Source organism: Podarcis bocagei (genome assembly GCF_964188305.1).
Source record: "Podarcis bocagei genome assembly, chromosome: Z".
NCBI lineage: Eukaryota > Metazoa > Chordata > Lepidosauria > Squamata > Lacertidae > Podarcis > Podarcis bocagei.
In genome coordinates this window covers 41252215-41313162 of record NC_138140.1, presented here as the reverse complement: position 1 = coordinate 41313162, position 60948 = coordinate 41252215, and the positions used below count along the sequence as shown (strand labels likewise).

The 60948-nt window shown below is 44.9% G+C and overlaps 1 protein-coding gene across 4 annotated transcripts; it reads left to right on the top strand.

Moving 5' to 3' along the window:
- Positions 1–7775: 7775 nt before the first annotated feature.
- On the top strand, positions 7776–53164 carry KLHL4 (kelch like family member 4). 4 transcript variants are annotated; one of them, XR_014004367.1, is made up of 12 exons: positions 7836–8954; positions 30716–30892; positions 31924–32060; positions 32305–32501; positions 37281–37493; positions 39106–39292; positions 42367–42591; positions 43220–43382; positions 44012–44224; positions 47457–47628; positions 48761–49425; positions 49505–53164. XR_014004367.1 is itself a non-coding variant. In XM_081180015.1 (11 exons), the coding sequence occupies exons 1-11, from the start codon at positions 8530–8532 to the stop codon at positions 48818–48820; spliced, it is 2169 nt and encodes a 722-aa protein (XP_081036141.1). In that variant the 5' UTR covers positions 7836–8529; the 3' UTR covers positions 48821–53164. The 4 variants fall into 4 exon arrangements, 2 of the variants coding, with proteins under 2 accessions (XP_081036142.1, XP_081036141.1); XR_014004368.1 differs by having other exon boundaries at positions 48761–51437; positions 51470–53164; XM_081180015.1 differs by having other exon boundaries at positions 48761–53164.
- Positions 53165–60948: the final 7784 nt, after the last annotated feature.

Sequence of the window (60948 nt, the reverse complement as noted above, 5' to 3'; positions counted from 1 at the left end):
AACCAAAACAGTGTATAATTTGAGGAGAATGGAACAGAGAGGTATTGGCTTTCTTAGTTCAGACCTAGCACATAGTAGGGAGACATTTAACCAAATATACAGAAGAAAACTCCCTCAGACCTATACAGCCAATCAGAGCAGTGAAAACCATGCCACTCTGCCTGGTTGCTAAGTAACATCTGCACTCATCCTCCTCTTGGCTAGTTGACTTACTGATAGCCAAGGCTGGCCCAAGATATTTTGGCGAACCACAAAATGGTGCCCCACTCCTCACAAGGGAAGAAGGAGTGAGTGAGCAGCTACATCAGGAACAAGGCTGGAATAAAGATCTACATTGGGATCTGGTGCCCCTGTGAATTCTGCCACCTGAGGCGGTTACCTCAACTTGTCCCATGGTTCGGCCAGCCCTGCTGATAGCAGAATTAACTCTTAAGACTGAATGATCCTGCTGTTGCATTCCTAATACAGTTGTACCTCGGAAGTCAAACAGAATTCGTTCCAGAAGTCCATTCGACTTCTGAAATGTTTGACTTCCAAAGCATGGCTTCTGTTTGGCTGCAGGAAGCTCCTGCAGCCAATCAGAAGCCGCAGAAGCCTCATCAGACGTTCGGCTTCCAAAAGAATGTTCGAAAACTGGAAGACTCACTTCTGGTTTTCAATCATTTGGGAGCCAAAATGTTCGACTCCCAAGGTGTTTGGGAGCCGGGTACGACTGTACTCTTTTTCAATAGCTGGATGTCAACCAGGCCCACCACATCGGTCCACCTCGGAACGAAAAACTATGTTGAACATTTCAGGCTTTCAACAACTATAACTTATTGTGAGAGAGGGGAGGGAGGGGAAAAAACCAAACTAGAGCTGACAACCTGCTTATGAGGCTCTTTCCCCCCTCTGGTTCTTCCTTAACAAGCGAGTTAAGTGGCAAGTCTGCAAAAAGAAATGTGACATTTGCTCCAGCTGCAATATGATACAAGTGTCTAAATTGAATGTTCTCTTTTTCTGCCTCTCTCTCTTTTATAAAAGTCTCCAGGCTATGTATATTTATATATTCTTTCCCATTAGAAAGTACTGGAACTTCTCAATCCCTCCTAACAAAAGGCCCCTTTCTCTGCTTTTTCTCTGAAGTATTGAAATATTGTAGGCATAATGCTTAATAGTGGGAAAGCAAATGTGTGCTTCATGCTATGGGCCACCTTGCTGAGGCAGCAGTTTGCAAGATATAGGACTGAACGATACACTTTGCTGCAGACCAAGGTCTGTGAATCCTGATTGCTGCTGGAGGTGGGGAAGGAATTCAACCAAGTTTGCATTTAAAGGCGAATCTGAAATTCACACACTTCAAAACAATATGAAAACTGAAACAAAACCTTCCTTCAAAAAACCACACTGGTCCAGATTCTACGATGCAGCTCTCCAACAAAATAATGTTTGCAAAACTGCTTATATTATGTAACAGTGTGCAGGCCATGGTGCTGTATGGATGTACAAGGGGGTGCCAATTTTGGGAACAGTGGAGGCACAGCCCTCCCCAATAAGAATGTAAAGCAAATTTTAACCCCCTCACCTGCCAACCCCCCCTCCACAAACAAATAAACAAACTTCAAAGCCACACACACCTTCCTTTCTTACATACATTTTATATTTGCTTTTCAGCTCAGAGAAGTTCTTCAGACATTTCTGCTAATCTGTTTTCTGGACAGTCAGCTCTCTGTACCACTAAACCAAAAGTATAGCTATGTCAAAGGAGGCCCTCCCTTGTGCCTCTAAGCAAAACCACCAGTGATAGGATTGTCTACTCTCCATCTGCTCTAATGAGGCCAATCTAGCACAGACAGGGTTTCCCAAACTCGGGTCTCCAGCTGTTTTTGGACTACAACTCCTATCATCCCTAGCTTGCAGGACCAGTAGTCAGGGATGATGGGACTTGTAGTCCAAAAGCATCTGGAGACCCAAGTTTGGGAAACCCTGCTGTAGGAGATTAGGGAAGGGCGAGGAGGACACTGATCCAAGAACAGCCTTATGGGGTAGCCTTAGCCTATGTCAGAATCAAATAATGGTTCTGAGCATGCTCAGAGCTGAAGCCCACACCAACACAGCTGAGCTTTAGGAGTGTGCTTGTTCCCTGAGCAGACCTGCTGCTTCCTCCTTTATCTTTGCTGCCTCTTTATGAGAGCGAGAACTACTGGCACATGGCAAGTCTCTCGTTTGCAAAATAAATGTTTTTGGTTATTACTGTTTTTATTTAGTGAATGGGAATATTGGGAGGACTTAAGTTATTATTCTTGTTTGTCAATCCTGCAGAAGTTAAGCTTCATTTGAAGCTGCTGGGATGAAAATTCATTATGCTGATACTGAGATAAGGGGAGAGTTTTGGCCTGTCCCATCTTGAAAGCTTGGACTGTTGTCCAAACCTTCGCTGTCTTCACTCACTGTGCCTTAACACACAGGTTTTACAAAGTGCTTAGGCTTGGACTTAGGAGAGAGTCTGTAGCAGGAGGGAGTACCATAGGCACAACCACTAATGCCTTTCATCTAATTTCTTTCTGAATATAAAAACATAAGAAGAGCCCTGCTGGATCTGAAAAATGCCAATCTAGTCCTTCATTCTCTTCTCATAGTGGCCAATCAGATGCCTATAGGAAGCCTACTTAAGAATATAAGAGGAGCCTGCTGGATAACCATCTAGTCCAAGATCCTGTTCTCTCCAAGATCCTTCTCTCCCAGAAGCTCTCCCAGAAGCCCAAGGGAGATTCACAAGCACGATCAAAGCATGAGATCACTCTCCCCTCCTGCAGTTTCCAGCAAATGGTTTTCTGAAGCATTTCTGCCTCCAACTGTGGAAGCAGAACATAGCCATCATGACTAGTAGCCATTGATAGTGTTATCCTCCATGAATATGTCTCTTGGGGGTGTCAATGCTGCAAACCCCTCCATTGTAGACTCAGGCTATATATATGTGTGTAAATAAACCATATATCCTAAAGACACCACAGCCTCTTCTGTTTCTCATTCTGAGGAAACCGAACCCTGGGTAAGCTCCTGGAACTCCTGGGTGGGCTGTTCAGTGTGGTACTCCAGGACTCTCTGTCTGGCCGTCAAGGACTTCTCCATTACTGGCTCTGCTTCACACCCGCCTTGAGTGTTTTTTTCCTGGCTGGAATACGGCCTAGAACTCTGATCATACCTCTTGCTTCCCTGGATAGAACATGAGGCGGAGCCTATGAGTGTGTGCAAACTAGCATACTGTACAAAGATGATATTTACATCAATTGCTCCACCCACTTTTGCCTCTAGCCCCACCCACTCTTTGCACATGGGCCCAAGAAAAATGCAGAGCAGGGAATGCTGCCCTCAAAGTTCCTTGAGCTTGCCGTAAGGTGTTGTTTAGGCCAGTGTTTCCCAACCTTTTTTGGGCAAAGGCACACTTGTTTGATGAAAAAAATCTCGAGGCACACCACCATTACAGCCCCGTGACGTCAGCGCGCAGCGTCACGCCGGGAGGGACGCACGAAAGTGTAAGTTTCAATTTTTTCCCCTCCCTCTTGCCGGGGAACCTCCAAGCTTTGGGGGTGGGGGGGGAGGAGGCAGCAAAGCGAGGCAGGAAGGAGAGCGCGGCTTGGCTGGGTGAGCTTTGGCAGGGAATGAGAGCCGCGAGGCGGGCGCTGCGGACGGAGGCGCTGCCCGCCGAGCTCGCAGGCAGCCAGGCAGGCAGACGGCGAGAGCCCCGCGCTGGGCGGCCTCTCCTCGCCGCCGCCGCCCCGCCTCTCGCCGCCCGACTCGCCCGCCTCCCTCCAGGCAACATCTCGCGGCACACCAGGCAACATCTCGCGGCACACTAGTGTGCCGCGGAACAGTGGTTGGGAAACACTGGTTTAGGCTAACCAAACTCTACTGCACACTCCTTGGTTTTGATGATATCTGTGGTGTATCCTTTGTGGGAAGATCATTGGTGCTGACCTTTAAAGCTCTAAACGGCCTCGGTCCAGTATACCTGAAGGGGCATCTCTCCCCCCCCCCCCAATCGCTCTGTCCGGACACTGAGGTTCAGCACCGAGGGCCTTCTGGCGGTTCCCTCACTGTGAGAAGCCAAGTTACAGGGAACCAGGCAGAGGGCCTTCTCGGTAGTGGCACCCTCCCTGTGGAACGCCCTCCCACCAGATGTCAAAGAAAACAACAACTACCAGACTTTTAGAAGACATCTGAAGGCAGCCCTGTTTAGGGAAGCTTTTAATGTTTGATGTATTACAGTATTTTAATATTTTTTTGGAAGCCGCCCAGAGTGGCTGGGGAAGCCCAGCCAGATGGGCGGGGTATAAATAATAAATTATTATTATTATTTATTACATGATCTTCCCACAAAGAGGGTTGCCAGTATCTTAACTGCTCCTGTGCAGCAGAACATTTCTCATCAGCTGTTTCAATGCCAGAAATAAAGCCATCAGCCTGTCTGCTTGAATTCTATGTGTCAGGCTGGTGTCAGAAACATGGGAGTTTGGGGCTGTCGTTTTTTCTTAAAGTGGAAATTCCACAGACTGATCTGAGCAGCTCATAGGACTGAGTGAACTGACTTCACCAGGAGTGCCCTGCAAACTTCAGGAGCAAACGTTCAAACAGGCAAGCACCTTTAGGTCGTGTTCATTTTTAAAGCTTTGTTAATACCCAGATGGCACACTTTTCATCACTGTAAAACGGTGCTGAGTTGACAGAAAGCATGCTGAGCACTCCACAAAAACAGGAACACCTCCACGCAACCTCATACTTAAGCCAGATTCAGGTAATATGCTGTTAGTGTCCCGCCAGGATCAATTTAAGTCTGCTAAGCTGCGGATTCTCTGGTTCACTGTTGTTGTTGCTTTTGGTTTTTTTAAAAAATCCTGCTGAGCAAGTGCTTGAACAAGCACACACTCAGATGCACAGCAGTAAGAAAATGAAATGAAAAGCATTGTAGATATCATAGCAACTAGGCCCCAATGCATTAAACAGTCTTAGGAGTTTTTATATTCTTTCCCTGATTTTCAGTTTTATTTTGCATAAAATGTAAATGCTGGAGATTAGAAATGGGCAAATATGTCAGTTTTTGGTTTCTCTGTTTTCTCATTGTCACAATCTTAAGTTCACATTTTGACATCACTTTGCTTTAAGTGCACAAGAAAAATTATCAGCAGTTTAGTGAGAATTTCTTCTAATAGGTATCATTTTTGCAAAGCAATTTTCCCCAGTATAATGTGTTTTGGATGCTATTGTACTAATGCATTTCCATGCACACTTTAACCTAATGCAGGTGTGGGGAATCTATCATGGTCCTCCAAATGTTGGTGAACTACAACTCTCACAATCCCTGGCCATTGTCCATGCTTGCTGGGCCTGATGGGAAGAACTGCATTGCAAATTTGGAGAAATGCAAATTTTAAGGGGTTGCTGTGTTTCCGTTCTTGTATTGTTTCAGAAAGGACACATTCAGTAAATTTGCCTTGAAATGAAAACTGGATCCAATTTTCTTTCCCCTGCTGAAGATGGAGGGGAAATAAATACATAATGGCAAAAAGCCAAAGCTACATGGGAGGACCTCTGTGGAGCTCTGAAATAGAAAGGGAAAATTGGGAACCTAAGAAGATTGAGAAAGCACAGTCCAGCCAATTAAGCCCTTAGCAGTCCTCCTTATGTTGATTGAAGGCTAAACTAAAGCTTAGCTCCACCTGGACCAGGAACGTAAGGAAATGCCCTCTACCAAGTCAAACCATTGGCCCATCTAGTTTAGCATTGTCCACAGAAACTGGTAGCAGCTCTTCCGGATTTTAGATCAAGGTTTCTCCCAGCCTTAGCTGGAGATTCCAGGGATTGATTCAGGGACTTCTGCATACAAAGTAGAGGCTCTCTCACAGACTCATAGTGTTTTCTTAAGGTAGGAACAGTCCTAGATTCCTGGGAGGGAACCCCAGGTTCGATAGGGTATACAGTGGTACCTCGGGTTACATACGCTTCAGGTTACATACGCTTCAGGTTACAGATTCTGCTAACCCAGAAATAGTTCCTCGGGTTAAGAACATTGCTTCAGGATGAGAACAGAAATCGCGCTCTGGCGGCGTGGCAGCAGCAGGAGGCCCCATTAGCTAAAGTGGTGCTTCAGGTTAAGAATAGTTTCAGGCTAAGAACGGACCTCCAGAATGAATTAAGTTCTTAACCCGAGGTACCACTGTATAGCCTTCTGATACCAACCACCTATGCAAGTTTAGTGTTATTTCAGCTACATAAGATTGACACTCAGAAGATTGAGCTTGCAGTTATTATGCAGAGCAGGGGCCACTAACCCCTTTGGGCCAGTGGGCACACTGGGAATTTTGAGAAAGTGTTATAGCTGCCTGTCACCAAATTGCTACTGTGAGGGAATGGCGTGGCACAAAATGGCTGCTATGAAATTGTGGCATGGATGCAAAGTGCGTGCCATATCTAAAAGAGCGCCAGAAGAGAGAGGACCACCAGGTGCTGCAGACACCACCTCCCATCAGCACCCATCAATGAAGAAATAAAAGGCAGCTATTTGATTACAGAGAGAAGTTCTTTGCACCTCTGTTCAGAATGCAAAGGAGTGTGGATGTCCAGTCCTGGCATTCAGTGAAGTAGGAGCATGCTTAAGGGGGCATGTTGAATTGGGGAGGGAGGCTGAGCTATTGCAAACAGCAACTGAGCTGGCAGAACAAACAGTCTGTTCTGCATTGTGGATTTTGCAGGTAATATGGGCGGGCAGACTGGTGCCCATGGGACCATGGTGGCAGCTCCTAATATAGAGATTCCTCATTGATGCTAATGAGGAAAAGCAATGGCACTTCTGGTCATTGTTTCAACAAGGCTGACATCCTTGACCCCAGGTGCTCCAGAAATGCAGTGTGTCAGGTGTCTGTCTGTGTGCACATACTGCACTCCTCCAAATACCCCACAATAGGTAGCTTCTTCTTCCAAACACCCCACCATCATAAATGGGAGGCATGTGGATCTTTAATAAAACGACAGAGGAACTTTAAATCCATGTGCTGGTTCTCTAGCACATGGGTAGGCAAACTAAGGCCCGTGGGCTGGATTCGGCCCAATTGCCTTCTCAATCCGGCCCGCAGACAGTCTGGGAATCAGCATGTTTTTACATGAGAAGAATGTGTCCTTTTATTTAAAAATGAATCTCTGGGTTATTTGTGGGGCATAGGAATTCGTTCATTTATTCATTTTTTCAAAATATAGTCCGGCCCCCCACAAGGTCTGAGGTACAGTGGACTGGCTCTCTGCTGTAAAAGTTTGCTGACCCCTGTTCTAGCATACCCCAGCTGGTTACAGACAACATAATTGCACTGATTCTTTATGCAGTGTGCATGTGTGTGTGTGAGAGAGAGAGAAAAAATAGATGAGCCGGATGGCGTGAGGATATTTACATGGGCACTTAGCCAGGAAACAGTGTTGTGTTTTCCATAGATATGCTTCTTTAGGGAGGGTATCTCATCTGAATGTTTCAAGTTTCCTCTGCAGTCCTTCCTATAGGGAAGGTAAATTCCACAGAATTCTATGCCTACAAACTGGGGGACCCTGGGGGAGAGAAAGAAAGCGCATTTATGCCGGACTATGCCATTGAATTTAAAATTAAATGCTGTTCATTTCGTTTACAGTAATATTGTACAATACTTGAGGGCTACCTGCCTCAAGCTATTTCACTTTTAAAAAACAAAACAAAAACAAATAACGAAAACAAGGAATATATGAAAGATATTCTTAAGAATAAACTGAACTGCTGGAGAATCACGGCATTGAAAAACTGAGCATTAAAAACCTACTTAGAAACATCCTCCCATTAATACCCCTTATAAAATCTTGTATCACATCCCTAAACCTCCTCAACTGACTTGGAAATGAACCAGATTTGATTTCACTGAGTGGCGTTTGCTTACACGTAAGAAGGCTTAAAGTTGTGCAACAAGGCATCCTGACCCTATGTGTGGGGCTTAACTTCCAGGGAAGCGTATATAGGATTGCAGCCCTGGTGTGAGGGAGAGGCATTTTGGCTTGCCTTGGGGTGTGTGTGTGTGTGGAATAAAGTATGAACTGCTTTCTTTTTTACATGCAGCTGAGGTTGCAGGCTAAGATCCCTTAGGATGATAGTGTAGCTCTACAGTGCTGCTTCCTTGAGTGTGTGTGAGCTGAGCCACCGGGTAGTGTAATAGCAGATGCTTGCCTGCGCTAAGCTGATTTACTTGTTTAAGATCTGACCTCATCATTCTGTCAGGATGGATTCCCACCTATACAGTTAGGAAGATCTTAGCAGAACTGTCCGCGACATACAGAGGAAGCCTCAGTGAGAGAAAGGGAAGGACAAGTATTAGGAACACGAGCATTTCTTCCTTTCGTTCCTTATTTTGGAGAGGATGAAGCAGAGGCATTGAAAAACACAGGAGACGAACACAGGGTCTGTTTCCTTTCTGGAACAACAGGATTTTTTTGTAGCAGTGTTTTCCTTCTCTCTTTCTCTTTCCCCTTCCACAACTTGTGAAGATGTCAGTCTCGGGGAAGAAGGAATTTGACGTGAAGCAGATCTTGAGGCTCCGCTGGAGATGGTTCAGCCACCCCTCTCAGAGTTCCACAGGCACCGGAGGTTGCCTGCAGCAGGAAGGATATGAGCATAGAGGGACACCAGTTCAGAACAGGCTGAAGAGCCACTCGCGGGACAGAAATGGGCTGAAGAAAAACAACAGCCCAATACGACACAACATCTTGGCGCCAGTGCCTGGACCGACCCCAGTGCCCCACCGGCCGATCCAGACTTGGCCTGAGCAGCAGAACTTCATCGAACACCTGCAAGCCACAGAGCAGGTGCCGAAAGCTGTCAGAGAGGAGGAAGGGGACAAAGAAGAGCTGGACAGAAAGGCGCAGGAGCTGCAGATGATCACAGAGGAGAGCAAGGATGAGTCCGTCGAGAGGTGGGTGATTTAGAGGGCAGCGCTGAGGAAAACCAGCTGCATGTTATTGCTGTTATTAATGGTCATTGTTTGTAGTTATTGCTAACGTTGTTGTTGTTGTCATATATAAAAAGCGCCATCAATGTGCACAGCACATTGCAATGCACAAGAGAACAAGTCCCTGCCTGGAGGAACTTACAGTCTAAAATATGACATGGCGGGGGGTGAGAGAGGAATGGCAGAAATCGAAGCAGACAGGGTATCCATGTGCATTTATTTTGGTTGCATGTTCTTATACTTGGTTAGAGCAGGGTATGGAAAGGGCCTTAACTCAGTGGTAAGGCATCCACACTTTATATGCAGAAGGTCCCAGGTTCCGTTCCCAGCATCTCCAGGCAGGGCTGGGAATACCCCCTGCCTAAAATTTTGGAAAACTGCTGCTAGCCAGTGTAGACAATACAGTGGTACCTCGGGTTTGTTCCGGAGGTCCGTTCTTAACCTGAAACTGTTCTTAACCTGAAGCACCACTTTAGCTAATGGGGCCTCCTGCTGCTGCCGCACCACCGGAGCACAATTTCTGTTCTCATCCTGAAGCAAAGTTCTTAACCTGAATCACTATTTCTGGGTTAGCGGAGTCTGTAACCTGAAGCGCCTGTAACCTGAGGTACCACTGTACTGAGCCATATGGGCCAGTGATCTGACCTGGCATATAACAGCTTCCCTTTCCCCCAGTTAAGGGTTTGTGAGGCTAAAGTTTAATGAGAAAGGTGAGCTTTGGCCTAAACTGCTTACTCTTTCTTTCTTTCCCAACTGTCTCTTCTTAAATAAACCTTACTGTTGCTGTTGTCTTGGAAATGAATATACTGTCCAGTTCTTAGGAAGCATGCTTTGTTTCATTTTTTAAAAAATGCCGGGGCTTTTTAACCCTAAGTGAATGAAACCCCTTCCTCTAAAATTCACACACATCACACTGTGCTAAATACTGCTATTTTGTGTGTGTGTGAATGGCGTTTCCTGTTTATGAGATGCACCCCCCACCAAGGAACAAGGTCTTTTGTGCTTCACCTTGTTTTTACTCCCACCCCCTTCCCCCCTGTCACTTCTCTGAGAATTTTCAGTAGCTTCTGTAGAGCGTGTTAATTTGTCTTCAGATAAATGAACCAGCTCAAAACCTTCCCTTTCCCGTGACTTTATCAATAAGTTCAAACTTTGATGAATGGAAAACGTTGGGACACACACAGACACTGCCACCAGTCCTCTTTGTTGCTGCTGTTTATTGCCTCATTGATGAATATAATTAACCTTGAACCATACTGGGAAGTGGCAAGGAGCTTCTTAAAGGTTTATTTTAAAATTGCAGTAATCTCACCCGCAGCTTGCTGAAGGGAGAGAACCGAGGGCACTCATGCACACTTGCTTGGGAGTACTATTAAACTAAATGCTTGACGGCGGGGGCAGTGGGTGTGGGGGGGACGGGACACTTGCTTGTCAGGGATTGATATGTTGGATTGACCTGTAAATCCTAAACACACATGGAGGCTGATCCTCTAGGAATAAGTTCCCTTGTGTTCATTTGAACTAACTACTAACCCAGAGTAGACAACCTTTCTAAGTAAAATGTCACTGAAAATGAGCAGGAAAGCGTTAGGGTTCAGATTTAGGATGGGAGTCACTTCTTGTGAGAAACTGATAGCAACAGATAGCAACAAGGGCCAAAAGCAAAAAAAGGGGACGGTGGTGGAAATGTGGTTCCAGAAGTAATTTGTTTAAAAAAACAGTATGTTGTAGTGGTTGGAGTGTTGGGACAAGAAACCTGAGATGTCAGGGGTCAAATCCCTTCTCAGTCCTGAAGCTCACTGGGTGACCTTGGGCCAGTCACTTTCTCTTAGCCTAACTTACCTCACAGAATTGCTGTGAGAATATTTATTTAGTTCAGTCAGGATGCAAATGTATTTGCTCCAATACAAACTGTACATGTATTGCAAATATATATATATAATTTTAGTCTCCGGCATTTTTTCATGCCAGGGAAAAAGGAATTCTGTTTGACAACCTGCATTTTTAAAAATTGCTTCTCATTTCTCCAGCTTGTGATGTGTAGCAAACCTGATTCGTTCAAATCTATGTCTGGGCAAGTTGAACAAAAGGCACGTTGGTATATTGAAATCTATAGAGAATTCATTAAGTGCCTGACACCAGTGTACTTTTTGCACTGATGCCAACAAGAATGCAGCAACATACTCAGTAATGGAATTTCCCTTGTGAAGTCTGATTCTACACACCTTTACTGATAAGTGTTCAATGGAGGCCAATGGGGCTTACTTCCAAGTAAGTGTATGAGAGAGCATAGCTTGAGCAGGGACATTGAGCATGAAGAACAACAAATATGGCGGAAACAGTGGAAACTGCTATACTAAGGCAAATGCAGCAATGCCCAACCAACTTTGTTATGTCCTCAGCTTGCATGACTTCTTACTTATGGCCTTTCTAAGGGTAGCACTGCTTACTAGCTGTCTACTCCTTATAACTCAGAAGAGAAGAGGATGGGGGACAAACAATAATTACTTGACTCCACCTAGCAGCCCAGATACGCACCAACCACCATTGGCTGGAAAGATCCCTTTCTCTGCTGGTAGCTGGCTAAAGTTGGGCTGAAATTCTCAGAAAAACAATTTTATCAGAATTTCTTTGAATTTATCTTTTTCTGAACTGTTGGAAAAGGTTGATTCTCCCCTGGAGAATGTTCAACAAAATGGCCTCCTCAGTTTCTTAATCCAATAATTGGATGGAGAATTTCAGCTCCTGCTAAGCACCCCCAATTTTCATATTGTTTAATACTGTATTCAGTAATTCAGTAATATTAAATAAAGCAATGGGCACACCTTCCTTCTCCTGGTCCTTTTCTCCTGGACAAAAGCCTGAGGAGGTGGGCACTTTCAGTCTTGGCAACTGACTTTCATGGAAGAAGACCACTGGGAATGAGCTGCTCTGCTCATTAAGCCTCCATAGTCAAGTCTGTGGAGATCCTTCTTTTTGCTAATAAAGTTAACTATCTTTGAACTGTGTGATTACAGACCAGCACACTCCTGTGACAATGTGTTAGAAAAGTCTGATCACTGAGCTATGGCCATGACCCAGCAAAGTTCTAATTGGTTCCCATTAGCAGCTCAATAGGATTGGTAGGCAGGGAGACCAACAGCAGGTGAAGGCAGAGCAAAGGAAGGCAGAGAAAACTAATTTATTGTTTTGTCCCTGGCCTCTTCCATCCTGAGTTGCACAAGGGAAATGCTGAGAATGAGGAAGCACCAGAGGATAAGCAGTGACATCCCTTTGACTGGCTGTAAGCCAGGAGACAGGCAGGTGAGAAGGCTGAGGTTGGTGGGGCACTTTGTCCTAATGGACCAGCCTCCACTGTTAAGCCACCAGCAGATCTATCCTCTGTGAAAACAGTCAGTGAAAGGGCCAGTATTAAAAATGGGCAGAGGGTTAGACATGCTAGTCATGTCGCTTCTTAAACATTAACTCATTTATTATGACACATGCTTCTTCAACCAGATCCCTGCTTCATCAGATGCATGTAGTGTTATCCTCACTTGGCATATGTATGGGTGCAGAAGGAGGCAAAAAAGAGGAGTGAACACTGGTATTAAATGTCCCAAAATGCAAAAAGTACTGTCTGTGACCATCTGCTTGAAGTTTAAAAGCATGCGGTGCAAACGCAAGCTGTTTGTACATTGCATATTTTTCGACTGGGTGTTTTATTCTGTTTTGCAGTGTTAAAGTTAGTGATTGTCTGTGTTACAACCCAAGAAGGGGATGGGTGAGAAAGTGGAAGGCATAATAGTATTTAACATTCCCGCACCCAGCAATTAAGGGTCAGGGTATGGCACTTCTCATCTGCTGCCTAGCTTCCCCAAATCGTGATGACACATGTCTAGCGTCTCTCATGAACTTCACCAAATGACAAATACAGGGATTGTGGACTCATCTAATGGGAACCGTTTGAATCACAACCTCTTTCTATCAAGGATTCGTGACTGTCAGGATTGACTGGGCGTTGCGTTTTTCATGTCCTTGTCAATGACTATCTTCTCATTACCATAGAATATGGTGTTCTTGCCTCTAAAATGTCTAGTGTTTTGACAGACATTCTGGGCATTTTTTTAAAACTGAGTGGCCAAATCCCCCCCCCCCCGTGGTTTGGATCTAATGATGACACAATACAAGTGGAAGACTATTCTATTCATAGAAGAGCTGAAGGGGGGTGTCCAAAATTCCCTATTACAGCTGCAACCTGCCATTCCCACCCCCATAATAATTTTGTATCACTCCCTCACCACCAGGAGAAGCTTCTCAAACAGTATGCATGCTTGGCAGGCAGAAGGTCACAAGTTTGATCTGCAGCATCCCCAGGTAGGACTGGGAATGGCCGTTGTCTGGAGAGCCACTGCCAGTCAGTGTAGACAGTATTGAGGTAGATGGACAAATACTCTCACTTGCCATAAAGCATCTTCTTATGTTCCTAAGGAAGCCCTGTTGCATAAGAGGAACTCTGCTCATTAGAAGGCAAAGGTGTGCTGGATCAGACAAGGGTATATAAATTCCAGCCTCTTGATGCCCACATTGGCTATCAGATCCTTTCCAGGAAGGTCACAATCCCCCAAGGTGAGAGCCTTCCATGCTGTGGCTCCCAGGAAATCATATTCAGTGGTATTCTCCTCTTGTAAATGGAGGCTCTATTCGGCTCCCATAGCAACTTTTGCTAAACCTCGTGGTACTTAGGCTCCATTTGTGTGCCCATCTAACAAATGCTTCTCATTGCGTCCCCAAATAGTCACCATGCTCAATGTATTTATCAAATATTCTAAGGCTGAAATGGTCAAGTGTAGAACCTTTTCTTACCCCACGCAAGAAGGAATCAGCAGGCTTCCAAGAGGCTCAGACTTTGCAGAGGGAAGAAACGTCTAAGGGTGGAAAATCTTGAAAAGCAGCTCAGTGGGGACTGAGCATGCTCAATGGGCACGGAATGCTAATTCTTGGGGAAATGGAACTCTGGGGAGGGAGGATAGAATGGAATGACACATCCAGAAAGAGGATGCGACTGACCGACTGACTGGAATCAGGAACGGCAACATTTTGTTATTGCTGCTCCTGTTGTTTTTGAGTACATTATGAATGTAGATGACACTTTAATACAGGGCTGGCAAATCTAGATATCATTGGACTACAGATCCCACACCCCAGACCATGGCCATGGAGGGTCTCAGGTCCCCCATCTCTGCTGTAAGGGAAACAAATGGCTGCGTCGAGGAGCTTACAATCCAGATTTAGACAGTTGCCTCTCTATTGCCTTTGCTGCTATTCTGAACTGACACTTTAATTCGGGAAATATACCTTGAGCACAGGGAGAAATATTCTGGCATTTAAATTTATGACCCAGACTTGGGAGTACAGCTTTTGTCTCCACGAGTATTTATTTGCTACAGGTGCTGAAGCTGTTTCCATAGAACTGGGGCTGCTAGGTGGGCTGGAGGGCCATGATCCTGATAGAGATGAACCACACAATAAGCCCAGTGGTGGAGGAACCCTCTCTGGCACCTGGGGCGGGATGCCAAGGGGCAGGGCGAATCGCCCAGTGACACATGCACGACGTCCGTATGGACTGCGCATGTGCACCATACGGAGAGTGCACATTTACAAACTTTGCATGACAGTGCAGAATATTGCTAGTGAGAAGTGGCTCCAAGCAGTGAGTATGAACGACACTGGCCAATTCCGGTTTCAGGATGGTCCTTCCAGGCCATTGTGAGCCCTCCAGGATTTTGCTGCCTGCAGAATTGCCCATTTAAATTTCAAGTCACATCTGCACTTTCTATGCAGATGACATTGAACCGGACCACTAACTAGCAGTGTAAGCTTATTCCAGGCTCACACAATGACTTCCAATCAGCGTCGCCTAAATAAGGTCAGGGTCGGCTATACAGAAAATCATTAAGCTGCCTCCGAGTCGGCAGACTTTGGGTGCGAGACTGACAAGGTGAGATGCACACAGCTTGCCTTCAGAAAAGGTGGTTTGGGAGCTCTGGCAGCCTTAGCTCTTTTCACCATCACTATCACCAAATCTGTAGTTTATTAATATTTTTATCCAGAGCTATATCAATAAAAAGGAGAATAATGATAACTGAAGGCAGAATAGAGAACTGAAGCAACGGGGAGGAACTCCCATCATCCCTGACCACTGGCCAAGTTCAGTGGGAGCTGAAGTCCAACTGTATCTGGAGATTCACCATTAGACTGAGAAGTTTGAAAAAATAGCTATCTCTCTTCTTTTTTGGGTGATACAAAATTCACAGGGGAAAAGAAAAGAGGCTTCTAATAGTTGAATTTTCTCCTTGTTACTACTGTCTTGGACTTGTTGAATTACCAACAAATCTGATTTTATTTTTTTTAGATGAATGTGAATATAAGGAACAAAACAGAGGAGGGAAATAGGTGAGAAGGAGAGAGAGATGAAGAATAAAGATTTGTGTGTCAGATAGGGAAGGTGTCAGATAGAGAGCTAGGCAACCGCAGTTCTTCTTCCAGGGTAATAATGTTAGCAGAGCACCACTCTTGATAAGTCATCAGCATTTTTGTGCCAATTTTTACTGATATACACATTTTTGCAAGGCATTTCCCCCTAACACAATGCAAATTTGCACAGTATTTTCATGAACATATGTGTTTCTATGCACACTTTACCATAATATATGCATCCCTATGCAAATTACTTGGCTGCAGAACTGCACTGTAAAATTTGGTGATGTTTTTTGTGCATTGTTTCGGAGAGTGCAGATTTTGTGGGTTTGCCTTTAAATGCAAACATAATCAAATTTCTCCTGCATCCCTACATGTGAATAGCCCATTTGTTTTCTCATCATCTCTGCCAATTTCTTGCCTCCACAGTCCTCGGTTTTTAAGCTCTTATGACCTCACTTTCTTCATTATCCCAATGTACTCTTTGATTCTTTTCCCTAGGCAAAGAGACCATTCATTTCTCTCCCAGAAGTTGCACAGTTTGCTAACATTCTGCAGTTTCATTTTCTCTGAAACAGCCTATGGCTATGTAGGTAGAGACCACAGGCAACAGATAACGTTTTGTTTATGATAAACATGACATTTGGTAAACCTAACACTGTTGTATGGCTGGGCAATATCACCCAGTGGAGGGACCTTTTCAATTATACTGGGCCAAGGAAGAAAAATATTCTTTTGTGAATATACTTAATGTTTTCACCAGCTAATTATTACCTCTTTCTTTTAGTTCTCCTGTGCCTAATGTTAGACTTTTCTTGTGTAAAGCCTCTGCACTGCAACTCAGGTTTCCCATTTAATTGCATTACACTCAGTAGGGGCATTGTTTGGAAAATAGCTTAAATTATATATTATAGTTTCTCATTATAGGCAGCAAAATTGGCTGTAGCTGTTACCTAAGGGAGCAGCAAGCACCAACTAGCAGCATGGAGGTGCCCTTTAAGTAAAGGTTATACACAATTCTGTAAAATGTAGAGGCAATAAGTGAAGTCATTTACACTTCCATAACAGGCTTTCTATCCTCTTCTTGAAGCCAGGCACACACTTGGGATAAATCACACAACTTTTTTATGTTTGTGGCTTGATCCAAATAGCTTGGAAGAATGGCACAACAATGGGCATGGACTCTGAACAGCTGCCCATGATCCTGGCAATGTGCTCACAGCACCCTTCCCCAACCTATGTGCTCCAGTGGTTTTTGGACCACAGCTCCCATCAGGCTCAATGGTGGGAAATGCAGTCCAAAATCGTAGTCCCATGGGGTTGGTGGGAACAAAACATCTGGGGGGCACAAGGTTGGCTAAGGCTGCATTACTTTAGCAGCACTGCCCTCTTTATCATGGGAAATAAAGATAATGGAATGGTACATTTTACTCTTTCTAATTATAGTCCATAAATCTTTCAACATAGCCATTGATTATTCTTGTGAAAAATGGCATCTAAAAAAAAGGGGGCCTGCGGACAGTGTATGAAATAGCAATGAAATTAGATACTTCAAGCATATTAAAGCAGTGTTTCGATTGTTTTCACAGAGAAGTTGGGGTGACACAGCTATGAAATCAACAGGAAATTGCATCACAGTGTGTGCATTCTTAGGAGGACATAAAAAACGATTGCTCGTTTTATAGAAATGCAGTCTAAAAGCACTTTAGTTAGACCTAATGGACAATTAAAGGTTATTTTACGGCTGAATCATTGACTTCCAAACTATTTATGAGGAGTTAGGCACAGGCCATTAGCGCTGTGCGCTTCATGCTTTAGACAATTGTCCATGCTGTGTTGACCACTTTACCCATCAGCTTTGGTCCTTACCAGGGATGGGAAAGAATTTTGGTTCAGTTCCCATTTAAAGGTGAACCCACATAATTTGCACATTTCACAGCTATATGAGAAATAAAGCCTTCAGGATTCTCAGAATTTTGCAATGCAATAGTCCAGCCAACTGAGACCTGTGGGTGTAGGGCTGTATACAAAATAGATAGACAGACAGATAGATGATAGATAGATGATAGATAGATAGATAGATAGATAGATAGATGATAGAATGAATGCTAAAATGCATACATTCTGAAAAAGTGTGCCTAAAAGTGCATATTGTTGTTAAAATAACACATTAGGGAAAGTTGTTCTGCAAAAATGTGTATGGTAGGTACACCCCCCCCCGAAAAACTTCACCAGGACAACCCACCTGTCTATCACATGACAACTGCCAAAATCTCTTGTGTAGGGTTCCAAAGTACCTGACAGCCAGCCATGAAGTCTGTTCCTCACACTCTCCTGTGAGTGGAGGGTTGTGGTTGGTGATGCAGTGCACAGACCTCTCTGTGGCAGCACATCCTTTGTGTAATGCACTCCTTTTATAGCAGAGGTGGGGAAATGCAAGACCAGGGGCTGACTGCACCAGCCCAGGAGCTGGCATACTTATTTCCCCTCCAACCTGCCACCCCCAATCTTCCATCCTGGCCAGTGTGAGACTCTCAGGGTTCTGGTTTTGGTGATTCTTCTGCAGCAGAGCAAATAGATGCTCCAACTTCATTATCTTCTGTTCCTTCTCATGCACATATGTTAGAGAGGGGAATGTAAGCAGCATTCCTAGAACTCCATCTCAGCTTCAAATGAGTAACCCTTTGCTCTCTCTTTCAAAACTGCCAGCTATTTCTCTCTCCCCCACTCTCTCCCACTTTTCCCTAAGTTTGACGGGTGCAGCCATGCCAAAGTGCTGAAGTATATCTCATTCAGAGACCAAGAGAGATCCCCAGCTCTCAGGGGACCATCTCCTAAGAATTAATTCCCATCAGCTGGACCTCTTGGACCTTTTAGCCATCCAACTGTTTTACAAAGGAGTGGCTGGACAGCAGCTGCCTAAACTGCATCTATCTTCATTTGTGGCAGGAGCAGGGAATCTGTGGGTCTTCCAGATGCCATTGAATTCCAGCTCCCTTCATCTTAAACCAGCATGGCCAAAAGCCAGGGATGATGGGAGTCTGGACAACATCTGAAGGGCCACAGCGCCCCCTCCCCCCACTCCTCAACTACAGTATCTGTTTACCCTCATTCTCCATGAATACTGATCTACTCCTCTGGAAGTTTCAAAGCAAAATGCTGGTCACACCACATTATGCTTGGCTCAGCTTAGATCAGGCACCCCCAAACTTGGCCCTCTAGCTGTTTTGGGATTACAACTCCCATCATCCCTGACCACTAGTCCTGTTAACTAGGGATGATGGGAGTTGTAGTCTCAAAACAGCTGGAGGGCCGAATTTGGGAATGCCTGGCTTAGATCCATGCAACACAGCTGTGAGATGTGAGTCAGGATGACCTACAAGAAAAAAACAGCAGATAAGAGCATAAACCCCTCCAATTGTCATCCAACTTACCAGAACAGCATGTCTGAGGGAGAGGAAAGGAATTTGTGCAAGGCTGACTGGTGAGCTTTGTGGCTGATCCTGTACTCCACATTGGCACAGAGTAGTCAGTGCCCCCCCCTTTAGTCTCAAGTGTGCATCCGCCTCCTGTTCTTTTAGCTCCAGAATTAAATCATGCTCAGTATGGATTCCTGACATCTTAGATTAGCATTTGGGTGCTCCTCCCCCTGTTCCTCTGCACCCTCAGCTCTAAGAGCTGTCAACACCTATTAATTCTAATCAGAGCGGAAGCCTCACCACATCTTTCAGAACTGGGCCCTACACGCTTACTGAAAGCTGATGTGCAAAGTGCTAAAATGCATGAAATCCCAACTGTGGGAAAATAACAATTCTGAGGTTTTCCATATGGCTAGAAGCAGCACCTTTGCAATAACTTTTCAGAGCAGACCTACTGTGTTATTCCCTAGAATCACAGAATTCTACATTTTTAATTATTCTTCTCCTTCTCCTCCTCCCTCCTCCCACCCCTCCCCCATATCATTTATAAATTGGTTCCCATGAGGCATCCTGAAGTGATTCACCAAATAATAAAATATATGTATAAAATAGTTTACATTGAAACACTTAAAACAATTGCATTTATAAAAACACACACAATTCAAAGCACAGTTTGTAGTTTAAAACAGTTCAGAACAACAACACGTGCATGCATTCAACCAGTTCAAAACAGTACAACAGAGATATTGACTGGGATCAAGATGCCAATTTTGGGAGTTTGTTGAAAGGGGAACTTAACCTGGAGCTGGAGTTCCATCGCCGCTTAACCCCAGAAACCCTTTTCAGATCTCATGTATGGCACATATATAGTAAAAGTCACGAAGGGGCAGTATTTTCCCTTCGTTTTTGCCCTTGTCTAGCTGGGGATTTGCTCCATGCTATGATAAAGATATTTCCCCTGTCATCTTTCCTGAACAGCTTTTGGTAGATTTCTCTCTTTCCACTCCCCCTCTCCCTCTTTCCAGTTGACAATCCTCTCCTCTAACCCCCTCTTGCTTTTCCGTCTTTTGACACCAAGTATAATCTTCTGCGTCATCGGAACAACAGTGTGAAAGGTATCATCAGGACAGCAGCTCAGTTTCCCAAAGATGCTGTTTCTACGGAAACGCATGTTTCTAATTATGGTGGGTCTTTCTGACAGCTTATGCAAAACTGTACATCACTTTAGAGGGGAACTTCATGGCACACATGCTCCCAGCACCCATTAATTTAACATTCTCTGGCTCTCAGGTACTCAGTTACTTGGAAGGGGGAAGAAGGTAGAGATTTTCATCCAGTTCACATTTTAATGGAAGCTACCTTTGGGAATTCACACGTCTCTGAATTTTGTGATGCATTTTCACAGCCAAAAATTGGGCACACAAAAAGTGTCTATTAAGGTAAAAGTGTGCTCAATAGATTAATCAACTAAAGCTTTCACTGATCATTTCATGGAGGCACATTCTCACCAGTATGACTGTGAGCTAAAAGCAGTCTTGCTTATTTCCCCCCTTAGGCTACTTTTAGGCTATTTTTGTTACGATAAATTATTAGGTAATGAAAAATAACATGCTACACACGACCTTTCCTTCTAACAAATCTTGGTAGCTTTTATCTATGAGAAAGTATGTGTAGAGAAGTTTTCCATGAGAAAATCTGTATAAAGTTTTCCCTCTCCCCAAATACTAGAACGTGTGGAATGTCTTGCTGTAAGATATGGTGATGATCGTAAACTTGGACAACTTTAGATGGGAATTGGGCAGATTCATAAAGGACAGGTCTGTTAATAGCTGTATGGAACCTTCCAGTTTAGAGTCAGTATGACCCTATATACCAGTTACTGAGGGAACAAACCTTGGCAGAAGGCAATTGCATTCAAGCCCTTCTTGTGGGAAAGGATTTTTCTGAGCATTCTGAGCAGGAAATGAAAAATGTGAGAAACCAATTTGGAAAAAAAATCATTTCCTAATGCAAAGTGTCACTCTTCTAGTCCTCATCATATCATCTATTTGGGAAGTCATTTTACTGCAGTCACTGATACCTAAGTCAAATATGAAAATGTATAAGCAATTTCAAAGTAAATAAGATTAATTGGAAAAGCAATTATTATAGAGCGGCAGAGTGAACAATTACCGAATCTAGCATAATTAGACTCGCTGTACACAGCCACTACAAATAAATTAGGTCCATCGGCGCCAGCTCCTCTCTAAAGGATTTGTGTAGTGGCTCCCCAGTTACCATAATTCTTCTGCATTTTGTAGCCTTTGGACTTGGACAACTAATCAAGCCATAATTGGCTATTTACCTGACAAGCTGAAATGATTATTAGTATTGCAGAGCAAGGCTCATGCTTTATTACCACGTACGTGAAGGCGCATCTTCTGGGATGTTTGGGTGCATAATGAGAGTATTATTTATTAGGTCACAGTTGCCAAATGGTTTCTAATGCTTCATAAGAGTATGAATATGGAACTATATTAATAAGGTTATTGGGAAAATACATAAAGTTTAAACCAGGGAGCATTGTGTTTTATTAGACAGAGACGCTCTTGGTGTGAAACAAAGCAGTAACTTAAAGCCTCTGGAAGTTTACCTCACACATACTAAGCTCATTGCCCTTTCAGCTTCTTCTCAGGGCCTTTGTCTGCCTGGTCATCCAAGCCTGTCGGAACAGGGCACAAAGACAAGGATAATGCCTCTCTCTGTCATTGTTTCCAGGCACTTGTTATTCAGTGTCTTATAGCCTGGGAGGGTGTTACAAGAGTGTGCATGCTTCCTGCCTGCTCAACCTATACTACCATCATCTTACCTGTGAGTCTTGGAAGACCTGCTCCCTTGCCTTGCAGGCTTTCCCCCCACCTGGCCTGGGAGGGCAGGGTCCTGACTGACTCCAGCTACAAAAGTTGAGGGAGCTCAGAGAGACCAGATACCATCATGGCTGCGGATGAATACCTAGGGTCCCTTGAACTCTTGACAAGGGACCATATGGCTCCCCTCCCCCCTAAAATCACTTTACCACAATAACCACATTAGAAATCATTTTACGTGGCCCAAGTACTCGAAGAATCCTGAGTATGGGAAAGGTGAGGAGGAAGAGTGGAAAAATCCACATGCCTTGTGTTTGATATCACCACAACAGTGGACTGACTCCAGCTTCAGAAGCTGAGGCTACTGATGAGGCCAGAGACCACCTTGGCTCCAAGTCCTGGAAGACTTACTCCCTGCCTTACAGGCCTTTTCCACCTGGCCTGGCCTGGGAGGGTAGGGCTCTGACTGACTCTGACTACAGGGGATGAACAGACTTTTGGGCTGGGATATTGTTTAGAGGTTTTTGTTGGGGGTTTTTGTTGCTATTACTGATTTTTTTTTTTGTAGCTTTAATTTCAAATTGCATTATGATTTATGTCAAAATTGATTGTATAATGTCTTTAATTTATTATTTATGACTACTTATGTTATAGGACGTGGGTGGCGCTGTGGGTTAAACCACAGGTTTAACCCAGTCTAGGACTTGCCGATCAGAAGGTCGGTGGTTCAAATCCCCGTGACGGGGTGAGCTCCCATTGCTCGGTCCCTGCTCCTGCCAACCTAGCAGTTCGAAAGCACGTCAAAGTGCATGTAGATAAATAGGTACCACTCCGGCAGGAAGGTAAATGGCGTTTCCGTGCGCTGCTCTGGTTCTCCAGGAGTGGCTTAGTCATGCTGGCCACATGACCCGGAAGCTGTACGCCGGCTCCCTCGGCCAATAAAGCGAGATGAGCGCCACAACCCCAGAGTCGGTCACGACTGGACCTAATGGTCAAGGGTCCCTTTACCTTTATACTTACGTTATACTTATAATTCTGTAGTGTTTTTTTCATGTTGTAAGCTGCCTTGAGCATGGTTTTATTTGTGGGTAAAATGATGATGTATGTATGTATGTAATTTCCTCATAATCATGTATTAGAAAAAGGCAACACCAATCTCCAGTAATCTTTCTTTAGAAGGAAGCACTTGGGGAAAATGGGAGCAGAAAAGAATATCAGTAAATCACGCACTCAATAATCTGTGGGCTTGAGATATAGGACACAGCTATGACACCACTCTGACTCCTTGAATGAGAGATCTAATGCCCTGGCATGGAATTGAAAATTGGGAGAAAGTAGTGATATGTTTTATTGAGTTGGGAAAGGTAATCATAAGTCACTAGCTGGAAAGAAGCAGCATAGGTATAGATCTTCAAGAGAGCGATGATGGTTTTTAGGGGGTCTGTCATTGCTTTGGACAAATGCTGCTTATGTGAATGTTCCTTCTCCTCTGCTCGGGCTGTGTATTTGTACATGAATGACTCTTCCCATACTGATAAACTCCAGTTGGCCTGCTGTAATGTATTTTACATGGAGCTGCCCTTGAAGATGCTGCAGAAACTAGAATGCAGCTGCTAGAAATCTGACTTGGACTTCCCATTGGGAATATATCTTGCCAATGTTGAAGTTTTACCATTAATTGCCAACAATTGCCAAGCCCAGATCACACTGCAGGTGTTTGCCTTCCAGCCACTCATAGTGGGAACTCACATGCTTAAAGACACTCCTGCTCCTGTATCAGCTCACCTGTATACTGTGGTCATCTGTTGGTACTCTTCTTCAGGTGTTTGCATTGTCAGAATTGAGACAAGTGGAGACCAGGCAGGAGGCTATTTTTGGCCGTAGCACTGCACCTGTGGAACTCTTTTTTTAGGGAACCTAATCTGAAATTTACCATGTTATCTTTTAAGTGCTGGGTCTTTTAAGGTACTTTCATAAAGTCTGCCTGCTGCTGCTATTATCAATATTTTATGCTACTTGATATGTTACTGAGACTTGCTGCATTTATTTTAACATGTTGCACGCTGTCTAGGGATGAATGGTGGAGGTGCAAATTCTCAAATGAAAAATAAATAGCTAGATAAATAAATAAATAAATAATAGAAACATAAACCAACAAAAGCAACACAGTCTTCAGCAGTGAGCTTTTGAGAGAGTTCAAGTGGATCTGAAGCTGCCTTAAATCAAGTCAGACCATTGGCTAGCCTAATAGAGACATTCTGGAAAGTGATTCCCCCTAATACAGTGCACTTTGTATACTGTTTTCACTAACATGTGCATTTTATAATGCATGTTTTACCCTAGTGCGTGCATTTCTGTACACATTTCTTGACTGGAGGACTGCACTGCAAAATTCAGAGGAGCAAAAATTTCAAAGTTAGCTCTGTTTCAGTTCGTATGTTGTTTCAGAAACTGCATGTTAGGTATGTCTGCCTTTAAATGTGCTCTGGATGGAATTTGTCCTCCACCTCTAGCTTTAACAGATATAGGTCTTAATGTATATTCCATTTTGAGTGTGTGATGGCAAAGAGGTGGATGTTTAATCACTGGGTCTTCATGGTAGCTAAAAAGCTACACACTGTAATGCTGCTTGTTCTGTAAGTCTCGTGATAGTCTTACTGCCTCATAAATACAAACAAGTTCCCTGTTTTCTGAACCACATAAATACTCAACAAGAGAGCTGGGAGCAGGAAAATGGCTCATTTTAATCCCAAACTCATAAAAACAACCCAGTGGTGATAAATGAAAATGATTCTCCAGACCTAACATCATATAAGTTTCCATTAATGTTACATGAGTTTCCCATTATATTGGAGACACATCAATATCACCAGCAGAAGACATTTTCACAAGCATCAGAAATGTGTTCTTTGGTTCCCCCGCCCCTTCAAAAAGGAAGATGCAGTCCATTCCTATCTGATGATACAATTCACTGAGACAGTTAAAACAAACATGTCTGCATCTCATCTCTTTGCTGTATGTGCAATCAGGAATATGGGCAGAGCACTTCAATGGGGCAGGGAGAGGGAGAAACTGAGGTGGAAAAACTGCTTTTTCCTATGCCCTGGTGACTTCTATCAGTCAGGCAAAATGTGTATGTAAGAGGGGGGATGGGAGAAGAATTAGATTCAGTCCACATTTAAAGTTTGTGCGCTTCCAAAGTTTGCAGTGCAGTTTTCCATATACTAGGGTGGAGGGTGCATAAAAATGCATATATTCATGAAAATAACACACAAAAACACATTATTAGAGAGCATTGCTTTACAAAAAGGTACATAGCAGGCAAAATTTTCATTCAGATATGTGTATATTAAAATACATTCCTGTTATTATGCTGATGAATTTTCATAGAGACTTGGTTTTTAGTTTTTAAATGGCAAACAATTGTGGAAATATGAAGAACTAAATTTAGGATTGGGAAGATGAGAGACAGCCAGCTTGATGGTTGAGTGGAGATTTAAATTCTGGTATCCTAGGAACTGTTATGATAGTTTGTAAGGTGGCGGTGGCCACCTTTCTTCAATTGGACTTCCATGCCCATTTATCATGCTAAATTCTTTTCGTTCCATTGCTCCTAACACAATTTCGTTGAGTTCAGGATAATGTCTGCAGCAGTTGTGGAGGTTCTTCTCTTGCAGTTTAGGAGCCTTGCTATTTTGGGTTGTAACATGCATGCTCAGCACACAGATAAGACTTTCTACTGCTGACATTATCATGAGCATCATGAGGGCAAAAGTGGGGCCAGGAGCAACAGGATGACTTGGGGGCGGGTATTAAATGCACAGTCATAAGCCTCATTTTCCACATTTCCCATCTTACATGAGGGTCAAGGCTTGCTGAATTTGGGTCCTATTGAAAACATTTGGATAGGTGAGTCATACCTTCCCAATGTCTATGATCTCAGTTACAAAACTGTGAGATGATAGATAGATAGGATAGATAGATAGATGATAAATATCTTAAAACAGTGGCAAGCCGCATAGCGGGAACAGTAAGGACATAGGAATCTACCTTATATCATATCAGGTGATTGGCCCTGAGTATTGTTTGCATCTGAGAAGAGAAGACTCTCCAGGGAAAAGACTCCCTGGAAAAGACCCTGATGTTGGGAAAGATGGAGGGTACAAGGAGAAGGGGACAACAGAGGACGAGATGGTTGGACAGTGTTCTTGAAGCTACCAGCATGAGTTTGACCAAACAGCGGGAGGCAGTGGAAGACAGGAGAGCCTGGCATGCTCCATGGGGTCACAAAGAGTCGGACATGACTAAACGACTAAACAACAACAACAACAATATTGTTTGCATCAACTAGCTGTGGGCTCTTCAGGGTTTCAGACAGGGAACATTCCCCAGCTCTTCCAGGAGATGCTGGGAATAGTCCTTGGGAACTTCTGAATGCCAAACAGAAGCTGTTCTACTAAACTATGGCTCCTCCCCTAAAAATAAAGCAAGGTCCCAGTCCTCATGATTCCGAATAAAAGGCTAAAATAAATAGGAGCACAGAAAGCTGCCACTGGTCTACTTATCTCAGTATTGCAGACAGTGACTGACAGGGGGTCTCCAGGGTTTCAGATGGTGGATGTTCCCAGCCCTACCTAGAGATGTTTGGGATTGAACCTAGAACCTTCTTCATGCAAAGCAGACACCCTGCCATTGAGCCTCAGCCCTCCCCAAACAAGAGAATAAGGTGGCTGTTTAAACCAAGCCCCAAACCATGCTGTAAAGGTTATGCTGCCAGGCAGAGTGTAGCGAGGCTGCTGATCAGAAGCTTCAAAAGAAACTCATCAGCTGGAGTGGGATCTTCATTTTTTACTCCCCCCACCCCTATTTTCGAAACAATTGCACCAACAGGATTAAAGAGGCCACCTTCAGGACATTTCTGTCCTCCACGGTAATTCTGGTGCTAGCACAACTCTGTCTTCTGCCCGAAATGCAAATCCAGCAATTCGTTGCGCTATTTACCTAATAGTTCCAATTTTTGAGCTCAGTCTCCCATATTTATCTTCTAATGCAGCAGCCGGCTCGGCGCCTCCGTTTGAAATGTATGGGCATTCCGTTGGATATAATGAGTTTCCGTCAAAAGCTCTGTTAGTGGCTGGCACTGGGGATAACTCATTTTGATGGAAAATAGGAAAAGAGAGTGGAAGAGGGAGTCGCGCATTCTCAGTCAACTAGAGCAAATCCTTAAGGCTATGTACAGATTATGATTTCTGTGCTGCACCTGGACTTTTCTCTCCCCGCCCCACCCCTCTGCCCAGCCACATTGCTACTGCAGCACTCAGTAACTTTACAGGTGCACAACTTAGTGGGAATGCAGGTGGGACAAGCCTGTTCAGTCCAGTCCCCTCTTACTGGAGCCACTCCTAGCCTGGTGCAAGTTAATGGCACATTGAAATTGACTAGACCAGCCTCAAACTGCTTCTGGTCTAGTCAATTTCACATCAAAAGATAAAAATCCCTCTAAATAAGAACATGTTCTTGAATGTGGACTTCCCATTGGCATCTAGCTGGCCTCTCTGGGAATAAATGCCGGGCCTTTGGTTTATTTAAGAACCCTAACAGGCTCTTAAATAAATAAAATAAATAGGATGCCATAAAATCTATTTGATGGTGGCAGCATACACTGTTAGACATTGTGGTAGCCCATGAAGGATAGAACTCCCTCTCCACAGAAGGACATCTGGCATTTTCTTCATATACCGTATTTTTCGCTCTATAGGACACACTTTTTCCTCTCCAAAAATTAAGGGGAAATGTGTGTGCGTCTTATGGAGCGAATGCAGGCTCCTTGGCTTCAGCGATTGCAATGAGAAGCCTCTGAAGCACAGAGGGAGCGCTCCCTTCACGCTCCGGAGGCTTCGCGTTGCTTTCGCTGAAGCCTGGAGAGCGAGAGGGGTCCGTGCGCACTGACCCCTCTTGCTCTCCAGGCTTCAGGGATAGCCGCCTGAAGCCTTCGGTGCGCAGCGCAAGTTTCCGCTGCGCTCTGCAGGCTTCGGATTCCTTTCGCTGAAGCCAGGAGAGCAAGACTCTCCCGGCTTCAGCAGAGAGGAGAGCTGCACAGCGCCCCTTCAGTGAAGCGGGAGGAGAAATGGAAGGGGCTCCGTTTCTCCTGCCGCTTCGCTGAAGGGGTGCTGAGCAGAGAGGGGGAGAATTTTTTTTCTTGTTCTCCCCCTCTAAAACAAGGTGCGTCCTATAGAGGGAAACATATGGTAGCTTCCACTTCCCTGATCTCTCAACAGCTAAAGTGTGTGTGTGTGTTTTTTAAAATAAATAAATAAATAGGGTCTACCTCTTCTGTTTTGTTTTATGTCCTGCTGCTTTTTTTAAAAGACTTGTTTTGCTTATTTATTATAATTTTATATACAGTGGTACCCCGCAAGACGAATGCCTCGCAAGACGGAAAACCCGCAAGACGAAAGGGTTTTCTGTTTTGGAGGCGCTTCGCAAGACGAATTTCCCTATGGGCTTGCATCGCAAGACGAAAGCCCATAGGGAAATGCTGGCGGTCGGGAGCAAAGACTTTCGCCCACAGCCGGCCTTCAGAAGAGGACCTCTTCTGAAGGCCGGCGGGGGGCAAAAGTCTTTGCTCCCCCCCCCCGCCTGCCTTCCCCCCGCCTGCCCCGGCGATCTTAAAATGCTGGCGGGCGGGAGCGAAGCGTTCGCTGCCGACCCCCAGCATTTTAAAATCTCCCCGTGTCCCGGGGAGATTTTAAAATGCTGGGGGTCGGGAGCGTTCGCTGCCGACCCCCAGCATTTTAAAACGCTGTTCCGAAGCGGGGGGCGGGAACATCTGCCCCAGCCGCCCCACTTCGGAACGCTGTTCCGAAGGGGGGAGGGGGGCGGGAACAGCTGCCCCATCCGCCCCACTTCGGAACGCTGTTCCGAAGGGGGGAGGGGGGGCGGGAACAGCTGCCCCATCCGCCCCACTTCGGAACGCTGTTCCGAAGGGGGGAGGGGGGGCGGGAACAGCTGCCCCATCCGCCCCAATTCGGAACGCTGTTCCGAAGGGGGGAGGGGGGGCGGGAACAGCTGCCCCATCCGCCCCACTTCGGAACGCTGTTCCGAAGGGGGGAGGGGGGGCGGGAACAGCTGCCCCATCCGCCCCACTTCGGAACGCTGTTCCGAAGGGGGGAGGGGGGGCGGGAACAGCTGCCCCATCCGCCCCACTTCGGAACGCTGTTCCGAAGTGGGGAGGGGGGGCGGGAACAGCTGCCCCATCCGCCCCACTTCGGAACGCTGTTCCGAAGGGGGGAGGGGGGGCGGGGACACCTGGCCCATCCGCCCCACTTCGGAAAGCTGTTCCGAAGTGGGGAGGGGGGGCGGGGACACCTGGCCCAGCCGCCCCACTTCGGAAAGCTGTTCCGAAGTGGGGAGGGGGGGCGGGGACACCTGGCCCCGCCGCCCCACTTCGGAAAGCTGTTCCGAAGTGGGGAGGGGGGCGAGGACACCTGGCCCCGCCGCCCCACTTCGGAAAGCTGTTCCGAAGTGGGGAGGGTGGGCGGGGACACCTGGCCCCGCCGCCCCACTTCGGAAAGCTGTTCCGAAGTGGGGCGGGGGGCGGGAACACCTTCTGAAGGCGGGCAGGGGGCGAAAGTCTTTGTCCCCCCTGCCTGCCTTCCCAGGGGCTTTTAAATCGCCCCGGACAGCGGAGAAGTCCTCCGCTGTCCGGGGCGATTTTAAAATGCCGCCCGCCAGCATTTTAAGATCGCCCCGGACAGCGGAGAAGTCCTCCGCTGTCCCAGGGTTTTTTAAAATGCTGGGGGTGGGAAGAAAAGCCCTTGTCCCCCCCCAGCCTTCAGAAGAGGTCCGGGGACAGACTGTCCCCGTACCTGGCCTGAAGGTGGTTTCCCTAGGAACGCATTAATTGATTTTCAATGCATTCCTATGGGAAACCGTGCATCGCAAGACGAAAAAACCGCAAGACGAAGAGACTTGCGGAACGAATTAATTTCGTCTTGCGAGGCACCACTGTAACCTATTTTATTTATTTTATTGTTTTTAATTGCATGATTGCTTGTAACCTGCTCTGGTAAGTTAGGGCGAAAGGCAGGTCAGAAAATGTCTTTGCAAACAAACAGACAATCAAACATAAATTATCTTCAAAATTTACAATATCACATTAACCAAACACAGTTCCAAGACATGTCAGTGATAACACCTTACGTTAACTGAACTTTTATCACCTGTACATAGCTTTAGACACTTCAGCATGCGAGATGCCATGCCATACTTCGGAAAGTACTCCCGCTCTAACCTCATGCTTCCTACACCCTTGGCTTGCTGAATTCAGGGTCAATTTAATTTTGCTTATCCCCTTCAACCACAGAAAAGCACCTAGAGGGACTAGCAAATCACTATGAGAGAGAGGAAGAAGGAAACCCAGCCACTGGTCATATAATGTAAAAAAGAAGAAGAAGAAAGGTTTATTTTATGGTAAAGGGTGGCAAGAAATCTACTATAAATAAAGACTCAACACAAAAGGAAAATAGACGAGGAGAGAGGAGGAGATAAGGAAACTCGTGTACAAGTTCTCAGTTACCAGCTATAATTTTTAAAAATAAGTTGTTGATTTATAATTATTTTTACAAATAATTATTCTATTGAGCAGTGGGGTGGTACCAGTTGAATAACAGCAGGAGTCAAATACTGTTATTCTCTCAGCTATACTGGTGAAATGGCACTACATTCCTTCCACCCCTGCTCTCCTTTTATTTTATATCCTCAGTAAAAAAAATTGTGTATGTATATTATTTGTTAAATGTTAATGATAAGAATGAAGTGTCATTTGGCAGAAATGAAAAACCTTAGTAGTTGTAGGTAGATTTAATTATATACCGTTTTTGTTCACTTCCCTCAGTAAAGCATAATTAGGATTTTTCTCTCTCTTTGAACTCTATGTTATTTAAGTGACTTTGCTAACAGCTATTACTGCATAACAGTGACCTCATTTTTTCTCCAAAAGGCTATCAATAAGCAGCTGCTCCTCTCCTATGGGAGGGAACAACAACAGATCAGATGAATGCTTTCATTCTGCAAACCATGCAGAGCAGACATTCCGCAAGATGGAGAATTATCTCCAGCAGAAGCAACTATGTGATGTTCTTCTCATTGCTGGAGAGCATAGGATTCCTGCCCACAGGTAAAGATTCTGACCTGCTATAGGTGCCCAGCCTCCCTGACTGCCCTGCTTCTTCTACCTGAAGGAGCATCTCCACCCCCATTGTTCAGCCTGGACACTGAGGTCCAGTGCCGAGGGCCTTCTGGTGGTTCCCTCACTGCGAGAAGCCATGTTACAGGGAACCAGGCAGAGGGCCTTCTTGAAAGTGGCACCCGCCCTGTGGAACACCCTCCCACCAGATTCAAAGAGAAAAACAACTACCAGACTTTTAGAAGACATCTGAATGCAGCCCTGTTTAGGGAAGCTTTTAATGTTTAATAGACTATTGTATTTTAATATTCTGTTGGAAGCCGCCCATAGTGGCTTGGGAAACCCAGCCGGATGGGCGGGGTATAAATAATAAATTAATAATTATTATTTTTCTGTGCAATTTTGTCTAATATGCACACTTTTGCAGGACAATTCCCCCTAATATAATGCATTTTTGAATACTGTTTTCCACTACATATGCAGTTATATGCACACTATTTAACCCAGTATATGGATTTTTTGTACATGTTTTGTGGCTTGAGAACTACTTTCCAAGATTCAGAGAGGTGCAAATTTCAAAGGATAGCTGTGTTTCAGTCTGCACATTGTTTCAGAAAGTTCAAATTAGGTAAGTTCACCCTTAAATGCAAACTGAATTGAATTTCTCCCCTATTCACACCTGGGTGTAAGTTCCCTTGAAAACAATGATACTTCCTTCTAAGTAGACGTGCAGAGACATGCACTGTCAGTGTATCAAGCCAGTGAGGGGGGATTTAATTTGCCCAGGGAAGAGAAACAACTCTCCAAGAGAATATTAAATTACTTAATCACCTTATTCTCTGCACAGATGTGTGACATTCTAGTCATAGGCCAAAATAAAATAAAATATGTTATTCCGTGTGCACACAATGCATCATTTAGAGCAACCCAGGCAAAAAGCAAAACAAAACCAATGTAGTGTGGAAGGCTGATGCTTCCATCAAGAGAAAGAGCTGACACAGATCCTTACCTTCTATTCCCAGGTTGGTTCTGAGTGCTGTGTCTGACTATTTTGCTGCAATGTTTACCAACGATGTCCGTGAAGCAAAACAGGAAGAAATCAAAATGGAAGGAGTGGACCCCGACGCACTGAAAGACCTTGTGCACTATGCATACACAGGTAAACTCCCTGACAACTCTCTTATGCACAGCGGCTTCCAAATCAACAAACTGTATTATGCTCTTTCACACAAACAGTTATGCATATTTGGAGGCAGCTTGTGCCTGTGCTCATCGTGTTGTGCGAACAAGTCTAATACCTTGTGCAGTCATAAGAACACTTTCTTTGAGTTTCCCCCACAAAAAAAGAACAATCCATTTTCATGCACCTCTCTCTCTCTCTCTGAAAATATTAAACCACACAGGTGTCTTGGAACTCAAAGAAGAAACGATTGAAAGCTTGCTGGCCGCTGCATGCCTTCTTCAGCTTTCACAAGTCATTGAAGTCTGCTGCAACTTTCTTGTGAAGCAGCTCCATCCATCAAACTGTTTAGGGATTCGGTCCTTCGGAGATGCTCAGGGGTGTACAGAACTCCTGCGGGTGGCGCACGTGTACACTATGGTGAGGTCAAAGGAACAAGTTTCCTGGAACTAACTGCTGGGAGGTTAAAGCTAGAGAGGAACTGGCAAGTTGTGGTTGTGGTGGCAAATGGCTACAACAAGATTAAATGCCCAAGGAATCTGTACGGGGCACCATCAAGGTAGAACTTTGCAGCACATATCCAGGGCCCAGCTCAGCAGAATGAGTGACATGGCCTGTAAGCTGAGCAAGGCTGGCTCACCACTTTTTAAAGTATGTAAAATAGTATACAGTGGTATCTCTGGTTGCGAACGGGATCCCTTCCGGAGGCCTGTTGGCAACCTGAAAAGAGCGCAACCTGAAGCGCCGTATCTATGCAGGTGCGCGGCACGATTTGGCGCTTGTGTGCATACGCAAAGCACGATTTAGTGCTTCTGCGCATGCTCGAACGGTGAAACCCGGAAGTAACCCTTTCTGGTACTTCTGGGCCGCCGTGGCATGCAACCTGTAAACGCACAACCTGAAGCGTCCGTAATGTGAGGTATGACTGGACATTTGCAAACTAAAAAGAGCTACCCCCCATGTGAGAAAATGAAGAAGCAAACACTCAATTCCCCCTGCCTCCAATTTGAAATGAGAGGAAGGGCCATAGCTCATCTGCTTTGCCTGCAAGAGTTCCCCAGTTCATTTCCCACCTTTTCCAGGTGGGGCTGAAATCTTAGAGAGCTGATGCTAAGCAGCCGCCAGATGGACTGTGGGTATCTGACTTTGTATAAGGCAGCTTCCAATATTCCCTAAATCATACAACCTCACAACAGGTAATCATTATGTAGGCCTTCTGCTCAATCCCAACCCAACTGCCCCAAAGGCTGATAAACATAATGCAGCGGAATGAGGTGGTAAAAAAGTGGAATAGTCCAGAGGTGGCAAAATGACCAGGTTGATGGACTATATGGAATTGACGGAAATGACTGGCAGAATCCGAGACCAGGGAGAAGAGACGGTAGAAGAATATTGGAAAAAGTTTAAAATCTATATATGGAAATAATGTAAAATTAATGAATGTTAGAAAAATGTTGGAAGGAAATTATATGGCTTTAGTAGAAATGTTTTAAGGAATTAAGCATAAATATTATAGTTTTAATGGAAAATAAGGTAAAAATATGTTAAGATAATCATATGACAGAAAATAGAGAAAGATGGAAAGGATTTGCTGAAACAATTAATAGAAATGGAATACAAAAAGGGAGGTGAGAGGAGGTCGATGAAACAAGGGAATGAAAGAGAGGATATTGAGATGGTATGATGTGTGTTTTTTGAACTGTTTTTGCTTTTTTTTGTTTAATGTGTTAATGTTGTGTTGTGTATTGTATATATATTGTACTGTATGTTTTTTCTTGTTTTTTCTTTTTTTCTTTTTTTCCTTTTTCTTCTTTCCTTTTTGTAAGGTTTAAAAGTAATAAAAATTATTTTTAAAAAAACAAAAAACAGAGGTGGCAAAATGGACCCTGCCATTTCAATCAGCAAACGCTAGGGGAATACTGTATCTGAAAACTTACATATATTCAACAATAACATCAACCCCAAGCACTCTGCAATTAGAAAACCAGCACGGCAAGCAGTGGGCTGGAGCTCATGTCCCTGATGTATCTGATGCCTATTTTAAGGGAGGTTTGAAGGAATCTTTACAAAATAGCTTCTTCTCCCTCCCCCACATGCTTCCTAAAGAGATACGGTCCACTCTTCCATCACGCTCACTGCATTTGCATACCCGCCAAGTGTCCTGGAAAAAAATGGGAAATCCTGTTTCTTCGTGCAAGACCACAGTTGCCATTTTGGGTGCCATGATCTTGCGAGCTCTTGCACAACGCTCATACTGGGGGGGGGGGAACATTTTGGTTGGGGCTGCAATCCTGTGTGGCATCCCAAAATGTGTGTGTGAGATCGCACCCTGGAAAAGTGTTTTTTTCAGGGTGAGATTCCGGCGCGGTTCACGTGACTCGCCCGGGAGCACATCCAGGAAGAGGCACACCCCAGTTTTTGATCTGAAAAAGTTGGCTGTTATGCATTTGTAGCTCCCCTAGGTCTCATCAGAACTGGCAAGTCCTCAGGTCGTGATGGAAAGGGCTTGGTACAAGAGCCCATCTGCCTGACTCAATTTAATCTGAAGAGGTTTTTTAAATTTGCAACTGAGCTAATCGATTAGATGCACCGATTAAAACCATTCAAGCCTCTTCACTTCTACATTTCATCTTGTTTCAAAGAGCAAAAGGATGCCTTCTCCCCTCCCTCCTGTTTCGAGATGATAGGGCAAACGAAGGCTAGAATCCTCTTTCAACTGTCAATAAAGTCAGCGGCTCCCCAAAGAGCACATTAGCTGTGGGTGGGGTTTGATGCCTTTGGTGGCAAGGAAAACACAGTGGTGTTTTTCAGAAAGGGAGCAAATGACTGGGTGTGATCGGGAGCTGGAACAAGCGGATATGTGAAAAATATCTATAATCTGAGGAGCAGAGAAGAGCCTATACACTGTTGCCCATACCCCAGTGATTCAAAGCAGAGGAAGGAACAATTGAGACATGAGGTGAGAAAGAGGAAGCCTGCTGTGAAATAAAATCTAGGTATAAATATTGCAGAGGGGAAGAGTTAAGAGAACCTCTTCAAATGCACACAGAGCAGCAATTCCTGGGTCTGAATGTGAAATGAAAGTGATGTGAGGCTGGGCACAAGCTCAACCCAAGTTGCTGTTTGATTCAAAAGCAGCTTAAATCCCTGTGAAGCAAAATAAGAGAATTTCCATGGTTTTTGAAGCCACCAAGATGAGTTAAACTGGAGCGTACACGCTGCTGCTGAATTTTTATGACCCATGGTAGTGGTATTAAGGTGTGCAAGGCACTGGCTGCATAGACTTCTGGATGGGTTGTAGGCCCTCTGCTCTTGGGGTGGGGGGGCAGCTGAGTCCTCACACCTTCACTTGTAGAGAACCAGGAAAGTGCTTACCTTAGATCAGGCTTCCTCAACCTTGGCCCTCCAGATGTTTTGAGACTATAATTCCCACCATCCCTGACCACTGGTCCTGCTAGCTAGGGATCATGGGAGTTGTAGGCCAAAAACACCTGGAGGGCCGAGGTTGAGGAAGTCTGCTCTAGATATACCAGGAATTAAGTGAATGCTGGGCCATTAGGGCAAATGGAGAAATGCCCCACCAACCTCAGTCTGCCCTCAGCCAGCCCCCACTTATTTCCCTACTTCCCTATTTCCCCGGGGAGTGGCATAGACTGCTGGATCTCCCCTCCATAGTTTCAGTGCTGCCCTTGTAGAACTCAGCAGGGAGGAGGAAAATGGGGGCAGAGAAAGAATTAGTTGTCTCTGTTGTTGGTGATGGTTCTACCTACTATCTTCCACTGTACCAGGCCCAATGGGCAAACACTGCCATGATTCCATCTAGCTCATCATTGTCAACAGGCATGAGAATGAGGAGAGTGACTCCCAGCAATAAACACTCAATGGATATAAGAAGCAGCCTCTAAAAAGTCATGTGAGAAAAGATCATTATTATTTTAGATTTGTTGTTACTGATGTGAACTATTAACAGTCTCCTACCTGGGAAATTTGCTTCGACAAGCAAGAAACTGCTTACAGTCATACCTCATGTTACGGATGCTTCAGGTTACGTGTTTTCGGGTTGCGGACTGCAGGAAACCTGGAAGTACCAGAACGGGTTACTTCCGGGTTTCGTCGCTCGCGCATGTGCAGAAGCACCAAATCGCAGCGGTGCCTGCGCAGATGTGGTGCTTCAGGATGTGAACGCTGCAGGTTGCGGACATGCCTCCATCATGGATTACGTCTGCAATCTGAGGTTCCACTGTACTATAAACAGCTTGTGGTATTTCTTAAGCTCATCACATCTGAGTAGAGATTAATTCTGCATAGTTTTTAATCTGTTCATATAACTGATTAATGAAATGCTGCACTCCTACTTTATCCTAGAAATGTTAGCAAAAATATTGCATCCAGAGCTCAGAACTCCAGCTGAAGCATATTTCTCTAGAGACTTGGTTGGGATTAGACAAGGACGTTATGGAGTGAGGAGTTATCTCTTTATTGTCAAAAGTACCCTTATATGTTAGGCGAAGACAGCCCTGTGTCTCTCAGCTCCTCCTAGGTGTGCACCCAATAAGGCATTTGCCACAACAGAGAGGCCTTGTCCCAATCTCAGCTTAAGTATCTTCCCCACTAGAGCTGCAGGCAAGCAGGCGATGACTCCACCTGCATATAATCTGCTTCTGCTCCTCCCACTTCAGTCCTCTTCTGGTCTTGGGAGAGAGTGAAGTAGGAGAGGGGAGGGCAGGAGGAGGAGGTGAGGAAGCCCTTGACTCTATGCCAGCTGGACCTCTCTCTCCCTCCTCCTGCATCTGCACCTGTTCTTCACCCTCCAATCCTGCATCTTCTCCTGCCTCTGACTCTCAAACTCTTGGCTGTCACAGACTCCCTCAGATCACTGACCCCTTCTTCCAAGTCAGTTTCCAACCCTCCTTCTCCCGACGCCCACTCTTCAGTATTCAGCCACCACTCCCCAGCGTCCAACCAGGCCCTGACACTAGAGTTAGAAGAAAGAAAAGTAGGCTACTTGTAATTGCAATACTATCATCTCTGAGCCTCTAGGCTCATACGGGATAAAAGGCAGTATGGATGAAATTCTTGGGGGTTGGGCTAGATGGTGTTCGGTGTCCCCTTCCAGCTCTACAATTCTATGATTTTATGAATGAACAAATATGTAAAATGCAGATGCCATGCTAAGTTATGTTTTACTCCTTTCATTAGGAACACTTCACTGAGGTAATAAAGAACCAGGAATTTCTCTTGCTGCCTGCCGGTGAAATTGCTAAGCTCCTGTCAAGTGATGACATCAATGTCCCAGATGAAGAATCCATATTCAAGGCATTGATGTTGTGGGTTCGGCACGACTTGCAACCCAGGCAGCGGGAGCTCGGAATGCTTCTCTCCTATATCCGATTGCCTTTGCTGTCCCCACAGGTAGGCCTCTGGATAGAATGCCTGAGAGATTTGATTTCTATGAATCCTTATGCACACTGACCTGATCCACACCTCCAGGGTAAATGTGCGGCTTGAAACATCATTATCCTGCTGATTTTGTGCTTCCCTAGATTTTGTGATACTGTTTTCAGCTCCAAACCTCCTGTTGTTATGACTGTTATTAATTTTTATTTTGTTTAAACCATTTTGAACCTACTCTTTATTGGTCACACAATCCTGGAGCGAGCAATCACATTTCAAATAATATTTCACTGAAATGCACCTAATGTGAAAATCAAACCCTACACTAGCAACTAGGACTGAGTGAGAAATTTGATTCAGATGACATTCAGGAATGTGAAGCCTACCTAATCTGCATTTTCTGAAACAGCATGTGAACTGAAACACAACCATATTTGAAATTCAGACTTGCATGAATTTTGCAATGAAGGTCTCCAGCCAAGTAATGTGCAAAAATTCATATACTCACGTATATTTCAAATGCATATATAGAGTTTTATTAAAAAATGCACTGTACTAGGGGAAATTGCTTTGCAAAATGTAAAGATTGGGGGGGGGATGTAGAAAAGTATAAAAATGTGTATATTGGAATACATTTTCAATAAAATGTTGATGAGCCCCTCACAATCTGATGTGGAAATGTGGATAATAACTGAAGCTGACCTATTTGTTATATCAGCCAAGTAAGGGCACCATTCTATCAAAAGAGTTGGGTGAATAGCCATGTTTTTACCTTTGGTATTGCTTGCACCTAGTAAAAACCTTCCACTGGCAATTAGTTTAATTTAATGTTGGAAGGATGACTATGGGACTGTACTCCTTTCATTAGAAGACAATAGGGATATGTCAGCAATCTTGGCACTTAGGTTGGAGCCAAAGCTGGAGGCATCAGAGAGCAGAAGCTGGCCAGGTCTGGTGGTAAATCACATGGCACCTCCCACTGGAGACCAGGCTGTGCTTGTGTGAGAAACTGTGAGTGGAATTGTTTCCTATAATTCCCCCATCCAGACATCCCAATAGTATCATAGGATCATCAGACCATGGAGAAGTGCTTTGGTAATGCACTGAGGAGGTCAAATACTGGGGATAAGAGATGGGAGACAATCTTCCAAGCTATGACAAGAAGGTTGAGGATGATAGGGAGTGGGATTTGATTGTAGGAAGCTTGACAGCAGTTCCCCAAGCCAGGAGTCAGCATGGTTAGGCATCTACTGGAGTTCATGCACCAGTAGGTAAGTTCACTGCTGACCTGCCAACTTCATTCCCCAAAATTGCAGTTGAATTCCAACATTTTGTTTAGTCTTATGTGTGCAAACTAATATGCACAGAAGCCCATGCAACCTGAATCCTGGGTCCTGTTGGCCCACTTGCCAACTCTCTCCTCCCATAGGCAGCTCCAGGTGTGGAAGAGGAGAAGGATCAGTAGCAGCAACACCAGCCATGAGGAGGATTTCCAATGGCTGTCTCAGGGTCCCCACTAATTATTATGATGCCCTGTGGCCCATAACATCTGGAGAAAGACTTGGCTGATATATATAGAAATGACCTTTTGATTACATCAATATGAACACCAAGACTTTGTATGTCTCAGCTATTAGCAGATCTGGAAAACAGCCCCATGTTCACTGATGACCTTGAGTGCCAGAAACTTCTCATGGAAGCAATGAAGTATCACCTGCTACCAGAAAGGAGGTCTATGATGCAGAGTCCTCGTACTAAGCCTAGGAAGTCCACCGTGGGCTCTCTCTATGCTGTGGGGGGTATGGATGCCACCAAAGGTAAACTGACAAAGTGACCTCTGGCCTATGAAAACTTAGTTCACAATAAATGTAGTTAGCATGTAAGGATGTAAGGATGGGGTAGCCAACATGCTATTCTCCTGATGTTTTGGACTACAACTCCCACTATCCCTAATCATTTATTATGCTGACTGGAGATGATAACAGTTATAGCCCAAAACATCTGGCAGGTACCCACTGGCTACTCCTGATACAAAGCCAGGATAGGGAATCTGGGTCTCTCCAGATGTTGGACTCCAACCAACATTGGCCATTGGAGATTATTGATGAGGATGAGCACAACTGTGGCAACAGTTTAGATGAACTACAGAAGATCGATATTAGCAAGCTGTGCTCTGACTACTAGATCGCTCAGTCCACAATTCCTTTGCCTTTCGAGAGGCTACCAGGCACTGCCTATACAATTCCAAGTACATTTTCACATCACAGGCAACATGGGATGGTGAAAAGAGTACTGGGCTTGGAATAGGGAGCTCAATTCAGACTAGGATGGGCAGATGTAAAAGAGGTCAGGGCTTCTGTATTTAAATAGTTGTGTAGGAAAGGGGATTTTAGCAAGTGTAGTGACCTCTTCTACACAACTACGAGAGGAGCCCAGCCCTCTTGCATCTTCTTTCACCAGCTGCAGCTAGGAAGACAGCTATGGCCATTCCTGGATCGGGATAGCTTGACCACAGTTGTCCACGCAAAGTTGGATTGCTGCAATGTGCTCCATGCGGGACTACCCTTGAAGTGGCTCGGCAGGCTACAACTGGTGCAAAACCTGGTGACTAGGTTGCTTGTGAGGGCAAACTACCACTGGCAGTCTGCTACTGGGTCAGGTTCAAGGTGTTGTTACTATCATAAAAGACCCTCTACAACTCAGGACCAGGTGACTTGAGAGACCAGCTTATCCATTATATACTCAGCAGGCCACTGTGGTCTGTGGGGGAGCTTCTCCTTCAGGTTTCAAAGATACTCTGTAGAACATCACTCCTATTGAGATATAACAGTTGACCACTATCTGCACTTTGGGAAACAGCTGAAGACATTTTTGTTTCCCAGCTGGAAGTATGCTTATTTTGTATTTTATTGCATTTTGTACACTGCCTTGAGACATAATGTGTGTGGAACGCCCATAATTTAATATAATCGCCATCACCACCCACCACCCCACCTTAATTAGAAGGCAACTTCCTGTGTTTACTAATCTACCTTCACATTATTATTACTATTGATTTATTAATATCCTTATAAACAACTGTCTCAAAGCAATTTACACCAAATATATTTTAAAACAGATAAAAATACAAAAACCATACAAAGTAGACACTCATGGTAAAGACCCATTCATCCAGATGGGAAAGCCCATCAGAGCAAGATGGTCTTAAATTGTTTCCGGAAAGTGCAGATAGCTGGTACCTGTTGGATCTTGACAAGAATGATGCTCCACAGACCTGGGGAGCCACAATAAAGCCCTGCCCCAAATTACACCTTGCACCTGTTGGCATTGCCAAGCTATGACCCTGTGCCCCCTCCACCAGGTATTGCTAATTCTGCATACAGTATTTTGAATCCTCAACAGGGAATGCAGGTGTAAGCTCTGGAAGATAAGGCGATTCACCTATAAACCAAAGCCTATCCGATTCCATCTGCCACTTTTAAAGTGCCACACTTTTTTGAAAAAAAAAGGGAACGAATAGGTTTATATTCCGCTGCTACCTGCAGAAACTTTAACCTTACCCCCACAGCATACAACCCACAGAAAAGCAATTATTCAAAGAGATTGTAGTGTTACTTGCTACTGCAGAAATTGCTAGCAAGATTGGATGTTTGAACTAATTTCAAACACGCCGTCTTGCCACCATATTACATTTTGTTATATGGAATGAATATTAACATTATTCAGATACAGTTGCTCACACCGCTCCCAAGGTAAAAAAAAAAGAGAGGAAAAAAGCACAGCACTTTAGATCCTCAGGATGAAGGGGAGAAAATGGTTTGGATTGCATTGTGTTTCTTGTGCAATCATAATGGACACATAGGAGATTGAAGCTGAAGTCCGAGCCTTAAGATCTTTGCTTTAGTGGCTGACCTTTAGAATTGAATGGACAGGAGTGGAATGAATTAGAATTAATTGGAATTTCACAGTTGAAAATAGCAACACTGGTTGCCTCGCTTCAGAGCTGGAAAAGGTTCAGAAAAGGGCAACCGAAACCATCAAGGGATTGGTGCAACTTCCCTCTGAGGAAAGGTTACAACTTCTGGGGCATTTTAGTTGAGAGAAAAGGCAGGTAAGAGATGAAATTATAGAAGTCGGTAAAATTATGGATGTCAGGGAAAGTGGACAGAGTAAAGTTTTTTGTCCCTTTCTCATGACCCCAGAATTCAGGGACACTCAAGCTGAATGCTGGAAGACAAAAGAAAATACTTCTTTACACTGTTAAACAATCCTGGAATTGCCACCAACTAGGGTGGATTTAAAAGAGAAATTCAGGAGGATAATACTATCAGTGCCTACTTGTTGTGATGGCTGCTGTTCTCAGGCCCTGTTTGTGGGCTTCACATAGACATCTGGTTGGTCTGATCCTGCTCTCTCTCTCTCTTTTATCCCTTTACAAAAAGATTAAAAAACACCATGCACCACTCAGTCTGTGAATATATCCCTAGCTACAAGGTACAAGTCTTGGGTGTTTACCGCTCTACTTTTCCAGCCTATTTCTGCATGCATGTAGTTCATTTTCCACACTCTATAACTTGCCACTGGTACACATGACCACACCATCATTTTAGAATTTTGACCAGTTCCTATCCTTGAAGCAAACTCTAAAAAAACTTCTTAACCACCAAATATTTAATGGTGCCTTGCACTTCCATGTATTTCAAGCACAAATACTTTCCATGTATTTTATGTACAAATTCTCAAGATATCTCAGTTATATAAGTGGTTAAAATTGGCTGCTCATTATCTCCAAACAGTGTCAGCGATATCACTGAATGTTCATCAATATTCCATTGCCACCACTATTCTGTAAGATTCTCCTTCAAATTCACTATTCATATATTTTCAACAGGCACTACCACCATTGAGAAATACGACTTGAGGACAAACAGCTGGATCCAAATTGGAACCATGAATGGAAGGCGGCTACAGTTTGGGGTTGCTGTGATTGACAACAAGCTGTACATTGTAGGAGGAAGAGATGGCCTGAAAACATCCAATACAGTCGAATGTTTCAATCCAGTAACCAAAGCCTGGACAGTGATGCCCCCAATGTCAACACACAGACATGGTTTAGGTAAGAACATTTGCAAAATTATATTCTACTTAAACTGGCAATGACAGTTTGTCACACATTAAACATGCACTTGCCGTGCAATGATTCTCCAGAGACCTCTAACTGAGAACAGGTCTACCCATACCTTGAGAACAGGTCTATGTTCTCCCTTGACATTAGATGCATGTGTGAATGGACCACTGTGATTCAATGATCACAGTAAGAGCTTTCCTATCATAGCTCAAACACAACAACTTGGATCCAGCATTGGTGGAAGTCAGAACTACGTGTGTTAGTGGGCTTTCCCAGCCCTCTTCTTCACTCCAATTATTACAAAGAGAATGTTTTGAGTACACACACAGAGTTAAAAATGGGGTGGAATGCACTGTATGAAACAGACATACCCACCCCTACTCCATAGCCATGAAGCTTCACAGGCTGTTCACAGCCCCAGAGATTCCTTGTCCTGTATTGTTGCATGAATTTAGGTGTTGTGTTTTGTTGTGTGACTGTTATGCCAGTTACCCACCATATGGCTCTACTGGGTGGATGGTGGGGTGTAGGTGAGGAACATGAATATGTAATTAAACAGATGTGCCTCTACATTAATATCTACTACTTTCCTCCCAACTCTGATTTTCATCCAAAGGTGTCGCAATGCTTGAAGGGCCAATGTATGCGGTCGGAGGCCACGATGGATGGAGTTACCTCAACACGGTGGAAAGATGGGATCCTCAGGCCCGGCAGTGGAATTACGTTGCAAGCATGGCAACACCAAGGAGCACTGTGGGGGTTGCAGCACTGAACAGCAAGTATGCACAACACTCACAGATAAGCTCAGTTGATTAGACAGTGGGCTGATAATGCCAAGGTTTCAGATTTGATCCCTGTATGGGATAGCTGCATTGTAGGGGGCCGAACAAGATGACCCTCAGTGTCTCTTCCAACCATAGGTGTCAACCTTCCCTTTTTTTGGGGGGGGGAATTCCCTTATTCCAGCGCCGTTTCCCGCTTCTTCCCACTGCTATCTCGGATTGTTAGATATCCCGTAGACTGTCCCCAGGACAGGTGAGACTGCTGATCCCTTATTTTTGAGGCTGCTGATCCCTTATTTTCAAATCTGAAAGTTGACAGCTATGCTTCCAACTCTACTATGATTCTATGATTAACACTGAAGAGACACTGCCAGTCAGTGTAGACCAGAGATGGAGAACCTTTGGCCTTTTGGATGTTGTTGTACTGCATCCCACCACCCAATCACCCTTAAGCATTGACCATTCTGGCAACACCTGCTGGGAGTTCAACAACATCTGGAGAGCCACATATTCTACATCCTTGCTGTAGAGCAAGATGAATCGATGGCATGCTTCCTGCGTCCTTCCTTCAAAATGTGGGCAATTAGACAAGATGCCTTCATGTCTTGCTTGTCCTGCTGTTATAGGTTGTATGCTGTTGGCGGGCGAGACGGCAGCTCCTGCCTGAAGTCCATGGAGTGCTTTGACCCCCACACAAACAAGTGGAGCATGTGCGCATCCATGTCAAAGCGGCGTGGAGGGGTTGGTGTTGCAACCTACAACGGGTTTCTCTATGCCGTGGGTGGCCACGATGCTCCTGCTTCGAATCACTGTTCTCGGCTTTCGGACTGCGTAGAAAGGTAGGGGCATTTTTAAAAATTGTTACTGCATGTATATAAACCTCATTTTCTTCAAGGAGGTCAAGGTGACATACAATATTCCCCAACTCCAATGTTATCCCCACAACAACCCTATGAGGTTGTTCAGGATGAGAGAAGGTGACTGGTCCAACGTCACCCCAGTGAGGTTCATGCCCAGGTGGGGGTCTGGTCACCATCTCAGGCTGTAACCATTATGCCGCACCACATAAAGGAATTAAATGATTGACACCTTCCTTTGTGTGTCCAAACAGATGTTTTAGGTTTAAACAACATGCTGGATTTACCATATTTTTTGCTCTATAAGACTCACTTTTTCCCTCCTAAAAAGTAAGGGGAAATGTGTGTGCATCTTATGGAGCGAATGCAGGCTGCGCAGCTATCCCATGAGCCATAATAATAATAATAATAATAATAATAATAATAATAATAATAATAATAATAATAATTTATTATTTATACCCCGCCCATCTGGCTGGGTTTCCCCAGCCACTCTGGGCGGCTTCCAAAAGAATATTAAAATACTGTGATACATCAAACATTAAAAGCTTCCCTAAACAGGGCTGCCTTCAGATGTCTTCTAAAAGTCTGGTAGTTGTTGTTCTCTTTGACATCTGGTGGGAGGGCATTCCACAGGGAGGGCGCCACTACCGAGAAGGCCCTTTGCCTGGTTCCCTGTAACTTGGCTTCTCGCAGGGAGGAAACCGCCAGAAGGCCCTCGGTGCTGGACCTCAGTGTCCGGGTAGAACGATGGAGGTGGAGACGCTCCTTCAGGTATACTGGACCGAGGCCGTTTAGGGCTTTAAAGGTCAGCACCAACACTTTGAATTGTGCTCGGAAACGTACTGGGAGCCAATGTAGGTCTTTCAAGACCGGTGTTATATGGTCTCGGCGGCCGCTCCCAGTCACCAGTCTGGCTGCTGCATTCTGGATTAGTTGTAGTTTCTGGGTCACCTTCAAAGGTAGCCCCACGTAGAGCGCATTGCAGTAGTCCAAGCGGGAGATAACCAGAGCATGCACCACTCTGGCGAGGCAGTCCGCCAGAGTCTCAGCCTACGTACCAGATGGAGCTGGTACACAGCTGCCCTGGACACGGATTTAACCTGTGCCTCCATGGACAGCTGTGAGTCCAAAATGACTCCCAGGCTGTGCACCTGGTCCTTCAGGGGCACAGTTACCCCATTCAGGACCAGGGAATCCTCCACACCTGCCCGCCTCCTGTCCCCCAGAAACAGTACTTCTGTCTTGTCAGGATTCAATCTTAATCTGTGCAGCGATCCTTCTGGCTGTTCTGGCTTCTGGGATAGCAACGCAAAGCTTCTTCAGGACAGCGGGAAGAATGCTCCCCCTGCCCTGAAGAGGCTTCACGCGGCTGTTTGATCCCTCTTGCTGTTCTGGCTTCTGGGATTCAGAATATTTTTTTTCTTGTTTTCCTCCTCCAAAAACTACGTGCGTCTTATGTTCTGGTGCGTCTTTTAGAGCGAAAAATACGGTAACAGGTATTCTCCAGAGAAAGTAATTTAGTAAATTAACAAAATTAGGGATGCAGTTGGAGGGCCTCCCAAAGAATGAAAGTTAAAATTAGGGAAGTGATCATACTGTACCTGTGTGCCGCTTCGTAAATTGATAGATTCTTATTGGAGGTGCGGAACTTTCTAGAAGCCACATATGTGGGCAGGACGATCAGGGCCGTCTTAAGCATATCTGGCGCCGTGGTGCAAAGATCCCTCTGGCGCCCCCCCTTTCCCAGAGTTGCCAACCTTTTCCCAAGCCTCTGCGGGGATCGCACTCCTCCTGCGGAGGCTTGGGAAGCAAGCTGCATGCCTGCCAGCCATATGGTTGACAGGGCACAGTTGGCAGCCGTTTAGGGAACGAGGAGGCTGCCGGCAAAGCCGTGCAGCTCCCCCACTCGCTGGGGTGCCCCTGAGAGGCTGGCGCCCTGGTGCAATGCGCCAGTAAACCCAATAGGAAAGACGGCTCTGAGGACCATAAGCAACAATGCATATAAAATTGACATTTATACAGTGGGCTAGGTCTTACACACATGCACACACTCTTCTTTATTTTCCTTCTAAGGAAGCGAGAAGCATGATCCGTATTCGAGGACATATTCAAGGCAGGCAAAAACACTCAAGGAGGATGCAAAGCAGAGTCAGTGGCAGATAGGGGAGAAGTCCTGAGGCCCAGGCAGAGAGGCTTGGAGGTCTGAATTTGGGCCTGAGGTTTCCCACCCCTGATTTATCTGATGCAAATGCTGCTTCTCTTAATTCCAAATGTATGCTGTATGCACACTTTCCATCTAGCAATGAATGGTAGCTTTGATTTATTAAACTGCAAAAGGCTTCTATACTAAGAATCCATCAATTTCTTCAAAAGGCAGCTTGCTGATATCTAAAATTCCTTAAAGCGTGCACAGACTAAAACATTTCTATGAATTATTATAGCCATCCAGCAAATAGTAATAATAATAATAACAATAAATGCTTGGCTTTTTCTGGAGACATTTGCTTGATGTCCTCTAAATGGAAAGGGAATAAAGAACGGGTGATTGGCTGTCACTGTTGCTGCTGCATGCTTCAACTCAGTCATTTTATATTGTGACTAAGAAGAAAGGACTAGATCATAAGTCAAGAGTGCCATCTCGTGGCTGCAGGAAGCATGTTTATATTTCTTACTTCCTCATGGCTCAATATGGAGTCTTGAGAACCTTTACCAGCTCAGATTTGGGGGACCGGGTGTGGGGGAAGTTTTCCCAAAGCGGTGTCACACTCCTGCCTGTTAATCTGGATGCCTTTGTTTTCTCTTTGATTACTCTTTGCTGCTGCTAGGTATACCTACTGCCCCAATGCCATTGATTCCTTCCTCCCCAGATGGCAAACGTTGTTTCCTTTTCCTGCCCTCACTCTGATTATTGTACCCTGAAGCCAAATCAAAGTGAGGGCGCAAGTGGGACGTGACATGTCCTGTCTAGAGAGGAAGAAACAGAAGGAACTTTGCAGGGGTGGGGAGGGGGAAGAGAAAGTAGCATGTAGTATAAGAGATGAGGATGAATGCTACTGGGTATATAATTCACCCTCTTCAATTTCCCACGCCCAAATCACCAAAATGGCCCCTTCCAATGGGCTGATGCAGCTGAAGGAGGCATTTAAGCTTAGTTATTTTATTTAATTTTCTATTCTACTAATAACTGCAAAGATCTACATAAATACTCTAGGTATGATCCGAAAACAGACACTTGGACCACTGTAGCACCTTTGAGTGTACCCCGTGATGCTGTTGGGATCTGTCCTCTTGGAGACAGGTTGTACGCAGTGGGTGGTTACGATGGACAAACCTACCTGGATACGGTGGAATCTTATGATGCACAAAACAATGAATGGATAGAGGTAATTTGCTTGTTATTGCATTTATATCCCGCTTTCCCTCCAAGTAGCTCAAGCTTCTTTACATGGTTCTCCTAACCTCCCCTTTTTGTTCTCACAACAACCCTATGGGATAAATAATGCTGAGAAGATGGTGGCTGGCCCAAGGTCACCCGAGGAGCTTCATGGCTGAGTGAGTCTAGCCTGCTAACAGCTACACTACACAACACCATCTTGCCTATTGTCACTAACCAAGAAATGCCCACCTGTCTCATTGCTCTTCCAGATGTACCAAACCCCAGCCGCTCCAGGGTCTCTCTTTCCCTCAAATGTTTCCACCCATTATCCCTGGCTGCCCCTTCTGCTTGAGTCTGACTCCCAAGACACCCCAAGCGTAATTATCCTATAAAGCCTTTGGTACAAGCCTTTAAGTCCTTACACAGCACAGAAACAGAACTTTAGTGCGTGTAACCGTATTTCTCCCATATTAGTTACTTTGCCCAAGTCTTCCTTCCCCCCCCCCGTCAAAGTTTACATTGTAAGGGCCTTGGGGCAGGGATCTACCTTTTTGTCTATGTTACTCTGTAAGGCAATTAATAGATAAGCAGCAGTTTTTAAGCAGAGGTTGGATGGCCATCTTTCAGGGATTCCCCCAAAAGTACCCCTCCTTTAACACCCCATACACCCCAACAATAGCCCTAGCAATAGCAATATACAGTGGTACCACTAGTTGTGGACACAATCTGTTCCGGGGTGCCTTTTGCACCCCAAAAAGTCCGCAACTAGAGTGGCGCTTCTGTGCAAGCGCGGAGCACGATAGAGCAGTTCTGCGCATGTGCGAAGCATGCAGAACGCTTCTGCGTATGCACGCGGGGTTTGCTGTGTTCGCAAGCCAAAAAGACCCAACATGAACCTAACGCAACACGAGGTATGACTGTAGTATTTAGAGGGAAATTATAAGCTGTTCTTAATTAACTTAGATCATGGCTGGGGAAACTTTCACCCTCGAGGTGATGCTGCGCTCCCACCATCCTTGGCCTGGAACCCAGATGGAGTTCGGGTTTGACATCCAAAGGGCAGCAGTCCCCCTCCCACCGATTCAGAATGGCATGTTAGGTGGAGTTAACAGAGCACATTCTGGTTGGTTTTTTTTTAGGAAGTTCCAGTCAATATAGGAAGAGCCGGCGCCTGTGTTGTAGTCGTGAAGCTGCCATAACAGACCATTGCCAGGTGTGAAATATTCATAAGAAGCATGGCAGAAGAGGAGATGCATCCTTGAAAACAACACAAAGCACTTCCACTACAGGAGGAGGAAAGACAAGGATGAGCCCGTGTGGAGCCTGAGCACGAAAATAACATTTTCTGCATTCCAAAGACACACTTGGCAGGTGTTTGATCATCATGGGTGATGTTAATCTCTATCTGTAGGGAGGATCTGGGTACACACTGTACATCAATAGAGAGAGCCTCATTCTAAAGCAATTCTGTGTCAAGAACAGCTGAGTGCACAGCTGAAAATGAAACCTGTATCTCTCCCCCCCCCCATAATTGCTTACACTTGCATTATAAGAACCCATGGACAGCTTGATATGGAGAAGGAGGGCAGGGAGCCATGTGGAGCCTTGAATCCCTATTCCCTCACCAGAAAGACGCCTTGTGTAGTCTCCTCCTCATGCACAAAGATACCTCTGCAGGGTCTTTTCTGCACCACTTAGCGTCCATAAACAGTTGCCAGGACCCCAGGACTTTGGCAGGGCTCATTGCTAATGCTTGCCTCTTTTGTGCTTTTTCAGGCCTTGCCCCTGGTTTTGATCACCATTGGTTAGCTGGATCTAGTTGCCCTTAAAGTTTCTCACAGTGCTCTTGACCTGAGGTCATATTTCATGTGGAAAAATACAAGGGTAGCTAGGCACAGCTGGCCAGTGTTGTGAAGAGCACTGCTACTGCAGCAAGATGTCCATTGATGGAAGGCAGTGCCGAGAGGACACATTGTTCAGGGCCACTTAATGCTTGAGCTGACCCTGATTCTTCGGATTCTGTGATAAATCTAGACCAGGAGTTGGCAACTTAGCACATGTTGGCACTGTGGTGGCTATGCATCTATGGAATCTCTGAGCATCCCCTGTCACTGTCCCCATGGTCATAAGGTAGCAAGGGGGGTTACTTTCTTCTCCTCCCAAAAGTACATACAGTTGAAGGAGGAAGTTGGAAAAGTGCCACTCTTTCTCACATCCTCTTTCAACTCTAAGATGTGTGTGTGTGTGTGTGTGTGTGTGTGTGTGTGATTCAGATTAATTATATTGGTTTTAACTTTGACCCAGAATCCATGTAGAATCTCTCTCTCTCTCTCTCTCTCTCTCTCTCTCTCTCTCTCTCTCTCTCTCTCTCTCTGTGTGTGTGTGTGTGTGCACATGTATTTCATCTTTTTTGTCTTTGGGTGGGGAGGTGCTGATCTGGGAGAGGGTGGGAATGCAGCCCTTGCTCAAAATGTGGCCAATGGTCATAAAAAAGAGGTCAGTGGCTCCTAATATAGGCGTTGCTTACGTATCACCCAATGTCTAGAAACAAGGTGGCTCCCATCTCTACCCTTCCTGAAGCATGTGCTGAGTTAAAGGGGGGGGGAGCAGATTGTGATTGCAGAAATAAAATACTTGATAGGTTATAAGCAGCAACTCAATACAATATGATAATCTTTATTGTCATTGTCCCATACAGAACAACGAAATTGAAAAATCTACATGAAACATTTAAAACCTAACAAGCCTGCTATCCCAGCGATCCCAACCTAGTTAGCTCACTAAAAACTCTGATACCCTATTTTTAAATACTCCCATAGAGACTCCTTACACTGTGTTTAAAACCAAAATCACATTTGGGTAGAAACTGTTTCTCAGGCGGCTAGTCCTAGTCTTTGTAACCCTGAACCTTCTTCCAGAAGGCAGAAGCTGAAAGAGATCATTTCCGGGGTGCGCACTATCCTGCGCTATCTCTGCAGCTTTCTTATGGCACCTGGAAGCATAGATTTGATCCAAGGTTGGAAGAGTGCACTCAATTATTCTCTCCGCAGTCTTTACAATGCTGGACAGCATTGTTTTCCCCCTAACCGTGCAGCTCCCAAAGCACACACACGGACCATAAGTTAATACGCTCTCCACAGTACAATGGTAAAATGCCATCAACATGTCTTTTGAGAGGTTGTTTTTCCAGAGGATTCTCAGAAAATATAACCTCTGCTGTGCTCTCTTCATTAGGCCTTTGCTGTTTTCTCCCCAGGTTAGGTCATGTTGCAATTCCATTCCCAGAAATCGAAACACCGAGACCTGTTCCACGAATTTCCCCTCAATAATAATAATAAGAACACTCAAATACAGTGTCACACTGCTGTTCCTGGAATTGCTAATGGAAAAATGATTAAAGGACGTAATTATTAAAGTGGTCTTTAGTCTTTCTGAACACAGGACTCTGCTTGCATGGGCCCAGTTTTTGTTTTGTAAATGTATTATATGCTTACCCTTGCTGCATGTAGATCTGCCCTTTTTTCTTTGCTTTCCTTCCTTCCTCCTCTGACAGAAAAAAAGTCACTGCAGTGCTGCTTCCACCCACATGAGGTCATGTGCTTCCAGTTCTCCAGTTGAGGACCAGTATATTGCAAACACATGATTTCAAATGCACGCAGAATCTCTCTGCTTTGTTGGGCAGAGGCCTTAGCACCAAATAGAAGTCCTCAGGAGAAGGTGGTGCGATGTGGCAAACCTTGTTGATTGGGCCATCCATGCTACCCCTACAGTTCTCCCACCTGTGACAGATCAGCCTAGGCCCCTGCAAAGTGTTGCGTGTCTTGCAAGCATCAGAGTGCTTAAAGAAGGGGTGGGGAGCCTCAGGCCCAAAAAGACCCAGTGAGACCCTGCTCACTGGCATTGCATAGCATCACATCTCCCTTGCTGAAATGTGCCATTGAACTCTGATAGTGCCTCTTGCTTGCTTGCCTGGATGGAGGATGCAGAGGTGTGTATGTGCGTGTATAGAAACTAACTTACTGTGCAAAGCTAGCTTTCCCATTCATTGACCTGCTCACTTTTGCCCCTGGTTCCGCACAGCCCAGGTCTGTGGCTCATAGAAGGTTGCCCCAGAAGTTCTTTGGCTCAGAAATGTTCCTCACCCCTAGTTTAAGTAAATGCAACCAACCCCCAACCCCTTCCCTAACAAAACATCACAGACCATCAGCTTCAAGTCGTTCACTATGGGACCTCAGGAAGATGGCAAGGTCCCAACATTGTCTGAGGACACAGCTACATTGGCAAAGAAAAAATGCTTTATACGTGTTTGTATATGCATTATAACGCTATGACACCAGATGGTGCTGTGGAGTTCTGCTTTTTCTAACCCGATTTGTCATACAAAGTTTCCAACGCCTGGGATCTAGAATCACATAGAATTGTAAAGTTGGAAGGGACCCCAAGGTAACCTAGTCAACTAATGTCAACTAAGGAATGTCAACTAAGGCATCCATGACAGGTGGTCATCCAACCTCTGTTATAAATAATCCTGTAGACCATAATCTGCTAGGGGCGCTGAGAGTTGTTGGGAGACCCCTATTCCCCTCACAGGGCTACAGTTCTGGAGTGTTTTAACAAGTAATCTCTGTTCCCAGGGAACCATGGGGATTGTTATGTGAGAGGAATAGAGGTCTCCTGACAACTTTCAGCACTCTTAACAGTTCATAAGATTCTCTAGGGGGAGCCATGACTTGTTTAAAGTAGTATAATACAGATTTAATTGTATGGTGTGTTTGTGTCCTTAGTCCTACTCAATTCAATGGGGCTTAACTTCTGAATAAACACTGGGCTGCCTAGGACATGCTACATCAGGAATAGGGAACCTCAGGACCAGAAGCCACATGTGGCTCGCCAGGATTCTCTGTTTCACCCCCAGGGTCACCTAGGCCACACCTCCTCCAAACCCACACTCCTTCACCTCATTGCTTTCTTTTTGACTGGCTGGAATGTGTCCTTGAGCTCTGATCATGCCTCCTGCTCTTGTGGGTGGGGAACTGAGAGAGGTGTGTGAGTCTGTATAGAAACTAGCCTGCTGTATGAAGGTGAAATTCACATTTGCTGTTCTGGTCTGTTTTGCTTCTTTCCCTGCCTGCCACTGGCATGTGGCCCTTGGAAGGTTGTATAACAAAATGAATAGGTCCCTCTGGCTAAATAAGGCATTCACACCGTCGCTTTGCATGTTAGAATGGCCATGGCCAGAAAAAGGAGAGTGGATTCATGTCTGCAGTCTTTTCCTATGTGCAACCTACATATGCATCAGTCCAGTGGTCCCTCCTAGCTCCTAAAAAGTCTGGATATACTTTGCCCATGAAGTTTGCACATGCTGAATAAGCGTCAAGGGCAGGGCCAGTGGCTGCAGTTCTGCTCCCCTTTCTTTGTAATATGTGAAGTGTTCTTAAGATTTACTTTCTGAGGTTGTCTAATGGGTGCAGCCCTCCAGAATCCAAAAGCGAAACACCTCTCTCTCTCTCTCTCTCTCTCTCTCTCTCTCTCTCTCTCTCTCTCTCACACACACACACACACACACACACACACACACACACACTAAAAGAAGGATTTCTAATGAAGATGGCACATAAAACATAAGCTTAAAACCACACAGCTGCTATTATATTAGTCACCACATGCCCGATGATTCTCGGAATTGTCTTTCCTTTGCAAATCCATCTGTGAGAACCATTTTGAACCAATTTTGCTTCCTCTGGAATAATGGCTGTGGGTCGAGACCCTGTTGGCAGTGTGGCATTAATGTAATCGCATTTGCGGAATGAAACATACACAGGGGAACTATGTATATCATATTGATATGACAAGTCTGCGACCTCAGCTGTGGGGTGCAAACCTTGTGATGCATTCCGATAAATATTCTGTTAAGTTCAGAACTGGTCTGCTGCAGGGAACTGCAGATCATTAAAATAAGTGTGTTTACACTTTAATTCCAAAAGATGCTGAATACTAAAGAAGGTGATTTGTTGAGCACTTGCTGTGGAAAGGAAAGGGCAAAGTACATAGGAACATAGAAAGCTGCTCTCCACTGAGTCAGATCGCTAGTCCAATCCATCCCAGTACTGTCCACACTGACTGGGAGCAGCTGTCCAGGGTTTTAGGCAGGGTGTCTTTCACAGCCCTAATGAGATGTTGATATGTTCTTCCCAGTGGAGGCCGCTTCATCAGGGCAAATGGGGTCCTGCTCCATCAACCTCAGTCTGGCCTCACCCAGCCCCAATTCGCCTGCTTTCTTACTTGCACCCAGTCCAGGTGGTTGGCACAATTGCCTGTTTCCTCCTCCTCCTCCTCCTCCTCCTCCTCCTCCTCCTCCTCCTCCTCCTCCTCCTTACTCTCAGTCTTGACCCTGAAAAACTCAGTATGGAGGAGGATGAGGACAAAACCTAGAATTAGTTGCTTCTGCCTGCCATCAGCTGTGTCTCCATCTACTCCTGGCTAACCTGCCTTTTGTCCTATTTTGCACCAGCCATAGCCGGGCACATGGAAAGATGATACTTGTGTGCTCTTCTGCCCTCCTCTTAACTTATACTGAATGGGCAGCAGATGTGTTCTTCTGAGGATATGAATGTGTAAAGGTCAGTATTTCCCACTCCAGTTGGCAGCAGCTCTCCCAAGGCAAGAATCATTGTGAACAATGCTAACCTGAGGTCTATTTAACTGGAAGGGGCCATTTGTATGCCAGGCATTCTATCACTGGCCTATGAGAAAAGAATCCAAGAAAAATGGTGGATCTACTAAAGCGAATTGAGGGAACCTATGTATTCAGGAGTTCCCTCTGTGCATCAGAATGTTGGGGATGCTCTAACATAGGAACACAGAAAACTGCCTTAGAGCAGGTTGAACTGTTTGTCCATATAGTTCAGGGTTGTCTACTTTGACTGGCAGCCGCTCTCCAGTGTCCCAGGCAACTAATGGTTCCCCACCCCCATACCAGCTACCCTGAAATGTACAGGGTAGGCACAGTGGTAGGCACCCCTTACCCCAATCTGCCTTCAATCAGTTCCCTATTGCCTGCCATCTTTCTTGCAGCCAGTGACTGGCAGCAACCGTTCAAGATTTCAGGCTGGGTTTGTGCCTCTCATACCTACTTGGAGATGCTGAGGATTGAACCTGGGACCTTCTGCATATAAAGCAGATGCTCCACCCTGTGGAATGCCCTCACATCAGATCATAGCTGTCAACTTACAGATTTGAAAATAAGGGACCAGCAGCCTCGAAAATAAGAGATGAGCAGCCAAAATAAGGGATTTTAGTCAACCAGCAGCCAAACGAAGCCTCAAGCGGTGGTTCCCACAGCGCAGCAACCCGGCAATGGGGATGCATCAAGGAAAACCACCGCCACCTCTCCACTGGGAAGCGCTGAGCATAGGCGAGTTCCCAGGCAACGCAGCCAATTTGATCGGCACAAGGCATGCAAGCTCCACCCCCCAGTCGTTCTTAGACTCCTTATTGGGTGAGCAACGCAGCCAAGCAACACATTTGGAGCCTCCCTCCTCCCAGGCCGGCAGGGAGGGAGGGAGAGGAGCTGCTTCCTTTGAAACCCGGGGAATTTAAGGGACATCATCAATAAGGGACAGCAGCGGGACATGGCGCTGGGATAAGGGACTGTCCCACCAAATAAGGGACGCTTGACAGCTATGCATCAGATGTCAAGGAAATAAACAACTATCTGACTTTTAGAAGACATCTGAAGGCAGCCCTGTTTAGGGATAAAGTTTTATTTTGTTTTTAATGTTCTGTTGAAAGATACCCAGAGTGGCTGGGGAAACCCAGCCAGATGGGCAGGGTAGAAATAAATTATTATTATTATTATTATTATTATTATTATTATTATTATTATTATTATCATTATCATTATCATTATCATTATCATTATCATTATCATCATCATCATCATCTACTACTGAGCTACGGCCCTGCCGTAAGGTTAACAACTTAAGGGGCCAAGTGAAATTCCTCTAGTGGGTGGGATTTGCTTCAAGGTCATCTAATGTTAATCCCTACATTAGTGCTCAACACTGCCAGCACTTCGAGTTACAAACAAAGTAGTACCTCGGGTTGAGAACTTTTCCCCAGGATGAGAACGGAAATCACACGCCCGTGGCATGGCAGCAGCGGGAGGCCCCATTAGCAAAAGCGCGCCTCAGGTTAAGAACAGTTGCAGGTTAAGAACGGACCTCTGGAATGAATTAAGTTCATAACCTGAGGTACCACGTAATAGTTTATCGTCAATGTAAGCACATTATGTATGTACAGTGGACGCTCGGGTTGCAAACATGATCCGTGCAGGAAGCACGTTCGCAACCCACAGCGCCGCATCTGCGCACGTGTGGGTTGTGATTTGGTGCTTCTGCGCATGCGCAAAGTGCGATTTAGTGTTTCTGCACATGTGTGAGCGCCAAAACCTGGAAGTAACCTGTTCTGGTACTTCCAGGTTCGGCGCGGTGCAGAACCTGAAAACACGCAACCTGAAGTGTCTGTAACCCAAGGTATGACTGTAATCATCCCGTTATTAAGGAAAACAATGAAGTCATCCTAAAAAAAAAAATTTTTTTTTAAAGAAATAATCCAGCTGTCCCAGAGAAAGAACAAAGCACATGCAGATATATTTCCTTTCATGTGCCAATCTATACAGTGTGTTTGTGTATTTCTGATTATTTCACCTGTTGCCATCATATAAGCAAGGGAATATTACACTGTATATAAGAAGCTTGGTCTGGTTTTTTGTTTGTTTGTTTTTTTTAAAAAATACTTGGAATCATATGTGTTTACCCACATAATTTTGCAAGTTGACTTCCTCCCTTTTAAAAAGCTATTGTGACTTGGGAAAAAAGAAAAGTTTTACAAAAAAAAAAGACAATGATTTCTGAACCCTGTCAATGTGCAATTTTTTAAATAATTGATTTTTAAAATAATATTATACTATTTGCTGGGCTTAGATAAGGAAAAAAACACACGTGCAGAACATGGAAGTATTTAGTGGGGGTGGATAGTATATGGGAGGTGGGGAGGGAAGGGTGTGTGATTGTTGTTGTTGTTGTTTTTTTAAAAAAATACTGATCCATTCAAACATTAAAAATACCTTATATTTATAGTGCAGCAAGTACAGCATGCAGTTGAAATAAAGTCTACTTTCTCTGACAAAGAATTCATGGTGTATGTTTGGCTATGATGTGATTTTCTTTTTCATGGTATCTTTTGCTGTGAACAATCAAGCGAGAGAAGGGATGCTTTTCCAGTAGCTTTAGGTGAGCAACCAAAGGATATCAGTCACAAGTCTAGTCACAATGGGGTACTAACTTGAATAAAATAGTGGGGGGCCATCTGAGTGGCAATGCCCATCAACTTAGGGGGAGGCTGTCCCCTCAAATATTTTATCAGGAGAGGCAAAGCCCCTTGGAGTTGGCTCCTGTGCTGGAGAGCCAGTGCAGCACACTGGTTTGGAAAATGAGCTGTTAGCCACAGAGTTTATATTACTGTCCAGTCCAAAGGTCGTTTCTTTGCCTTTGGCCAATCACAATATCTCTGCCTGTACTGTGGAAGACACTGGTTCTGGCCTACTTTAAGAGAGAGTTGTGTAAGGACTACTGAGGACCAAACTAGGTGAGCCAGAGCATGCCTGTGATTGTGCCTCTTGTATCTATTTTCGTAAAGAGCATCTGTATGGCAGCTGTGTAGTTCTAATGTGGACCAAAGCTGTAGAACTGGAGGAGGGGCTCCGACCCCTGCTCTAAGTAATTTCTTCATTAAGGGCACTTTTTTTCCTCTCTGATGGAGTAGTTAAAAGTTTTAGACAGATGGGGTGAGGAAGGAGGGACTTTAATGAAGAAAAGAGCACCAAGGGGGAAAGATTTTTTTTGATCGAACACAACATCATGCGTGCTCACCAACACAAATGCATGTTACACTCACAACCCTGGAAGGCAGGCTAGGCTGTGTCTCAGTTAGGCTGAGGTTTAGTGGTGGTTCTTGAAGGAGCAGCTGCTCCTCCCCCCCCCCCAGTTTTCCCCTGTCATCTGAACAGTAGCAGGGAGGGATTCAATTTCTCTTCCCTATGATCTCTTTCTCTCTATGCTGCTCAGCTGCTCATGAAACAGATGAGCGGTGGGGAAAGCGTGGGAATATGTGTGTGTGAACACATTTGTTGTGATGGGCATGCATGAGGCTGAATTCAGATGTGGTTTTATGGATTATAACCAGGCATCCCCCAAACTCAGCCCTCCAGCTGTTTTGGGACTACAGCTCCCATCATCCCCAGCTAACAGGACCAGTAGTCAGGGATGGCGAGAATTGTAGTCTCAAAACAGCTGGAGGGCCGAGTTTGGGGATGCCTGGTTATAATGCAAGCATCCCATGTCCTGTTTTCTAACATTCCTTTTTATGCCGCAGTTCCTGTTGCATTGTGGAACTGTGGCTTTTTGATCCACCACATTCTGATTATTATTATTTTAATGGTGGGGAAGAACTGTATACTGGGGTACCGCCCCAAATGTAATCATATGAGAGTGATGGTGGCATGATTAGAAAATCGCAGGGGAAACTACAACACAAAACTCCCACGATTTTCCAAGTTACAAGGGCTGCAAATTGGTTCCCCGCAACCCGTGGAAATGATTAACAGAGAAATGAGCACGCAACACCTGCAAGATTTCACTGGATTTCCAGAGGTGTCATTTGTGTCATGCCAAAGATTACAAAAAAACAACCACACAAATTAACAGGTAAAGAAGTTGCAGGAATACCATAGAAATGCAGCCTAAATGGGCAGTATGTGTGCAGATGTGTCTTTTGGCCCACCCAGTTTTAGATTGGGCTCCACCTCCTTTGGTATTCAGCCTCCACCTACCCCCTTGTGCAAATGAAGCCCAACTAATCACTGTGTCCTGCAAGAGAGGGCCTCCTGCAAAGACTATTTCATCACCAACCCTTTGGAACTCGCTTCCACTGTATCAATTCTCCCCAACACCGACTGAAACCCTTCAATGGAGAAAGTGGATAGAGAAAAGTTTTTCTCCTTCTCTCATGACGCTAGAACTCATGGACATCCCATGAAGCTGAATGTTGAACTATTCAGGAAAGACCAAATAAAAGTACACAGCGAAGCAGGAGGCAGTGATGGTCACCAACCTAGATGGCTTTGAAAGAGGATTTGACAAATCCATGGAGGACAGGGCTGTCGATGGCTACTTGCCACAAAGCCACTTCCAACCTCAGGAGGAGGTGGTGTTGTGGGCTTCACGCCCCCAACACGCGTGTGGAGACTGGCTTCCAGCCCCTGCACGATCAGGGGAATCCTTGGGCTGTGTTGTCCCCTAGCCAGCAATCGGCTGGCTCAGGGGGTGTGGCTTGCCTCATTTAAGGCAAGCGCGGCCCAGGATCTCCCTCTTTGGCCACTCAGCTTCTTATGACTTGTCACTTCATACCTGACTAGGGCTTGTCGCATTCTTTTCTTGCAGGAGATGTGGCTGTGCACATTTGGATTATAGGCCACAGTATTGTCTGCAGGGCTAGAAACTGTGCCATCAAATCGTCACAACTTCTTTGGTTTTGGCGGTTAGGCATTGGTGGGGGTATTGTTATGTAGATGTGTTTGGGGGGAGCAGCACCATCACCTCCCCCAAATATTGAAGGGTAGTCCAGTAAAGGATTCCGGGGGGCATGGCCTCGTCTGAAGCCTATGGAGGTCAGGGTCTAAAGCGCCCCCCCGAGCCGTGACCCCTGGGGGAGTCCCTAGTTGATGTGCATCAGCAGGTGTTAACCCTTCCCGATCTTCAAGCAAACAGGCTGAAGCCGGATAGTCGGATAGGACCAATACCTAAGCCAATACCGCTCTTTACCTGTAACCAATAAAGTTGTGGCCAATTTTAGCCCATTAACCTTAAAGATTTGTGTCATGTGTCGTTATTCCTACTGGTGGGAGGAGGGAACTTGCTACGCAACGGCTATGCTCTGCCTCTACAGTTGGAGATGCCAGCACTGCTCAGAACCAACTCACTCTGAGGAGCATCAGTTTGCTTGCCCAATCTGAATATTCCTCTCACTGTGCTAACGCTGTGCGTACCCTTATCTTTTAAAACAAAGAGCAGGGGGCGTGTTGCTCACTGGATCACCTCTTAACTTGCATAGCCATGCAGTTCACCTGAAGTGCCTTTAACCCTCACCTCCACCCATGAATCATGTTTATCTGAGCATTATAGATTTTTGCAGAAATTTTAACCTGAGTTCTTTATCAGCTGAGAGCCTGGACAAGCAACATACCTGTGCTGGTTGGACATAGTTGTGCAAGAGAAATCACATCACCAAAGATTGGTGGATTGCACAGAAGGATCAGCTGACTGGGAGGAAGGATAGGATAGAAATTGAGTGAATTAGTGAATAGAAAGAGAATAAAAACAAGCTTCTGCAAGTGTATCTGTCACACTGGATTCATTTGTGCCACCTTTAATCTCGCCTAGTGCAAGGACTCTTGTGCTAGTGAACAGAAAGTTGGATATGACACTATGCCTGCTTTGATTAAAATGAAATCTTTTAATCTTTGTTTTGATTAAGAAGGAGCATCATTTACGTTTGTAAACAATAATTATTGTTGGAAATAACTAATCAATGAACTAAAAATTGAACTAAAAAGTGCACTGGGGAAAAGAATTCTGGCCTCTCTCCCTGATATATCTCCTGCCACCCATGCATGATTTTTATATCCATGTGTTCATCTATTGGTGGATATTCAAAGTTGTTCCCACACTCCACCCACAAAACAAAATGGTAAACTCCAGCTAAGGTCTCACCATGTAAACCTACTGCCTGCCTAACTCTGTTCTAAATCGCTTGGGAAGAGCTGTTTAAATTCCTTTTCATTAGAAAGTGTTTAACATTCTTTCAGATCTTGGATACAGAACAATTAATTGAAGAGGCATCTAGATTGCACAGTGTGTCCATGAATATGATTAGTGCATTGAATTATTGAACAACATTGATAATACAGAGAGCAAACATTTGTAGTGGTGTTTGTTTTCTTCAAGTAAATAGCAGAGTTAGTCTTATGGGCTGGAAAAAAAACCCTATTCTTTTCTCACCCCACTCCCCTTCAAACCATTGATTGTAGGAGATGGTTTGGTAACACTAGGAAAGAATGCAGAAGTGATGATAGTACTCACTGGTGTGTGAGAAAACCATGAAGGTTTCCTGGTGTCTCCAAAAATGAGCATGTAGAACTAAGATAGCTATACTGATGCTCTCCAGAGGTGGTAATAATAATAATAATAATAATAATAATAATAATAAT

Bases quoted from the DNA above. Each gene is read 5' to 3' on its own strand.
- KLHL4 (XM_081180015.1), top strand. From the start codon at position 8,530: ATGTCAGTCTCGGGGAAGAAGGAATTTGACGTGAAGCAGATCTTGAGG. The intron at 32,061-32,304 runs GTAAACTCCCTG...TAAACCACACAG, and splicing joins TGTGCACTATGCATACACAG to GTGTCTTGGAACTCAAAGAA. The intron at 39,293-42,366 runs GTAAACTGACAA...TATTTTCAACAG, and splicing joins GGGTATGGATGCCACCAAAG to GCACTACCACCATTGAGAAA.